Here is a 72089-nt window from a genome sequence, read left to right as displayed (position 1 = left end):
TATTCTGACATCTTACAGGCTTGCAGGTTTTTTTGTCCTTTGGGACAGAAGTTGCTAATTATCAGAGTTGCCACAATAAACAACAAGTTCTGCAGAAAAAGAGCAACATACCACAATACAGAGCTCCAGACTGCAGTTGATTTCTTTTTTTCTTAGCCAAACCATAGTATTTCTGCAAGTCACACCTCCTAGAATATAGTATCCCACATGTGAAGATGTGATGAATTCCTGTGCACTTCAGCCATGAGAAAGTTTGGGTGTGCAAGTTATTCCAGATCTTTGTAAATACTGCCTTATGAAATCTACCTGACACTGCGTGTGTTGCTCTCCTGTGTAGCTTTCTCTGGAATCTGCTTGGGAATATTCATTTTACCTAATTTCTTGCCCTTACTGATACAAAATCATTTTTACACACCCCACATCAAGCTCGGTAACACTCATAAAGAATAGCACATAATATACTGCTGTTAATTTGCTGACACACCTAATTATACAGTTGAATATGCCAACATTAAGCTATGTCTACATGACAAGCATTGATGTGGCTGTTATGTCATAGAGAGTTACTGAAACCACCTTAAAGCTTAGGGCACTGCTACCAGTGTAGCCATTGCTGATCCCTGTGGACTGCAGAAGCAATCAGAACAACGTTGAGTTAGGGTCACTAGCCTGTGCCAAACTCTGCTTTTTAACAACTAGAATACTACTGGTCATCAAGTCAACTCATCAAGACTTTGCCCAGTGTGTCTACCTACACAGCAGTGATCACAGCCTTGATTCACGGCTCTAGCAGATGAGCACTGATGGGCTTAGGCATGGAAGGAAAAGGCTTCATCAGCCCCTTCTGTCTGTATCTTCCTCCTCCATGAGAGACTTCCACGTTTATGGTGGGGGTGGGAGAAAGGGACTGTAATCTAGTTTATAATTCAGGTGGCCCAGCTCACAGCTTAAAGTAGTGGTGGAGATGCATTGGTGCTTAAATGCTGGATTATGAACTGTGGTATAGACACACAACCTTTTGTGGTACTTTCATGCTAGTGTCAATAACATCCACCATAAAATACTGGGAGAAGCACTAATCATTTACAACACTGCTGCTAAATGTGCTGGAGCTGGTCTGCCAGAGCCCTTTCTCTTGGAAGAGAGGAATCAGGAAAAATATAAACCATAAAATAGAAGGTTATCTACTAACAAAACATCCCAGTGTCGTTCAAAGTCAATATTAAGTCTCGAGTAAATCAGAGAAAGCAAAGCAATAAGTAAATCAGGGGAAATCATAAACATTAAAGTCCATATCTAACACAAAAGAGTTACTTCTCCAGAGTTTGTTTCTCCAGTGCCACAACAGATTTTCTGCATGATCTTGGGTGAGATGCACAATTTCTTTCTGCTGTGGTATTAGATAGTGTTTTCCTACCTTACAGTAGCTCACATCATGAGTTGCTGAGTGTCAAAGAGCCCTCATTAGATAAGATTTTATCAGGTCCTTAAGAAGGGAGAGGACCTGCAAAAGGCAGATAAAAGCATGATGAGTTCAGTTGTCCTCAGGAGTCAATGGGAGCTGAGGGCATGGCCATACTCAGGTTCACAGGCTCAATCTCTTGCTAAAGAACTGTGTCCCTAACCAACACACAGGGAATGGGTTTAGCATAGGGACAAGTGTTTGCACTCCTAATACTCAGTGGATAAAACTGGTTAATTGCAAAAAAATTGTTGTTTGATCTTGGCACCTCTTGTAGAAATTATTTCAGTGGAGTCAGGACTGATTCTTTTCCTGAGGAATGAGTTCGTGGTAAGGTCTTGGAAAAATAAGTAAAGTAAATTTTCTAACAAGTCAAGTCCTGTGAATGATGGGATGACAAAGCACAATCCTGTAGAAGCTTTGCTTGTTCAGCAAAGCAGAGGAGTTGTCAGAGGTGCAGGGGCTGCACCAGCGTGGTGGTGAAGAGTCTAAGTACATAATGACAAAGATTGAAGGAGACAAGGGTGAGCATTAGCAGATGGCTGGGCATGTTACTCCTTACAGCCTTATGCATATTATATTCAATTGAAAAAGAGACAACAGGAAACACTGGAGAGTGCCAGCATTTGGGAAGACACCAGTACTTTGAATTCATCTGATGCCTAAATCAAGTGACTTTTTTTTTATGAAAGGGTTTTATACCCTTTCAAATGATTTCCACCCGTTAGCAGGGTAATAGCTACAGGCAGATCAGAACAAACAACGCTGCCCATTTCTGTGTACAGACAAGAATCTTCCACCTGCAGCTGAATTCCCTTCCCTGGCTGGTACCTTTATTGCCTTATGTATACCAGAGAATCAACACTTCAGCTTTGCACCACTCTTTGTCATGTCCAGGTAATTAAAGGAATGCCACTGCACCTGGTAGAACTATAAAAATGTCCTTATAAAAGTCTCAGCAGCATTTAATATTTTATTCATTGCTATGTTGTTGTGCTTTGCCTGCAGTAAAACAGACTTGTGGAAGTGAGACACTATCACTGAGGGCTAACAAACATTCTGTCTTCAACATGGTATGTTAGCTGCCTGCCTTTTTTTGCCCTTCCAGTTTTCTCTCTTTGTTTTTATCAGTCTTTCAAAAAAAAAACAAACAAAAACCAACAAACCCCACCAAACCACAACCTTTCTTTTGCTAGAATCAGAGAACCAGAATAGGCAATGTTTAAGCTTTCATGCCTTTTCCATATGTGGAAAAGACTGTCTGAAATCTTTATTTCCCAGGGAAATGTATTCCATGTTTTAATCTTTAATGCCTGAATAATTGCCTTACATATAACATTATCTCTTCTGTTAGTGACTCAGAAACTGGGAGAAAAAAATAAAACAAAGTTTAATATATACAAAATAACGTTGATAGTTTTATTACAGAAGGTGTAGGAAGCCAAACCACACAAGCACAGACATAGCTATTAAAGGAAAATTAGAAACTTGCTTACACAAGCTGTTCAGAAACAAATTTTCTGGTCCTTCAAAGCCACAGGATTGTCTTACAGACTTTTGGTCTTCAAAAGTCTGTTTCAATGTGCTCATATGTGTCTTCATTTTTTAATATGCTGGGGAATCACATGAAAGCAGCTTCATTTTGCAAATATGGAGGCTGAAATTTCAATAGATATTCTTGAGACATGACTCCAGAATAGAGAGATTTCAGAAAATCACCAACAAGGCTACAGGGCCAGGAATATACACTGTAAAATTCAGTATCATTAGTCTCTTAAATTCTAGCAAACTGATGTTCACATACCTGCAATTCCCTGTAGGCATGCTGTATTTTTCCATCCAGCAACTTTGTCTCAGAGAAAAAGGACTCCATCTAAGATTTACAGACATCTTGTTGCACAAAGGGAAGAAAAAGCAAGTTGAGACATCATGAAATTCCCATTATATTCTGTATATGCTCAGATCATCCATAAGTACATATGCAGTATGTCTGACTCATCTCCAGATCCTGGATGTGAGTATAGGAGCCCCAGGTGGAAATTATGCCAGCAGTGCAATAAGCAACATGACTAACATCTATCATATGTAGCTTGTTTTCTCATCCTTTTTTTTCAAGGGAAGGCCCACATGTCTTGGCAGGTATTAGCAAGCTCTTTGGATCTAAGAACACATGCTCTAGGAATTGTGTCTAGCACTGGAAACAGAAGGTGGTGATGCTTGTGATGGCCACAAGCCCCCAAGAGAATTCATTACTTACCCTGTGATGGGGCCTGTCCTCTGCTCAAACAAGCTACACTGTCATTTTGCAGAATCCCATTTATCTGAGGGATACGGCTCCTGGTGTTTAGTCTGAAGGTCTGAATGATTTGTTGTGGCAAGTCCAGCCACTTAAGCATCTTGCCATAATGCTCAAAATTTACATCAAGAAAAAAAAGAGAGGGAAGGTTTGGAAAAAGAATATTCAGAATGATATTCTATCTATCTGTGCCAGTCTGTGTGAAGGTGAGGAGATGAAATGAATATGCCAAGCCCAAGACAAATTGATGGCACAGCCAGCTGGAAGTGTAGTCTCAGGGGAGAGTCCACCCCACTGAGACTTCCATCCAACATCAACTCATTGATACAACTTTTAACAAGCCTCAGAAAAAGCAATCTATACTTTCTCAAGTAGTTTGTCATGTCCAAACACCAAGTCATTGTGCTAAGTGAAAGGCAAAACCTTCATTCTCTATGGAAAAGGAAAAACATCACTCAGTTTCACTACAGTACCTTCAGTGCCTGCATCAGTGTTGCCAATTCTGGGCATTAGATCTTAAAATATTCCATGGTTTTCTTTGAAAACAAAACATTATGTGTAGCATGACTTTGAAAACAACAACAACAAAAAGATGTATGTCATGAAAAATGAAGGCCTTGAACTTCCAGCCTTAACGGTTGCAAAGAAGAGTTTGAAGAGATGAAATGTGCCTTACAACCTTAGAAAACCCAAAGGCAAATTGAAAATATGCAGTTTATTGGTTTGGATCATCCTTGTCATTTGAAGTCACACGTGACTTTTCTTAGAGACTTGACTCACAGCTTTTAAACGTTCATATGGGGCCACAGTATCCCACAAAGAATGAAATGCAACCATAAGAGCCAACCCAGGTGACAGGCATGGGGCAACCAAGAAAACACAAAGCTTTTTGTAGTTGGCATCAATTTTTGTTTCATGTTGGCAAACACGAGGAGTGTGACGCTCCTGATATTTTATGAGATCAGAGCAAGCTGATGAAGAACGAGGCAAGGGAAGGATTCCTGCCTAACTTGAAAATAGGTGAAAGTTGATCCTGAGAAAAAAAAACCCCAACAAACCCAAACCAAATGTAACTGCTACCGCTGTGTTAATTAACAGTTGGGAAGACAGTGAGGGAAGGCATGTGTTTATATCGCAGAGCTGGTAATAAGGGATTCTTGTTCTCGCCCTGATTCTGCCACTGACTCATCCAGCAGGGTTAGGCCTACTTCAGTTCTCACTTCAGAGTAGATTAGACTTAACTATAGACCCAGCTGCTGTCACATTTACTCATGTTGAGTAACACTTTCTTCCCTGGTGACACTATTTGTGAAGGAAGAAACTCCATAATTCATCGAAGGTGAATGGCTGAGCCCCACTGTAGAAGGAGAAAAGCTAAGAAGCATCTAGAGCACAGAGGTGTTCTAAGGCTTAGCTAGTTAAGTCTATGTTTATTGCATCTCAATTATTTGAGCAGTATATAAATATCAGAATCAGTTACTGATCTGTTTCCCTGCAGGCTTTCCTTTGGAAAAAAATGGTCAGGAACTGAGGAAGGTCTGAGAGTTGAGATTTGCTCAGCTGGCAAGCCCATGGACTCATCCCACTCAGCTGGCAAGGCAACAGAGGACCACCTAGCCCCTATTCCATGCTTAACACTGAACCAGCAACAGAGATGGTGAAGAATTCACAGTATCTTTATGGAGTCGCTTCTAAAAGTCTTTTTACCCAAGTCTAAGATGCTCTGTTCCAGAGCTGAGCTGAGTTTGGAGGCCAGTATAATTCCCCTGTTTGTAGGAGTCCTGCCAGCCTTGAGTTCACATAGATACCAGCACCCAAACTCATCAGCAATCACTGACAGCAGAAGTGCTGTTCAGTAAACCCTTGCAGGGAGTTTCTCCGTGGTTATTTTTCAATCAAACATTCAGTTAATGTTTTAAAATTCAATTAGTTGCATAGATCTCTGGACACCATTTGTTCAGGAAATTGATTAATACTGATGAGTATTATCAACATTAATATATATTACTTAGAGGTGCCAATTAATAAGATAGATGTGCTTTTGTCAATGCTGCCACTGCACCGTGCCTCCGTTGCCCCTTGGAGTCGCCCTTTGTAAAATGGCTGCAGATCTATTAGAAAGCACCAGTTTGCAAACCAAATCTCACACAAATTACACCTGTTCTAACTGTATTATTGTGGCTGCATTCTTTAAATACAAGTGTACTTTTCTCTTGGTAACCCCTCAGATTTCAAACAGGCTACACACAGAGTGAATTGAGGAAAATGCCACATTCATGGTCTTATGGAAGCCCTCACATTTTCACTTTTGATTAGAGATGTTTTGCATTGTCTTCCTTGGCTCAGTAATCTCAGAAAAAGCATTGCCTTGCTACACTTCCCAATTCCTGTATTAATTGTTCAAATTTCTTGTCATTAGCCTGGTATACAAAAATCTGGTTGGGCAGCTAAAGATCATCTGGTGTTAAATACACACTTTAGAACTTATAGCTGCTATAAACCCCTCACCTTTATGCTTACTGGCTCAAGAACTTCACGTCCCCCTTTTATTACACACCCATAACTTACAGCAGCATAAAAACACATCATTGTTTTTTCCATAAAAACACATCATTGTTTTTCCTGATAATTTTGCCATCCTGCTATTTTATGAGCCACTCAGTTGGTCTGCAAGTAGGTGCACCAGGTACTGTATCTTGATGAAGGAAATGGATTATTGCCAAATAAAACAGCCAGACCACTATTATGGCTAATATGTGAGAAGTGTTTGCAATGAGTTTTTAAATAATCCTCCTCTGTTATATTGCACCATTCATCCTGAAGAGAACCAAGATGCTGTGGAGGCTGACAATGGGTCTTATTGCTCATTGCTAAAAATGTAACTGCTGCTAAGCTGAAGAATTAGTGACTGTCCTGCACAAACATTACATGAGTGCAGTAGGTAAGGAAGCAAACAACATTGCCATTTGAAATTGCAAGCTAATTACTTTATTTGGAATTTGATGAGGACATAAGAGCTGATATGCTGCTACTTGTAAAAATAAGCCTTGAAGCATTTTTAGATTGTTTCATCGCTTGAGTAATGTCACTTCCCCTAGCGTTAGGTTCCTTGCCATCACACTTGGCACGCTATTACCAGATGAGCTCAGGGACAAGGCTGTGATTTGAGCTTCATTTCTAGCAGCACAAAAGCCTCTCAAAAATATTTCCTAAGCAGTTCAGGAACTCACAAAACCCAATTTCCTTTGGTTTAGGAGAACTTGAGCATACAAAGCTTTACTCACTGCAGCCCAAACACATGATAAGCGTGGGAAGGTGCATGACAGGCAGCCTTCAGCCAGGGATGTGTAGGCGCTTTGCTGGTGTCTGAGTTGTAATGCAGATAATACCACACTATTTAACAGACAGTGAATCTTTCCTAAATGTGGTAGGAGGATATGTAGCATTCTAGTGGACTTGAGATGTATCCTTAGTGCATGCCCACAGTCTGCTCTAACCTCTGCTTTTGGGCTGCTTCTACCACACGTTCTTGAAGAACAGGAAGATCAGAGCTGAACCTATGGGGAAGGTCAGAAAACCTTCTATTACCTTTTTTTTTAGTTCACTCTGTTGCTGTATGTAATTATGAAAGGACTTGGTTATTATCTAAAACAGCAGATTGGCCATATTGTGTTGCCTACATAACCTGTCAGGAACTATCATTGCATGAATGGAACTGTACTGCAAGTGAAGACAACTGATCAAACTTTTCCTTTAAAAGTTATTGCCAAAGGCAGATAGGGAGTACCAAAACAGCATGTGCAAAAGCTGAAATCTTGCTTTCCTGGAAGATACAGGGGGAAGGGGGAAATCACTATAGAGGTAGTTTTCTGTCTATAGAGGTAGGTTTCCTATAGAGGTAGGTTTCTGTCCAAATTGGATTCAACACCATGTTCTTTGCAAATTGAAAACTCTCTAGACCATACAGTTGCATGTCATTTCTGAAGCCAGGAGTCCAACTGGACTCCAGACCTAGAACAAGAAAGGTGCATTCCCACTAGCAGGATAAAAGCTGGACTCATGGTACAGATTTTTGGATCCATTATAGGGAGCACTGATGCCTCAGCACATCTTTATTGTAACATCAGTCTCCTCCCCTCCTTTACAGCACTGAGAACTGAAGTATTTGCATTGCAGTGCTGTATTTTCTCTCTCTCCCATACATCAAGCATAGTATGTCAAACAGTTTCAGATGGCGCGTGTTTCTGTGCTTAACTGAAATGATTAGACAAATTATTTAGCAAGGTGCACAGGGATTTAGCAGTAGGATTCACATTAATATGACAAGACATAGATGGCTAAAGCATTGCACTAAAATTTCCCTGCATTGCATTGCCTTAATAATCTTTTAAACTTCAATAGTTTGCTCTGTCTATACAAGAAGCTATCGACAAACTGAAAGTAAAGCTTCCTAGATTTTAATCATTCAAGTCAATATTCCCTTTCTTCGAGTTCCTCAAGCCAGAAAAAACCCTGTGATGTTACATGACAACAATACAAGGTGCCAAATTAAAAGCACTGTAATAAATGAAAACAATTGCTATTGATCAGTCCTTTGTAGGCTGATAACTCAGCTGCTCTCTGGAAATAGATTTCTACAAATTCCTTAGGAGACAACACCGACTGATGCAATCACTTGCCCATGATAACAAGGGATAGTCAATGCTGACTCAGAATTCTTTCTAATTTAGGTATGTTAGAAGGTACCAAAATACCAAACTTCAATAAAGGGGGGATGGGAACTATAGACATGGACATTACTTTGTGTAGCATTAAAGATGACAGAATATCTTGTCACTGTACTCTAACTCAAATAAGTACAGGGACATATAGGGATATGGGCAGAAAGACACCATGAGCAAAGGTATTTAGCTTTAATGGTGAACACCTTAGCTATCATTGTGGTTGTTTAACCACTGAATGTGCTGCAAAACATATCAATGTACAGCACAAATGTCCACTGAATATCAAACAGGTACCTCAGGGTGCAATATTACTGCACCACCATCCAAATAGCTCTGGAGTCACATGCAAGAGAGTCATCTGCTGGAGGCTGTGATGGACAAGTGGGACTGATTTACAGCAAGGCAGCAAGAAATTTGCCTCTGCCATCAGTATGGCTCAGCTCTCATCACAGCTACTACAGCTACTACACTGCTTCACAGCTACTACACTTCTCCCAGCTGAGACCCAGGGTATTAAGCACAATTGAAATCGTCATTTGTCCACCTTAATCCACAGAGATCCAGGCTACAGCAGTTCACATGCTCCTTGATGAACAGTCGAGCTGTCATTGCAGGAGGGGAGAAGTAGAAGAGAATGATTTCTGGGAGAAGAAACCGCAGTGGCTGTTTGCAAGACAAGTCATCAGCACGTGCTAATCGGAGCATCCATTCTGGATTGTTAGACCTCTGCAAAACCAGTAAAAGGAGTGAAAGGATAAAGCTGTGGGGGATTGATCTAGCTAAGCAGAGCCTGTTTGAGCTGGGAGTTATGAGCTGCATACAGGAATGTAATAACTGAAATACTACATCCTGTGTTATCAAAGAGGGCTGACTAGATGATCCGATTCAAATAGCCATACATTTGTCAGAAGGAAGAAACCTTTTTTAACCTCATTCACATCCAGTTGCAACCTGGCTAGCACAAATATAAAGCAGAGGCAAAACACTACCAAAGCCATAACTGCAACATCTATGTGGTGAGACAACTACACAGGGTATAGGACAACTGATCCATAAACCCCTTTTCAATGGCTGATGGCTAAGAAATAGAAAGTGTATTTTTGCGTGTAAACTGAGCACCTTTGGTCTGGACTCAGAGTCAATAATCCTGCAGCTTGGAAATGACACTTTTATTGAGTCACTTTTCACCTCAGAAGACCACTTTCAGTGTATTATTGGGGTTGTAAATGTTTGTCTTGGCACTCCTACCTTGTTAGTATCATCAGGAGTCACAGAATTGGCTAAATCTGAAACCTCTTTCAGAATGGGAGCTCCTGACCCACACGTTGTTATCCAGACCTGTTTCCTCAAAAGAGGACAGAAGCATTCATAGCTCTTTGGAATTGAGATGGAAGCTTTACAGGTTGAACCTCGAATCCTGCAGCTGCATTACTGCTCACCCCCATACAGGAGGATGCACCATCAGTATAACTCATGTGCATGTGAGGCTGCAGCACAGGGCTTTAAGTCTTCAGAAAGGAAGAAAGAGGATTGGGTTGCATGGATGTTTTAGGATTCTATGTCTCAAAGAGACACAATAGCTACACATGCCCAAAGTACCTAAACTGCTTCCTGATTTCACAAGAGGCTATCATTAATGTAGAGACCATTGTCTGGCATGAGAGTCATACAATAAAACCCCAGTGTTCTTTGTTGAATATCCAGCTGGACACCACAAACAGAAAACCTGGCTACATCACATTAGTGTGTTGTGCTTTTATCTTCTAAGGGAGATGAGTTTGTATTAGATTACAAGTTAATTAACTATAAATGCAGTTTATTGCTATTACAGTTAGCTCTTGCTATTTCCAATTTTCCATTGGCAGAACATTACATACTGGCTAAACTATTTCTTCATGTTAAGATGAGATTTTTACCCTTTTATGAAATCTATCATTTTGAACTATTTTGGAGAACTACAAAACAAATTAGTTTAGGGCAACAACAAGAAAGAATCTGACCATGTCTGAATAGGAATCTGCTCACTAATTGACTGTCCAGAAACGGTGATTAGCAAACAACAAAGGAGAGGCTGCAAAAGATGTGTTTTTCTACACCAATTTCCAGATTATACAAAATTAGCTTCTATCTAAGTGGTTAAAAAGGAAAAATCTTTTCATGAGCAAGTACCTTGGATCAAAGATCAATGCACAAGAAAACCAATTGCCTCACAGTGTGGTAACACAATTTAATAGAATCATTTTCTAGCCTAGTAAACCTTACTGGGAAAGAAAAAGTGATTTGAAAAGATGAACTTGATAAAACTGTCTTTCAGATAGCCTCACAAACACTCAATCTTTGGTGACTTAACAAAAACATATCCAAAGAATTACGAGTTCTACATCTTTGTCGTCTGTAAGGCAGGTCTATCTGCTGACTACAGTGTCTGTCACATGGGAGAAAAGTGGTATCCAAAAGGTACACACAGATATGTATATAAATGCCAAAACTAGCATCTCGCTCTACAACACACTCCATTAGAGTACATATTAAAACGAGCACCCAGGACTGGCTGGGATCAAGGTCTCAGCATGTCAGGTGTTCTACAAATAAATAACTCTACTGACTTCCAACACAGGATAGAAGAAAAACAAGTATTAGGGCTCTGACTCACAGACAGATGACAAATGACTGAAGTGATGTGCCTTTGAGTCAGCTCTTACCTGCTTCAACTCCATTTGGCTTATGGCCACAGACATGTTGTCATCACTTGCCTGGGCTAAGACATGCCAGCGTAACCCAAAGCAGCTGAGGCACACACTAAGCTCCCTTTAACATGCCTTCCCTGGCAAGGCTGCTAAATATAGGCAGAAGACACACACCTAAATGTAATTCTCCAATTTCCTTGATTTCAGAAGGGGGGAAGTGAGTCACAGTGATGCCAGGAGTCTTTCTCAAGGTCACGTATGAAAGCCGTGGTAGGAGTAGAATACTGTCATGTTTGCTGAGCCAGCACATCTGTTGGAGAAGCTTTTCCAACAGCTGGGGAAGCCAAAACTCAGAGAGTTGAAGAGGTCTGCCAGGCCATAGGAACACCAAGTGTCGTACTATGTGTAACAACTCTAGATTTTGTGGTTTGCCACTCTTTATAGAGAGCACTGGTGCCTGCCAACAGATCCAGCTAACGACTGAGGTGCTCAAGTGAGACAACTCTCCATCTCCTGTAGGCAGCCAGAAAAATGAACTCCCTTGGGAACTGCAGTGGACATTTACTAGCTCAGGAATATAAAGGAGGGGTGTAAACCAAACTAATTATGTTTGATGGGAGCTTTTTGGGTCTGGGTTGTGAGTTGCAAAATATATTGGGAATGGCTGTTTATTGTTGAGCCTCTAAAAGGAGATTATGGGCAAAGGAGACATGGATATGGCTATTATTTACATTGCTTGAGCACTGGCCATTGGAAATGTGTTTCTCATTGAGTGATTAACAGTTATCTAGCACAAAGAGCAAATAAAAAATGTCTAACTTGGTCAATCCCATTCTCTCTGGTCTTGCTGCATTAAATCACATGAAACTGTCTAGTTTATTTACTGTTGCTCCTTAATATCATTAGTCTGCTGTGAGATCATGTTTCAAAATCAGGAATAATTAAGGAAACATAAGAGATCTTTAGTTAAAGTTCTTTTCTTTTGAAAATCAATAACTTTAGGCTTCATTTAGCTCCCTGTAGATAGATTCACGTCCCTGCACAGATGAAGTTACCAAAATCAATAGAGCTTTGCTGAAGCACAGGGGGTCAGTCTGTGCAGAGCTCCTCTGACTTCATGAGCAAAGCACTCACTACTGGGTCCAAGCTTCCATCTGCATCTGGGTTTTAAAAGGTTTCTCAGGTCTAGAATACACTATGAAAGCCTTTGATTAAGTCATTATGATGCATAATGCCCTGGTATGCCAAGAATCTAGTTCCAAATTGATACAAAGGCAAGTCTGCTAAGGATGAATGGGTATTCTAGGGGTTTATTGTGAAAACTCAAAATTACATACACTGAATTGCTGGTATGGAGTTTGCTTGCTGTTGTTACTGATAGCCATTAAAATGCCTCACAGATTAAATGCAATCATCCTCACTATTACCTAATGAAAGACTATCACAGTCCCACTCCTGCTGTTTTGTGAAGCCAGTGGGCTTTGTGTAGGCTCAGCACTTCTCCCCATGCTCAGTGAGCTGGGGCAGGAAACTCTTTCTGGCTTTAATGGGTGAAACACCCAGCACAAGACAATCCCTTCTCACAACTGGGGCATTTAGGTGTTGCTTTATTGCCTGTAGCAGTCAGCACAAACAAGTGACTGCTTTGCATTGAGATTATTTGAAAGGGTCTAAAAGAATTCAGGTTTCTGAAAGAGCATTTTAGGGCCTGAGCAGCCACTGCTAACATGCTTACAGGCTTAATTCCCCAGATGAACTGGGGGCTCTACACACAGCCATGGCAATGAAGTGATGGGCCAATGTAATTCAAAGCACGCAGCACTGTAAAGTTATACAATTTTTAAAATGAGCTTAAAAGCCTATTTCTTTCTGCTTTGGTTAAAGGGTGGCAGTGGGTTTGGATAACTAGGCATGGTAGCATCAGGTTCCTTCAGACTCATTTAATGGGACATTATTTCACTTAAAAAGATTGAGGGGATAGTATTACATGCTCAGACAGCACAGCGATGAATGCGATATAAATACCTGGGGAGACAGATTAGTTAGCTATTTCTGCTCACAGTCTTCTCCTAGGAGCACAGAAATGCCATCTCAGCATGCTTTTTTGAAGGATCAGAAAATCATAATAAACAGAAGGATAAAAATATCCCATGGGAGTTACAGCTAATTTCTTGCTATAATTTGCAGCAATAATTTACACATAATCGTTGCAGGTTTGAAAATACTGCACAGTGCCAACAGCAGAGTGTCTGCTGAAATGGTGCACATGAGAAATGCAGTTTGGATCAAAAAACCCTCTAGAAGAGTTCTTTGGGGTATGAGGTTCACAAGTCCTTCCTTGCAGTTGACTTACATGGGAGATCTTATTTTAGAATATGCAATCCGCTTTCTTAGGCTACGGGTGGATGGAACAAGCCTCATACCAACTACTTTTAGACTTCATAAAGGTCTTACCAAACAGCAATGTAGTGTGTGCCTGCCTTAAATGAAAGGCTGTAAGCATTAGGCACTAGCACCACAAATGGTCTTGCACATACACATTCGAGAAGTTAATAAAATTGTCACAAACTAACTGAATTAGGGTTCAGAAAAGTCTTTTAATATAATTATTTCTTTCCAGCACCTGAAAAATAGTGAAATCACATTATACATTAATTTCCTTAAGCATGATTTCTGTTCAAAGATCTGGACTGATTATAAAAGAGGAAAATGTCTCTACACTGAACATTTGTACTTTTCTCCATTTTTATAACTTAACTGAAAAACAAAACATGCCCACAGCTGGAAACTTGCATATAAACCAAACTAAAGATGAGTTGCAAAACTCCATGAAGAGTGATTTAGAGCAGAAACACTGGTGTTGCTATAACACTCTTTTATAGGGCCATCAACAGAGGAGATATTGTAAGAGGCAGGTAAAATGATTTGTTAAAAGAATACATTATCTATGCTCTAAAGGAAAAGACATCTAATCTATGAATCACTAACACTTGACCCAGTGTGAAGGTTTCTAGTAGTAATGGGAGCAGATGCAGTCTTGATTTAAATAAGAGAGAAGTACAGGAGCAGATGCAGGCCTGATTTAAACGAGGGAGAAGGGCAGAAGCAGGCACGCTCTTGGGATGGCTGATGTGGAGGACTGCAAAGCCCTGAGGCATCCAGGTAAATTGTACCTGGTGAAGTGAGCTTCAATTTTATGGCTATTTATTTTAAAAATGTGAAATACATAAGCTTCTCTTGGAAAATCAAATAGCATAGAATTTAAAAGTATGCTTAATTTCTAACTGTCGGTAGCTTTATTAATGAGTAGCTATGAATTAATTGAATAGCTGCAATTTGTTTTGAAGATACATAAAGGAACTGGGCACCTATATCCTATTCACACTCAGTGGAAACTCTTTACCTAAATCTTGTTCATCTTTTAACATTCTCATGCAGTGAGACTCTGTATACTAAGCAAGGCTCAGATGCGTTACTGAAATGCTGTCTCACCGTATTGTAAGGATCACCACCAATTAATGTAGGTTTGAAGCACTGGTGCAGCTGATGTTGAATGCCTGTCTCTCCTGATGGCATTATATGTCTTTCTAAGACACAGATCTGAATTAAAGCTGCAGATCAGTAAACAAATGGACTTTGCATATGTTCATGTTGCACCTGCCATAGCAGAATGGACCAAAAGCCAAGACTACCCTTGACTTTTGAGTGTGAGACACACAAAGTTTTGTTTATCATATTGAGTCATGAGCTCTTCTTAGTTTGCAAATACTCACAAGCAGAACTTTTTTTGTTGTTCCTTCCAGGAGCAAGCATTTTCAGCAATGAAAGTAGCTTCAGCAGGCAGTGTTTCTCCTGGCACCTGGAAGATCTTGCTCAGCTTTTACCAAGACTTTACTTGTTGATGCTTCATTGCCTGGGAAGCTTAGAGAGCCTTGTATTTCTGTGGTTCACTGCTGACAACTATTACTATTTGTTCAAATTGTTCTAATTCTAGGTAAATGTTTGGAAAGGCTTATCAGAATGTGGATCATGTATCTACACACATGCATAAGACAACCCATGGCACATGTATAGTGGAGCACGCATTTAGCTGTCCCCTTGACTCTTGATGATGAGAGAAGCTACAATCCAGAAGAAGCCAAGTTCTGAGTTGAGATGAGTTGCCAGAGGCAGTCACCAGCAGCTGAACGCTGAGTAACATGGTCAAACCTGGACCTTCCTATGTCTCCTTATGTTCCCAAGTGCTACAGAGGAGTCATAAGGTCAGTGGAATGGCCTCTCAGAATTCTTCTCATGCTTGAGAAATGGAGAGCCATGGTGTGCATCTTCATATGATCCATGCTCCCAGCCTTTGCTGTGTGGTATTTTTGGAGCAGGAGAGATCTTATGCAGTATTGCTCAGCCCTCAGTCATACTGGATTGCACCACAGCTCAATAGTAAGCTGGAGCAACTATTTGCCTTAGTCTATGTTGGGGACCACTAAGGCTTTCCACTTGGCACAGAATATCTCAGTGGGCCCAGAAGATGCAAACACTGCTACATTCTCCTTCCTGGATCCTGTATAAGCTGGCTCTAAGTCTTGTTTCAATTGCCACAGAATTTGAGCTCCAGGATCCTGCTACTTTGTCTCCATCCTAGAAACACTAGGATAGGCTGAAGTGGTTTAGAATGAACTGCTTCCAAAACTTCTAATGGAGCTGACCTTCCCAAGCTTTGGACAGGAGACTTGGGAGCTTCTCGGCTCATGGAATTCTTTGGGAAACACAAAATCAGTTATTAATTCATTACAAGGCCTGACTTTCAGTCCTAATGTATGCTTTGCTGCATACAGAATCTCGAAGCACAGATGCCTTGGACGTGTACTTGAGCTTCAGAGAGGAAAGGGAATGCTCCTTCCTCTGGGTGCAGCCAGGCTGGCTGCGACTAGGTGGCAGCACTCCACTGGGCAAACCAAGCCTCTGCATTCAATACCAACTAACCACAAAAAAGACAGCTTGCATATTCCCATTTATAGGAAAACAGAGGATAAATAAAAGTCACCAAAGTCTCCTGAAGCACCGTATCGGGGCTATATAGGACAGATAGAAAGCTACAAGTGAACCAAGATGTTCTTCTGCGGTGAAATTCAATATCACACAAAATCCACTCTGGTTTGGACATGAAAATGGGAAGAAAACCACACACACACACACACACACACAAACAAATCTGCAATAATATTTTCAAGGCCTCAGACAAAGCTCACAGTTCCCACATTCACCTGGAACTGGAACAACTCTGGCAAGGCAGATGCAGCACAAATAGCTCCACAAAGCTTTTGTCATTTTGGCTTAGTTTTGTCTTGAACACAACGAGATAGCATCGTCTCTCGCAAGTCAATTTTATGAGGATCTGTCAGCTGAGTTCCCATCTGTTCTGGAAAATAAGCCTTTTCATGTTAGGGTAGGATGTGGAGTCAAACCCACAGAGCACAGATTTAAATTAAAGTATTTGAAGCCCCTTGCTATTGCCAGGTAGCAAGCGGAGGGTTTGCATTTGAGTTTCCATGTCAAGCTGGCTTCTGTTTCAAACCTTTTATTAATACTTATGACAGACAAAGGATATACAGCAAAGAGAAAAAGAGGGAAGAAGCAGTGCAGTGTATGAGAATGCAGTCTGTGCAGTGCTGGAGGAACAGAGCAGGTAGGAAGAAAAGCAGAGATTCATAAGTTAAAGGTATTAACTGACAACTACAGAATGTGAATAAAGTCTGGTAGGGGAAAGGAAGGCACTGCCTACTGTAGAAAATGAGAATCAGAGTGTTAGAGTGGCACAACACAGGCAAGAGATCCCAAGGCTGATTTCTTACAGCACTCAGTGTTGACCATTGGAGCTTGGGAAGATTGGGCTATGCACTCTGGTCTGAGACTACGTGTGTGTATATAGATATATAAACTGCCATTGCTGCTTTTAAACATCCAACACTTGGGATTGCAACCTCCACTACGTGCAGTTGAAAAGCAAATGTGTCTAACGATGAAGTTGACAGACCTGAGGCAGCTGTGACAGCTACATCCTGAGCTCTGGTCACCAATGTCACAGCTTGCTGTTCCAGATGTGTGCTCAGAGCTGCCACTCCCTTCTGGGAGCTGAGAGTTGAGCTTCACCTTTCAGCCCTTTAAGAGATCAAAAGACACTAAGTGGCAGCATTTGCACCAAAAATGCCAAGGTATTAGCACAGATTTCTTTCAATAATGGTGACACATTCATAGCCCTATTTCATCACCCTTCTCAGAATCCTAAACACTTCACTAATTACCTGCTTCTGCCTCTGCTCTGCCACTATGGATGATGAAGAAAACAAAACTTGTCTCTTTAAGTATTGTTCACTGTTCTCATGTTCAGCTGTTACTTACTAAGACATTCACATTAATGGATTTCATGAATCAATTAATAAGAGAGTCAGGAGCAATTTATAACTTCACAGACTGTGTTACATAGAAAAAGATTCTTGTGAGTTTTCCTCAAGTACCTCTCTGAGCCCTGTTTGCAGCAAGCATCTGACAGGAGGGAAGCTGTCTGGATAGAGCAATGCCTTCCCTCTGCCTCAGAAATTTCTGCCCAGGTTTAGCTGGGTTGGAAAGGGTTAAAGACTGTCACATCCTTTGTGGGGTTTTTTTATATTTTTCATTTGCATTCCTCATAAAACATTGGCAGTTTGCTGAAATCATTGAGTATAACAAAGGCAAAGCCAGTCTAACAGCTCTGCCAAAGCAGCAGCTGCAGGTATTGGATAGAGGACACCTCTGAACTTTCAAAATGAGCTTGTTAAGAACATGGGTGTGTATAGAGAAGGGGGGGGGGTTAGCTTTTCACCCCCAGTCCATTTCCAGTCCTAGCATCACATCCTTCCCTGGGGGTAACATCTGACATGAGAGCTTTTCACATTGCCCTGCTAAATCCATCCTGTCTCCCAAAGGTGAACACAGCTTCTTTGCTTCCAAGGGAAAGTGAAGGAAATATTTTCCCAAATCACACGTGATTGATGTCTGTGCTATACTAGTGATAGCTTGAGGTTTCAAAACCCACTGTGCAGGAAAGACTAGAGTGTCATTCTGAGCCAGACTCACCATACAAAGAAAAAACCTGAGAAGGAACTGGAAAGTACCCTGGTCTAAATAGGTTTCTGCAAAACTGTGATGTCAGAGAAACAGGATACACGTTTTGCTAGCTACACCAGAGCTAGACTGAGTTAGCTGAAACCAGGATGCTATCACAGTCTAGACATGTTTTGTTCCAGTGTGAGTTGATGCCCGTGCTATCCTGACGTCTGAGACTCAAGCCCTGTGTTGACCACCAGGCATGCAGCTTTGCTCATCCTCCTTACATCTGAGCATCAGGGAGCACACAGGACTGGAACCAGGCTCACTGTCAGTCCTGGAGCAAAGAAGAGCTGTCGGTGTGTGGGGCTGAGAATGCCTTTCTGTTTCAGAGAAGGAAGAGGCATGAATGAGAGGTAGGTAGGAAGAAAAGGGATGAAGAAAGAGAGGTGGAGAAAGAGAGGGATCTCCAAACATCAAATTGCTTGCTGCTCTGAAGCTTTTGCAATAGGATGAGGTTCTCTGGAGACACATCCTGACCCTTTAGCAAAATCAGGTTGCCTCAGGAGAAGAGGTTTGTAAGGAAAAAGTGGGCTGGACAGCCCTGCCCCATTTCCCAAAAAATACCTGCTTGTCTGAAATTTTTAACTAAGAGCAGCTGTTGTAGCTATCATGATACTTTGTTACCTGTCTTGAAATATGCAGATGGTATCACATATTGCTAGCTTGGCTCCATATTTTCCATCTCATGTTCTGGCATGCTTACTACATTAGCATTGTCTTTTATAATAATAATGTCTTTTACAGCACAAGTCCCCATGGGGGAGAGAAATCTTTGAAGCTACCCATTCAAATCTTCAAAGAAGGACCTTGAAGAGCACTCATTGTGAGAGTGTGGGAAAGTCTGGAAAAAGGGATAATCCTATACAACTGCCTTTCCCCTTTTTCTATCCATACTTGTGCTCCCACTTTTTGCAGTTACATAATGTTCCCTGAGCGCTGAAGCAAGCTGATCCATTCTTCTGTCCTGCTCAAACTTTCTGTCACTTTCTTTAAAAAACTTGTGAAGAAGAAATAACTCATTAACCTGCAATACAGATTGCAGCCTTATCCCCTGGCAATGAGGAGACTGGGATGGGAGAAGATGGTGGTGGAGGCTGCATACTTTCATAGCATACACTGTTTAAGCATGGGTTTTTTTCAAGCCAAATGCCTAACCTTTGCTAGCATACACCATTCTCAGTATTTGTAAGCAAAAACACCAGACCTTTGCTAATGCTGAATATCAAAAATCCCTAGGAAATACTAATATATACTGCTAAAGAATGTGGTAAAACCCAGTAGAACTCAGTTGTGGAGTCATACTATTTAGAGAAATAATAAATCACTCAACAAGACATTGTTTCTTGTCTTGAGCAGACACTTTTTCTTTCATTTCCGCTGTGACATATTCCACAGCCCACACAACCACTAAGTCACTAGGTTCTGTAGAGGAACTTCCGTGGTAAAAGCAAAAAAATTCCATTAAAAACCAGCCGAGACAAAGCTGTGTGCATGTCCTGTGGCTGCTCATTACTGACCTTGATTAAGAGCGCTGCACTGCTCTCTGCATTCATTTCATTCTAAATGGAAACTGCTGAGTTCTATTACGTTTATTACTTAGCTCAAGATTATCTGCAATATGTACTTCAGGAATCACATCTTGGACCAGCCCAAACCAGGGTTGCTCATGTCTTGCGAAACATCGCATCTTCACTGCAAGATCAAACCGAGGAGGCTCTCGGACCACTCCTGGACAAGATTGACATCAGCTCCGTAGCTGTAGCCAAGAGAATTTTCAATGGTGTCATGGAAGAAAAATTTGCTGATGGAAATACTAACTGGGGACGAATTATGACCATATTTACATTTGGAGGTCTTCTCACTAAGAAGCTTCAAGAGCATGGAGTTAAGCTCACTGGAGAGGAGAAGGAGCAGATTTCTTATTTCATCACAGAGTACATAATAAACAACAAAGCCGAATGGATAGATGCAAACGGTGGCTGGGTAAGTTTCTCATTTTCCACCAAAGTCTCAGTTAGGAGATTTTAATTATGGGAAACTCCTGTTACACACATTGTCAAAAACGTTTTATTCAGGGTTGTATTTGGTGGTTTAATATTTGATGTCTGGAATGTCTCCTTGAGACTTACAGTCAAAGCTTTGCTTCTGCTTTAAACAGAATAATGTTAAAAGACAAGTTGCTTTTTAAAAAGGCAGTTTCTGTATCTGTGACAGTCAACACCCTAGAGTTATTCTTTAATCATAGAATCATGGTAATTCAGGTTGAGAGGGACCTCAGGAAATCATCTGGTCCAGCCTCCTGCCCAAAGCAAGTTAAAACTATGCATGCCATGAAATTTCCCATTATTAAATCTAAAATTTAGTGCATCCTAAGGTTAGTACAGCAATTTTGCTACCACAGAAGAGTTGGTCCAAAAACACTGAAGTTTAGGGTAAGGCAAGAATACACAGTGTGATCCTCACAGCTGAACTCAGTACCTTTGCTGTGGATTTCAACAAAGCCATTTTTTAACCCCCCCAAGTCAGTTTTACTTAAATAAATTGACTGGTCAGTGCAATTGGGGTTCAATCTTTCCTGCTTGGCCTGAGAGAACCCTAGAAATTCTGTCTATGGATGGTCAATGCTGGGAAAAGCATTTGTCCATATATGGATTATTTTGCCAAGCTGCTGAAATTCCCTTCTGCTAGCAGAGGGGAGGTCCCTTCTGCTTTGTGATGTTTCACGACACCGATACTTTTCTCTTTTTCAGTTAGGGGAAGCTGAGAATCAATGACACGTGTGTCAGTTATTTCCCTGGTACTTTTTTCATTTACCTATATGTAAATGTTTCTTTCTCTTTCCACCCCTCTTTCATCCCACTTCTCTTGTATTTCCTATTTGCTATTACTTTTTTTTCCCCTCGTTTGTTTTCTTGTGTCTTGTTTTTCCTTTCTTTTTTGTTTTTGCTTGTTTTGATCCTTCTGTCTGGTAGCAGCAAAAAAACCCACAAAGGTGATAGTGAGTCATGGCCCCTTGATGCATTAGATTTATTGTAAAGGCTTCTCTCTCTACCTGAATGAGATAGTCAATTTTATTTAAGAGAAGTATCAGCTCCTGGCAACATTGTGTCATAATACCTGGCTCATCATAGTAGAATAAGGAGGCTTAAAGGACAATGTTTGTAAGTATATTACTACATCAGAAACACAGTACTTGTATCTTCCTTCAAGATGCAGGCTCAGAAGATACAGTTCACGCTCATTTTCTATTTACACAGGGAGGGCACAATCTTGACTTGCAGATAAAACAAGCACTCAGCAAGGTGCAGCTATTTCCAGCTACTGTTTTTAAAGCCCTATTCATCTTCCAGAGGTAGAGCTCTGAAATCTCTCTCTATGCACAATGGTGTAGCACACTGTTAAACTGACACTAGCAGACTGTGGTGGGTTCTTCCTACACATTATTTTCCAGCTATCCATAACTGTGCCTGTTCTTTTCCATAGGAAAATGGCTTCCTAACGAAGTTTGAAAGAAGATCACTACTATCTTTCTCCAAAATTACAGCCATATTCATAGCTGTCTTTACCTTGTTCAGAGAGTACTACTGAAATAGATGGACCTGCCCTTCATGTATAATCTAGATATTGCCACAAGCTTCATTGCTAAGCTTTCCTCCAAGCAATATCAACAAGAAAACAATTTCCTCCCCTGATTTGTTTTTAATTTATTTGTATTTATTTTGACTAAATACAATGTTTAACATATTCTCCTAATTGCCAAATCTGAAGATGAGGCTCCTCCAAAGAGGAAGCTACACAACATCATGCAGCAATTCAAGTCAGCCTTTCCAGGCAGGACAGCCTCGAGAGAAAAATCATTCTCCACCTCCTGACAGTTCTTGTAATCTCTGTTGCACCTCCATGAAAGGACATTGTTTTACTGCAATACAATCCAATGGGTTAAGAAACAAGTTTTAATGTCATTTGTTTTGTAAATGAAATACTACTGTAATGCATTTTATTGCAACTTTTCTACAAGCAAAAGGGACGGTGGGGGGTGGGGTGGGGATGTGTTCTGTGAAGATACAGTAAATGCATATTCCAGTGTAAAAGTCGGTGCAACTGACTACTACTGACACAGACTAAGCAATTTCTTATGGGAAGAACAATTTGTGGAAGCTAGCAACTTAAAAATGTGCACTCATGTACTGTTAATGCAATGGTATGTGTTTCTTTGTTGTATTTTTTACATCGCTCCTTTATTTTAAAGATATGTTTTTAAATAGGCAAGTACAAAATATTTTTAAATGAGAAATGTGTGTAAATACACTAATTTTTTTTTAAATACATCAAAATACATATTTTAAAATGTTGTGATTAGTCTCATTTCCTTCAGAAGAATGGGAATATGGGAAAGGGTCTGCCCGAGTAAAGTAACTTAGAAAAGCTATGACAGTGCCACTGGAGAATCCCAGTGGTATATGGGTTTGAGATGAAGTCCATGGATGTCAAGACTTTTATTTTCTGTAGTACTTCTCAAGTATTATCTGGTAGCTTGTATAAGAAACAGCCTGTGGCAAAATCAATGTACTGGATCAGCTCTGACAACAGCAATTAGTGGTTTGAGATACAATGCAAAACTCAGCAGATTCACAAGGAAGGCTTATCAGACTTCCAGGCTTTTATAGTCTTGAGCAACTATTGTTTTAACTCATGCTGGAAGGGTTTTCTTTAGCTGTAGTGCTTGATAGTTTCACCCAGGCTCCCTTTCCTGTGAGAGGTTGGACTAGATCTTTGGAGGTCTCTTCCAATCTGGGCTGTTCTGTGATTCTATGGTCTAAACATTGTGGGTTTAACTACAGAACACAAACATGTTAACATTTGATAGAACTTGTCTTGCTCTCTCTCTCCCCCTCCCTCTCCTCCCCCAAAAAAACTACTTAGCATAGCAGGACTTCTGAAATTAACTTGTTGCTGTTGAAGAAAAGATGGCAGCATCCTGAGGGCAAGGGGCAGATAAAAGAAAACGCTCACCTCCAGAACACCTCTGTGAAGTTCTTGTCAGAAACTACACTCTAAAATATATTTTGACATACATTTATTTGCAGTCTAAGTCTTCATGATAAGAAAAGTAATTCTTACTCAGTTTCTTTTTGTGCACTACTGTAAGCATGCATTTTAGTGGCTAACACCAGGCTATTAATACCACATTCACTTCCTTTTACACTAACCTAGTAACCTATTTTCTACTGAGGAGTGCAATTTTTTTAATTAAATCTAAAAGGCTAATCTAGCCTTTTCAAAATCTAAGTGATACAACAATTTTAGAATTTGTCTTCATGGTAAGGCCTGGGTTTAAACAAAAGAAACCTGGAAAATTAATGGGCCAGTGGGCCCACTATTGATGGGCCAGATTATCTTTACCAGGACAAAACCTCCATCTGCTTTGCATCTAAGAGCAAGAAAAGCAGTGATGAGATATACCAGCCAGATTCTAAACATAATAAAATGTCTGAAAACAACACGGTTATTAGTCAAGTCTTATAAAATAGTATTGATAGGCTTTGTTAACAGTCATGGAGTTATCCATACAGGACACTGAGTAGTGTCTCAGGTCTCAGGGCATTGCTGTTTAAGAGATTCTTACAGCTGTCAGGAGATACACAGAACACAATGCTGCTTCCAGAGCAAAACATGAGGTCAAATAGCTGCAGAGTGGGACAGCTGATGACTTGATCAATGTGTCCAGTAGCTAAACTGAGATGTCATCAAATGCCACATGGAACAGATTTATGAAAACAATTATTCTCCTGTAGAAACACAGAATACTTGGTGGGCTTAACTACAGAATACAAACAGATGTTACCATTTGATGGAACCCATATTGTGCTCTCTCCTTCTCCCTGCCCTTCTCCAAGGCAGATTATTTACAATGCAAAACAGGACTTCTGAGCTAAACTTTATTGATGTTGAAGAAAAAGTAGCAGTTTCTTTCTGCACTTTAAGTTGGGTTGGATCATTAAATGTGTCAAAAAGAAATCTCCAGTGACTCCCTCAAGATGTCCATGCCGTCTAGCCACCCCTTCCAGCCAGGCACCCAGAGCCTGTGCCACCTCCCTGACGGCCCAGGCCCACAGGCGGATGCTGGAGGGATATGAAACCACTCAGTAGACAATGGTAAAAGATCCCACCAAGGCGTAATTTCCCCTTCTACAATGAAATTATCAAAGGGGAAATTCTTAATCGTCTACGGTAGGCAAAATAACGATGGTCCTTGCCAGGGGTTGTCAGGGCCGCGGCGAGCCCCCGCGGGCGGCGGTGGCTGGAGCCGGGCGGAGCTGGCAGCCACCTAGGCCCCACAGCGCTGACACCGCGGCCGGCTGCCCGCCGCCGAGCGGGGCCTGGCAGCGGGCCGGGCCGGGAGCGCTGCCCGCCTGCGCCACCGCCGACCCGGGGTTCGAGAGGGCGAAGCCGCTACTGCGGCCCGGCTGTCGCTGCGGCCCCGGCGCATGGAGCTGCCGGGGGAGGGCGGCGAGATGGCGGCCGCGCTGCGGGCGGCTAAGCGGGCGCTGCGAGGGGAGCTGCGGCAGCGGCTGCGGGCGCTGGGCGAGGCGGAGAAGCAGCGCCAGTCCCGCCTGCTCACTCGTAAGGTGGGTACGGGCCGCTGCCTTCCGGGAAGGGCGGCCCGAGGGTCAGGGCGAGCGCCGAGGAGCCGGGGCCGGGGCCGGCCCTGCGTGGGGAAGCCCGCCGGGGACTTTCCAGGCCCCGCTGGGGGCCGAAGCGGTGACTCACGGGACCCGCCGACCCCTTAGCCGCTGCCTCGGCCTTCCAGGGCCTCCCTCGGGGGTGCCGGGGCTCCGCCTCGGCCCCCCTGCCTTCCCCCCTCTTCCCTCCTAGTTAATGTCGGGGACCGGAGGCGGTGGCTTCGGTGTGTGCAGCGCTTGCGATGAGCAGTGCCAGCCGTCATCATGTTAAAGCATGGGGCGTTTGTGAAACCGGAGGCAAACGCTGTCATAAACCCCAAAGCAGCGGGGTTTCTCATGGGGTTATGGTGGGTGTTTATCTCAAACGTTTCATATTAGACCAGCTTTATGGCCAGCTCCTAGCGATACATATAAAAATACTGCAACTGAATCGATTTGGCCTCTTGTTTAACTGTCATTTCCCTTCTGAAGCTTTCAGTGCTATTTCTTCTATGCAGTTTTATTTCTAATGTAATTTTTATACTTTAAAAGGTATCAAGCAGAGTTTACCTAACTGGCATCCTAGCACAGCATGGTACCAACGTGTACTCTCGAAATGTCCTGTTTGCATTTGGGTTACAAAGTTTTTATATAGATGTATTTTATCATTTTAATAAATGCAATAAAATTTTATTTTGCAGTCACTGCATGTAATAGAGCACAGTCCTCCTCTTTTTTTGCAGCACCAGCAGGTACTGCTAGATGATCTACATTTATATTGTTATTTTTCTGCCAGAGGATTGCAAATCCTTCATGGGTGGGATATAGCAGCTTGGAAACTGTAGGTCATAGCAAGTTTAACTGGATCTCATGTAAGGGTGATGGTCTGTTTCTGTTTTAATTGGGAATGTCCTGCTGCCATGATAGTGCATTTTAGTAATCACGCATCCCAGACTTAAATGTCTTAATTTTTAGGAAATACTGGTATGCATCCTCTTCAAAAATGCAGAGTCCTCTGCCAACTTCATAAGCACCTAACCCATATAAGTATCGAATTTGTAGGAGCCCTCAGCCTTTGTTGAAGTGCAGCTGACATTTCTGCTAGTGAGAGCACCCTAAAAGACACAGCTTTTGTTTAGCTTAAAAGAGGGCACTGGGGAATACGACTAGAAATTGATGTTATCTTGCCATTTGAATAACCTGACACAAATTGAAAATCCTTAGCTTGCTTGAGACAGAGTAGTGTTGCACAAGTGGCAGAAAGTAGAGCCATCTCCCTTTCAGGAGGATAATAGATCAGGCACCAAGAGGTCTTTAAAAACGCTAAGAAAATATTTGGAACCATATAAGGCTGAAAATGTCGGTTTAGTGCTTGCAACTAATAAAAGTGAGCAGGTCATTTTTTAACACCTGAACGAGGTTTTAAGCCTTAAAAATCTCATCTCAAAATGATCTTTAAATTCAAAGTGAAATAGCTTCATAGGCTGACCTAGCCACTAATATTTAATTAGCTTTTGGGTGATTATTCCTGTTTAATGTTTATCTTCGTGATTAAAGTCATGCTGGTTGCATGCTCTGATTCTGCAAAAATAGCCATGGGAGGCAGGTAATTTTTGTTCAGTGTGGAAATTTGTCACACTTCTAAGAAACTGCTCCGAGTCATAGCAACTTCACAGTTCTGAAAACATCCGAAATTGTGTCTTCCTGCTAAGATGTGGGTTTACATCTTCAACCTCTTTCTCTACCGTACGGCATAATCAACTTGTTACTGGACATGTCGGAGCAGATGAGGTCTGTGTGGTGCCCACAGCGCTCAGCACCACTTTGAAAGCGGAAAGTTATGTGTTTCAGTTTATCTCTTTTCCAAACCCTTGAGAAGATTCAGCTGTGAAGGCCTCCAACAACATGAACCACAGGCATTGTCCAGAGTCTGCAATTAAAGCTACTGTGGAAATTAAGTTCTTGAGCTTAATCATTTAGTTGGAAAAATCCAACTAAAGGTTGTAAAGGTTGTGTAAGGTTGGACAAGTTAGAGATAATATAATAAATAATAGCATAAATATGGTTTTGAACTGTTAAGGTGTTTTTATGGCCAAGCAACACATTGCTATCATTTGGTCCAGAGCATTTCTTTTTTTCTCTTTTTGTTTTGCCTTAACAAAAATATATCCATCTTCTGTGAATATTTCTTTTTTTAGGCTTTTAGCTGCTCTGCAGGAACGAAAGAATGGAAAAAAAATAAAGAAGGGGAGTGAGAAACATCTCTCAACTCGGATAGGGATATTTATCTCTCAAAACAGGGCCAGGGCAAAGGCTAAAGCTCAGAAGAGCAAGTTACCTTGCAGTTATACAAACACTGAGCAGAGGGTTTGGTGTGCTCTGTTCTGTAGATAAGGGCAGTTTCTCAACTGTCTGATATTTTTGACAGATTTTTACAAGTGCCTGGAATAAGAATAAATGACATTTAAATGAGAAGGGACGGGTTTATGTTTGTTTTGTCCAGATGTAAGTTACAAAATATGCAAGGTACTAAAGAATGAGCAGACAAGCCTTTCAAAACCTCCTTTCAAATCTTAATATGGAATTCAATCTGAAATGGGACAGAGACTGAGTGTGAGGTATGAATCTGCTGACACTTCTTCACCATATAAGGGTTTTTCATTTTCTTTCCTTTAGTCAGTCTTTTGTAAACTCAGCACTGAGAACCTGATGAACATAAAAAAATGGCAAGGCCTCCTTCCTTCAAGCTGTGAAAATTGAGCAGTAATAAGATCACTTATTAGAAGCAGGTGAATTTTGAAGTCATATATCTAAACTTGCTGTAGGGAAGGCATTTCAGGTTAAAAAAAGAAAGGAGGACCTGGTCTTAGAAGACTTTGTGCTCTGCGGTCATCTGCTCTGATGGTCATTTTCTTTTGAGCTAGTATCATCTCCTTATTCTGCCTAGGCCTGGATGAGAGATGGAGCATTTTAAAAGGATGGAAGAAAGGGAATGTAGACCCCTCATGTCTTGCATAAGCTGGCAGTTCTGACCTGTTCTATCTTTCTCCAGTGATGTTGGGCATTTGAGGATATCTGTATTACATGGCACCAATATTTAAAAGTTAAGGAGGTTGTGTCCAAATTTGTTTGTTTCCTGTCCCAAACCTGTGTAACAATGTTTTGTTTTCCAGGTGCAAAAATTTGCCTATTTTGATTTTGCTGATGGTATAAATGTCGAGTAGGAAACAACATCAGTTTATTCTTATGATGCATAGTAGTTTGTGTCTCTACCCCTTTCAGTGGATATTTTGCTCCAGTTGTGTGTTTACTTCAAATTAAGTTGGTCAATTGTAAACTTTTCATAAACATTGCATCAATTTCCCACGTAGGTGATCAGCCATCCCAAGTACCAAGAATCCAAAAGAATTGCAATCTTCCTCAGCATGCCAGATGAAATCCAGACAGAAGAAATCATTAAGGACATTTTTAAGCAAGGAAAAGAGTGTTTCATCCCACGGTACAAGCCTCACAGCAATCACATGGACATGCTAAAGTTATCATCGGCCGAAGACATTTTGTCACTTGCGCTGACATCCTGGAATATTCTTCAGCCTAGTGACGATGACAGTGCAAGAGAGGAGGCTCTTGCTGGTGGTGAGTATTTTTTTCCTACATTGTGGGGTTGTCAAGCAGGAGTAGCCTGGAGGCCAGTAGGAAATAATCTGATGGCAAGAATGAAATGGAATGTTACACTTAGGTTTTAAATGTTGTGGAGGTGCTTAAATCAGTGTAAGTAGATGTTCCTTTCTCTTGCCTGTTCTTCCCTACCCTGTGCCACCCATGATACATCAGCAGAGAAGGAACAAGAGTGCACAGCTGATCCAGGTGAAGAAAACTCAACCCTCCAGATAAATGAGATTCTTGGTCTGATTCGTGAACATCCTCAGTGCAGACTCAGCAAGCATAACATGGAGGCTTGTGATGGAGACAGACACTTGCTGGGAGTAGCTTAGGCTGCCATGGAGAGTCCTGGGCATTCAGAGTTTTAGGATGCACTCTGGGAACTTTGGTTTGCACTGACTGAAAGGTAGAGAGCTTTCTGGGTGATGCCTGTAAGCTGACAAGAGAATTTTCTGAAATCTTTGATCCTGCAAATTGTATTGCATGGATGACTCACAGTGCTGATACAGAGCCTGCCCATGCAGAACAGCTCTCTGGACTGAGACCTTAGACTGAAAATAAAAGGACTTTCTTTTAGGCCTGGATGAATATTGCAAAGTCTTTCCTGTCATTGTTCTCTCACATTTTAATTTTCATCTTATAGTGCTTTCTCAGATACTGGGTTTTCATAGCATTGAAAAGCTAAAAGTTCGCTTAGCTCTAGCTAGTGGCATTTGTGGTTTGATCCCAAAACTCAGGGTGAACTCATGCTTGAAACCTCAATCTGACAGAATTTTTTCACTAGGTGAAAATGCACCATGCAGGCAGCTTCCACACCTTACAGACTTACCAGCTTTTTAAAGCTTTATAAATGAACATAACATTTATCTGGCTCTGTTTGGCTGAACTTGGGTTTGTATTTGCTTTGGGATGCCAAGGTGCTTTCTCAGAACACTTCACTGTGTTTATTTCTCTTTTATTTTCCATTTCTACCTCTTTCCTAATTCAGAATTCTTTCTGTGTCGACATTTTAGCTAGAAATGGATTTCACTGCTTCATGCAACCATCTCCTTTACATTTAACATTTAACACTGTTCCTTGTTTTTCTAATTTTTGTAAAAAAAATGTGTAGTTTGGTGGGATTTAGGGGCTTTTGAAGGTAACCCTTAAAATGTCCAGGTTTCTGTTGACTGAGCTTAGTTCAGGCACTCAGGACAAGCATTTGTGTTACTAATGAGCTGGGGAGGAAAGAAGCAAGCTTTGGTACCTGGCAAGTTCTGGAGCTACTGTTTTGTTCTCTGCATCAGGGTATGATGGGCAGGGAGCAATGCCAAAAGAGCTGCTGCAGTCTACAGAGAGATGCCAAGAGACCAGTTGTAAAGACTGGTGTCTGTCCATGTCAGACTTGTTCTGCCTGAAGCTCGATTTTAGTCTGTTTGTACTCAGTAATTTAGCAATAATTCTGTTTGGATTGAAAGTCACAACTTGGCCCTTTATCTTTTGACAATTTTTGTAGATTAGAGAGTATGGGTAGGGATTTTTCAATATTGCATAATCAGACACCCCCCATCCCCCAGTTTGTCCCCAGACAAACAGACACTGCATCTCAATGTGTCTTTGAGTTCCTTTTACTGTATTTTTTGGTGTCAGTTACTATATTTTTGTTAAACTTAGGGTACATTTGCAGTAATGCAGATTGCTTTGCTGCTACATTCATCTTCCATTGTTGGAATTATGCATGGATGAAACATTTATCTCTGTGATGTTATCAAATACTGTGGTGATCTGAGGCATTTACATTGTTATAAGGAGATAACATGGTGTTACATTAGTAATGTTCCCATTGCTGGCATAAGTTGCAGTGTAATTTCCAAGAAACACCCTGCAGGTGCATAAATAAGTCATGCCATTTCTGAGTGTATTCATTTTGCATGACAAAAAGCTTAAATTCACACTGTCCTTAAAACTTGAGGCATGGTTATTGTGAAGAACAGCTCACATCTAAGATGAGGTGTAATTGTTGCAGAGTTTCGCTGTCTTTAGTAGCACTCATAGGCAGTGTTGAACAGACATGAACTTTTCCTTTTGGAGACAGTCCTTTTTCTCTTGGATCAGTGTTTAACCAATTCTTATCTTGGTAGGACACCACATTACACCTTGTTGGCATAAACCAAGATCACTGCAGTTTTGGTAGCAGAAAGTCTATCATCTCTACTATGCATGGCTGACAGCAATTGTCATAGGAAAAGGTGCTTGCTTTCTTTAGACTGAACAGACAGTATAGAACAAAGGTGGAAGAAGTTCATGTATTTTGTTTGGAATAGGAGGGTATGTAGGTGTGTGGCTTTCATTTCCAGTTATACCTGCTGAAAGATTTAGATAACTTCTGGAGCAAACCATTTGCTTAATTGATACCCATTCCTCTTTGTGTCCTTGCCCATCAGAAGTATAAATGTGCACTGGTAGCGAGTTTTGCCCAAGGTAATAGTTTTGATGAAAGTGCAGGTGGGTTGCAGTAATTGTTTACAGGAGTGTAGATCCCTTGCACAACTTTGGAAGGAGTAAATCAGATAAAACCATACTCCCTGTTTGCTTTTTATCACGACTCCTACAGAAATGTAAAGGACACTTTCCCCAGCAGCTCTAATTTCAATGTGGTTTAGGGAGGCGGTGTGATTCAGCGGGCTGGACATGGGTTTCCTCATTTGTTATGTTATTTGTTACTACTTAAACCTGTTCTGAGAACTATGGGTGAAAGCTAAGTTATTCCTCTGAAAAAGGAATTATTCTTACTGGGAATCAAAAAAGAAAAAGGCTAGATTGAGTGTCTCCATATGGGGAAATTCTTGGAGGTGGCTTCTTTGAAGTGAGGCAGGTGGCCAACTTTGGAGTGAGGGATCTCAGCTGGAAGTCTTGGAGCTGAGCAAATATTATGCTTAAATGTTCTAACTGAACTGAGCTACTGACTGGTACTAGAAGGTGTACAATAAATTACAGACAACTTCACCTGGGCAATGGGGAGAGGGAAATTGACCTAGATGTTTTTCATTGGCCAAGAAATGAAGAGTTATTAGGAATTATGTCTCTGAGTCTGCTTTCTCTAATGGATTGTGATGTGTTTTCCTAATAAATACAAGAAACAAAATTATGTGTACAAACTTAATTCAACCTTTTTATCAGTGTAAATTCTGCCCTGCTCTTAAAGTACACTGTTATATGGACCTTGCCTGTCAGGTCTGGGCTCATTCAAAGATGAGCCTTGATGCAATGATTTGGGCTCTTTCAAAGATGTAGAAGATGAACATTGTTTGCTGTTGGTGAATGTCACTAACTAGTATGTGCTCAGTCATTTGCTTTCTCTCTGCAGGCCTTTTTTATTGTGCATTATTCAGACCTTTGTAAGGAGGGAGAGATCCATCTGTGCTTTTTTGATCACTACAGCTTTCGATGACTTAAAGGTAGCAACTGGTATTTGCTGATAGAGAAGCACCAGAGGCTTGGGATCCTGGTTCCAGCCTGAGTTATTCAGAGGAACTGCCCTCAGTGAACACAGTCTTTTTTGCTTGTTTTTCCAAACATTACAGTTTGTTGCCTCAAAATGATCATTTCCCAGGCTTGTGTCATGGTTGAGCTAGACCCCTTTTTCCAAGCATTAATTCTTCTGCCACCATAATGCCCCTTTCCATTCTTCTGTTGCCCAGCCTATCTCAGTCTCCCTCTCCAAGTGTCCTTCTCTAGCCTTTCTCACCATATTCCTCATTTCCCTCTGCCCTTAGACCTAGCCTGTCATTTCAGGAGCAGCTGAGCCAACATAAATAGCTTGCCCCTGCCAAAAGGGAGGAGGTCATGTGCTTTGTCTTCTTTCACTTGTCTACTTTCAGACATACAAGATTCCCTGTCCAAATTTACTCATTTCCTTCCCCAATGTGTTGGCTTGTTTCTCTTTTTCATTGTCTTAGAAAAACTCCTTCTCTGTTATTTTCTGCTAAACAGTACAAAAGACATGGTTTTATGATTCATTCTTTTAGGCAGTGCCTGATTAAATAAACCATTGCCCACTTTCCTCCTCTTGGTCCCCACCCCTCATCTCCTGTGTCAGCACAGATGCCCCTGCAGCCATATTGGGAGCTACAGTGAAAACAAGTTCTGACTAGAAGTAACCCAGCACCAATAAAAGGTTCTTCTGTCAGACAGAGTCACTACACAAATTTGGACTGATGCAATTGAAGGGCTGATAGGAAGCTGCTGAGGGGTTGTGTAAATAGGTGGTACGCCAAATAAAGTCTTAATGAAACTTCAATCCTAATTTCCTTCCATGTTTCAGTTCCCTTGCCCCAATTAGTGGGAGTAGGAGAAGCCACTGAAATGAAAATCTTTCAGAGGCCTTGTAGTTGGAAGCAGAGCTGTCAGGAGGAGACGAGACTACAGCTCGATGTGCTCTGTCCTTTCAGTAATACTGGCTTAAGGAGTTTTCCCTCCATGTGTTTTCAGTATATTCTTACCTCTGTTCCTCCTCTACCCTGTTTTTGTTGGGATGTTTTTTAACCCAGATGTGTGGATCCAGTTTACTGTGCAGCTGCACCAGTGCAACACGTGTGTGGTAGGAATGAGTAGGCAGGATGGAGGGAACACAGAATTGTAGGAGTTGGAAGGGACCTCTGAAGATCATCTAGTCCAACCCCCTGCTAAAGCAAGTTCCCCTTGATCAGATCACTCAGGAACGCATCCAGGTGGATCTTGAAAACCTCCAGAGGAGACTCCACACCCTCCCTGGGCAGCGTGTGCCAGCTCTTGTAAACTGGCACTGGCTCCAGCAGCAGTGTGGAGAGAGTGGCATCTTCAGAGAGGCCCGGTACTTAAAAGTCTTTTTCAGCCCTAATGGTTCAATGTGTTTCCTCAGCCTCCGCAAACAGCAGGTTTTCAAATATCTACACCATTGCATAAGCCCAGCTCAAATTGATTTGAACAGGGCTAAAGCCACATCCTTGACACAGAGGGTACTCTGAGCAGGATTTCAAGTTGTTGCCTCAAAGCATGGAGTAACAGAGCTTTCCCCATCATTTTTTTTTACTAGCTTTGTTCTTAGAAACCAGCGAACCATTTTGCCTGAAATAAAAGAAACATAACCCTCCCTCAGTTTGGCATAAATACCCAAGCTGAAAAATGCCAGCACTTGAAAATACAGCATCTTACATATAATAGGGAACGCTGAATAATCTGCTACCGCTCTACTAAAGCGTAACGTATTTTTGCTCCCAGAAATGAAGCTATTAAGAACTGGACTTGTATTTTGTAATTTAGTTTGGAGACTTCTGGCATTTTCAGCACTGGAAACTTTAGTGGCCTACCAATTGCAATACTTGTGTTGTACCTTCAAGATAACAAGTGAAGTATTAACTAGATGATCAATGCTTGAAGTAACAGTATATTTAATTATTAATAATAAGGAAGGATGCATATTTCAGACAAAGTAAGGAAATACTTGCATATATCTGGCATCAACTTGCTGCAGCTTCATTTTCACATAACATTTTGAATGTTGGCTTTTAAGGTTGTTGTATCTTTCTGCCCTTAAAACTTTCAGAACACTTTGACTTGGTTGTGGCATAAATTTCCACAACCTGCTGGTAACAGAAACAGAGAGGGACATCTTACCTGTGTGGATTGTGTTTGGTTTGTATGAGCTGTTTATGCTGGGAAGCGTGACACTCTTGCAAGGAAAATGCTGGCTACCTCTGGGCTACAGTTCCAAGCAACCTCAAGTAGTTGGAAATTATTCCTGAGTGATCATTAGCCCTATTTTAAACTTTCCCCTGCAGAAACATTTTAGTCTGAAGATCTTCTTCACCTGTCTGTCTTTAAACTCCTGCTATTTATTCATACATTCAAAGAGTCTGCATTTGCTGCCAGGACTGATAGCCTTGTAATGCCATCAGTATTCTTAGTTCTACCAAATTTTAGCACAGTTCTTTGGAAGTGTGACTGAAGTGGTAGCAACACAAAGAGGTTTAACTTACAGCAGCAAAACAAAATGAGATGTAAACAAACAAAAAGGGTTGTATGTCATCCCCCCAAAAAGATGCAGTGGGAAAGGGTTGAAACATGAGGCACATTAGAATTTAGAAATAAAAGCATGAAAATACTGTGTCTTGAAGCACAGGGAAGGTCTAATAGGCTACTTCAGCTCTGTTAGATGTTGCATAGCTGTACATGAAGGCATAATGAGGCCCTACAAAATGATGCTAATCATTCTGAAAAAAGACGTGTAGTGAATCATACTCGGGGCAACTGTGAATATTTAAATGTGATATATGCAGATTGGAATGTATCTGGAATAAGTGAAATATGGGCATGTGAAAAGCAGAGATGTTAAATATGGCTGCTTAGGAAAAAACCAAAAAAGTGCCCCAAACAAGATTGTGAAGTGATTGAGTGTACTATTAGATTTTCTTTTCCTCTAGGAGACTTGATTAAAATTTACAGTGCAAAATATGTCAAGGGATAGATTATAATTTAAAGTCTTTTTGCTTTGGTCATAAAAAAGAAAACCTGGGAGCATGGCATGAAACAAAATTGAAAATCGAGGCTTAGCTCTTAATGTAATTTATTTTTTAATGAAATGATTTAAAGTTTGGAATGAACTTCTGCTTGGAGACAATGAGCCATAGTATTTTGCTATGCATAAGGAGAACAAATTCAGTGCAAGGAAAGCATTAACATTTTGGTGCTGAGTCTTCTCGTGGAGAGAGGATGCTTCCCCTCACACAGTGCAGGATCAGAGCACTGGACATACAATCCAACTCAGTGTTCTACAAGAGTCAGGAAATCTCACAACTTGTAGCAATGTAACAATAACCAAAATTTATTCCAACTTCTGCAGCTGCAGTCCCTGGCTTATCCTCTTACAAACAGGTTCTGGTTTCTCGTTACCTGTGGGCATTTGGAGCATTCCTCTATAAGCATCTAATTTTATTTGTATTAAGCCCTTGGCTCTGCTGCCTTCTGACAGCTGTGAGTTGTACTGGTTGGTTAGCTGTAATGTGAAGAATTATGTTCCTTATTATGCTAATATTGTATTGCTACAATGGGTGAAATATTATATTCCTTGTATTCATTTTAAATCTGCTGCTTTCAGGTCAAGTCATACCTCATTCTTCTATAACGAGAGTTAAATAAGGATATTTGATTTACTTTCTTTTTATTATTGTTTAGTTAAACCTGCATTGTATCTATTGTATTTTTTCTCTATCAAACTTTGTCTGTTTTCTTATTTCCATATAGAAGCTTTTCTAGATCTGTAAGACTTCCAGCTATTACTCTTTCAACCTTTGCAATCTCTCTGATGTTACATTGGAGAAAAGATGCCTGAGACAAAATGTGATGTCCAGGTAAAGAAATACTGTGAAGTGTATGTAGTGGCACTGTAGATGTTAATTCTTTCTGTATATACCATAACACTGCCTTTCAAATCATCTCACTGGGCAGGTCTTCACTGGTTTCCACACAGGCATCCCACAGTGGTACATCATTACAAAAATGTCTGTTCCAGTATTAAAGAACCATAACATAACTGTATGTTATTTTGTCTAATGTGTCCTGTAGCAGATAGAGCTTGGAAAATGCTTGCTTGTGGAAATAAAATATTTCAGGTGTTGGACCCAACTGTGACAGCAGTTTCCTTCAAGGTTATGGTGCATGCCAGCCTTCAGTTGAAAGATGTGAGACTCCATCCTGGGCTCTGAGATCGGCCTCTCCTACAGCCAGTGTCTGCCCTTTGCCCTGATGTCTGCACCAGCTTCCACAACTCTGAGACAGCTTAAAAACAGTCAGCACCCAATTTGGTGAATGCAGATATTATTTAGCTGAGCTTCTCCTGGTGCTCTGTTCAGAAACAGGTATGCCACTATGGAGTCTCTGTCTTTAAAAGAATTTGGGAAAAATGCTCTGAAATACAAAAGTGGATGCATTTCTGTGGCCTTTATAATGCCCTTCAGTGTCCAATGTCCTCAATGTCCTTGGTGCAGTCTAAACCATGGACACCATGTGTTTTAATTTTAATGCTACCTGTACCAGGAAATGCTGCAGTGAACGTGCAGGGCTGAGAACTCTGGAACACTACAGCTTTTTGCTTTTAAAAAGTTCATCAAGGTTTTAAAAGAGTGCTTTTCTTTGTAATCATCCTAAGTGTCACATCCACGTTTGCCTTCTTGCAGAAAACGTTCTCCTTGCTCTCAGCAAAACAACTAAAAAGATTACTTCTACTGTAATCAATGAAACTTTAAAGAGAAATGAAAGCAACATGGGTAAGGGCTTTACATTTACTGCAAGTGACTCTCCACTGTTCTGTTTCTAAGAAGGCTAATTTTGCTACACTGAGTGTGAACTGTAGCTTTGTCATTTTCTTCATACTGTTTCCTAGAGACAGGAGTCTCTCAAAACCAGGTAGGTTAGGTTCATTTCTGCAGAGTCTGTACAACAAACTCATACAGGGGAAATGCAAACAACCAAGTATCTCCACCTGCAGTAATTAATCCAAACAGACATTCTTTTCTCCCTCTATTTTCATTTTTTTGAAAGGAAGAGCCATCACCAAGCTCATCTGGGTGCCTTTGAGCACATCATCCGGGCAACCTGGAGAAGAAGAAAGCTTTTCCTGCTGCTTACCTGTGTAGGGTAATGTGGATTGAAAAGGGGGTTTGGTGAAACAGCTGAGCCCTGCTAGCAGCTGGCTGGTACCAGAAGGAGCACTCCTGCTGCCCTTTTTGTGCTCCCCTCATTCTCCCAGCCTTGTTGCCATCTCTGTTACTCAGTGCTGAAGAGATTCAGCTCGTGAATCTGGCAGAAAATTGCTACTTTTTTTCCTTTCTTTTTCCTAGGATTGGTTTTCTTCCAGCTTAGTGGGCTATTAAATCAGGTCAGCACATTTCCAGCTACAAAAGATTTGTCTTCCTGGCACAGTTAATCCCCACTGTTTTAGCTGAGATTCAAAATACACTGTCACTTTCCCTGTAGGGTGGGAAATTCCTTGGACCTGGACGAAAGCCACTGGCTTTCAGAGCAGGAGATTCATGCTGCTGTTTCACTTTATAAGGACAGCTCTTGGTCTTCATGCTTGGCATTGTAACTGGACTCAGTTCATGCTTATGCTGGCTGTTGTGCATGTGATGCAAGAATCAGCTTTTGGGGTGCAGATGGAGGACAGATTCCTGTCCAGGACTGACATGAAGCCCTTTACCGGCAGGTGTCAGCATTCCATACATTTACAGTGTAGCATTGGTGTCATTTAGGCTTTTTCTCGTATAATTAAAATCTCATCCAGACATTGTACTCACACACAGAGAAGTCTAATGTCTCAAAAAAAATCAGGTGTTAGAGTAAGGAGACACAGGATTCCAGGGAAAGATGAGTCTTTTAAGCTGTGCAAGCTTAAAAAGGTAAAAGAAAGTCTTGTGATGGCAGGATTTCTCAGCTGCTGTGACGTTAACACGTTTGACACTAACAGTGAAGGTGCCATCACCTCCACACCATCTGACTCTACATGTTCAATAAACCCTGCCTGTAGACATGCCTGATGTTCCCATCAAGTGGTGTAACTCTTTACAGGAGTCAGGCTTATGCGCTGATGAAGAAGTTGATGTCTTAACCTTTTCTACTTCACAAGCAACTATTCTGTGTGTTTCACGATAGACTATCTGCTGAGTGAGTCAAAGAGTGCTGGAAATATTGATAGTGATGCACAATGTGGTGAAAAAAAAATCCCCAAATGATTCACTTCTGTCATATTTTTCATTTAAAAATATCCAGACAGTGGCATGCAAAAGAGGACCAAGAGTGCAGAAATGAAGTAGCTCACATGCATATGTATCAGAATGGAAGTCTTTAATTAAGTGCTTAGGTAAACACTATGAGAAGTATAACTGATAAGTTCATAAAGAAATTAATGTAAAAACACATACACAAAGATCTTTGTATTTTGGGTCACAGCAGTGTTATGGCAATCCCAACATAAACAGTTCAACGGGTATGAGTTTCTCTAAAGGAGAAGATTTGCAGTCAGCAGTTGCTGATTTAACAAGATGTGTTGATGTGCTGTAAAGTGGCTCTAATGCCATTTGTCCTCTCTTTGGAATTGTTCCTTGGTACATCTTGTTTCCAAGTATTCTGATGGTTTAAAAATCACAGGAGAACCCAGGTGCAAGTCTTTGAACCAAACATTTTTCCTTGCCTGTGTTTTCCCAGTCAGACCTGACTATCAGGAGCAGACAATTTTTCACTGATAAGTAAAGCATTTCTAAGCAATTATTTCCTTTACTCTGAATTTGTAAAACCAGACATTTTTGTAGGTGGCATTGAGTGATTATGGTTCATTTATGGGGCTTAGGCAAACCTGATGAATAATAGCGAAATAGGAAAGTACTTGGTTAGATTTTCTTTTAGGTAGACATTTAGCAAATTCTGAAAATGAGACACTAGACCTCAGCTGACTCTTAAGTTAAACCTCAGGGGTAATGAGTGTGGTAATGCTTACAGCTTCTCAGTCTTCCCACATTGTGAAACCAGCTAGATTTGAACACCCTACTCAGGAGCTTCCCTGATGACACATGGAAGGTGATTTATTTGTGGGGCAGGATAGGTTTGTCTGTACATGACTGACATATAGCTGATGCTATACCATGCTATAAAGTGCAGTGCACTTTGCTTTTCAAATGCATTGGCACTAATTGTATAAGATTGTGTTTTAAATTATTTCAAAATAGGAGGGTGTTTGCTTAATCACAGCTTAGTAGCACAGGAGTTGATGAAAGAGCTTTATTAGTGTGATTTGTGGGTTTAATAGTGAGAGAGTGGCTGCCACTTGATTGTTTTAAACTTGTGTGACTGACAGCTATCATGTAGCTTCTCAGGGAAAAGTAGAAATATTTTAGTATGCTGTAGTTCAGAAGGGCAAGTGTGAACTGTGGAGACCAATGTTTCACGCTGACACAAAGCACTGACATGGATGAGTAGACAGATAAATGCTGAGTTGCTCAGTGCTTGTTTGTAGATTCTGCTGATGGTTCTATTTTCTGCAAAATGTTTTATTGAAATAATAACAGAAGCTGTCTCAGTCATGCCAGTGGACCAATTACCTGGGGCATGTGGATTGCAGAGTAGAAGGTCTGGTGGCATCTATATGATGTAAAAAGCAGATTATGGATGTGCAGGGATGTAGGTAAAATGTTTCTTAGAAGACAAAGACACAAAACCATCCTGATGCCTGTAAGAAATGGAAATAAAGCAAGTGATTGCCCCTGGTGAAAAAGCATTTCTTCTTGGATAAGGTGAGCATTGACCTTGAGGGCCCAACTGTGCCCCATAACAGGATATCATAGATGGAGGCTGTGGGATTGGAGGCTGATACTTCCATTTTGATTGCTGTGCCTTGCTAGCTTATGCTGGGTATAAAGTGAACATCTCCCTGGCTCTCCTAAAGCAACAGATGTCTATGAATGTTTAGAAAACAGTAAGTCCTGCTGAGGTGATGTGGTACCGCACAATTAAAGGTGTTCACATGGGGAAAACACCCGGAGGAAAAGCTACTGACTGCAGTTTAAAATGAAATGGGTTTTAATCTAATATGAAACACAACTTGTAATGCTGTTAGGTGACTGTTTGGGATCAATAGGAGACTACAGAATGAACACCAGAGGAGAGGTGTTTGTGAACAACCAACAACAAATATCTACAAGAGAAAAGAACTGATTTTTGTCAGCCTCATGTCACAGAGTCATAGAATCATAGAAGGGTAGGGGTTGGAAGGGACCTTTAGAGATCATCTAGTCCAAACCCCCTGCAGAAGCAGGGTCACCTAGATCAGGTTGCATAGGAACACGTCCAGGCAGGTCTTGAAGACCTCCAAGGAAGGAGCCTCCACAACCCCTCTGGGCAGCCTGTGCCAGGGCTCCCTCACCTCACACTGAAATAGTTTTTTCTTACTTTTAAGTGGAACTTTTTGTGTTCCAGCTTCATCCCATCACCCCTTGTCCTGTTGATAGCTACCAGAGAAAAAAAGGGATGTCCCAACCTCCTGACACCCACCCTTCAGATGTTTATAAATGATAATAAGATCTCCCCTCAGTCTCCTCTTCTCCAGACTAAACAGTCCCAGTTCCCACAGCCTTTCCTCATATGAAAGATGTTCTATACCCTTGATCATCTTGGTGGTCCTGCGCTGGACTCTCTCCAGAAGTTCTCTGTCCCTCTTGAGCTGAGGAGCCCAGAACTGGACACAGGACTCCAGATGAGGCCTCAACAGGGCATAGAGAGGGAGAAGAACCTCCCTTGACCCGCTGGCCACACTCTTCTTGATGCATCCCAGGATGCCATTGGCCGCCTTGGCCATGAGGGCACATTGCTGGCTCATATTTACCTTATAATCAGGACTCCCAGGTCTCTCTCTGCAGAGCTGCTCTCCAGCAGTTCAATCCTCAGCCTGTACTGGTGCATGGGGTTGTTCCTTCCCAGATGCAAGACTCTGCATTTGTCTTTGTTGACCCTCATGAGATTCCTCTCTGCCCAGCTCTCAAGCTGGTCAACTAGCTCAGGGTACTTTTCATGTAGTTGCTAAGGTTGGTGCTGAAGGGAGTCAGTGGGGCAATACTGGTTTACAATACCTGAGGATCTGATCCATTGTATTGTAACTTAGGTTTCCAAAGAGATGAGAATTTGTGCTGAGCTTCTGATACCGATTTTCAAAGGCTGTATAATATGAGCAAATAGGAATTATTGGACAAGAGTTTCCTTTTTGCTTAAAAAAGTTGCTGTGGTCCCCTCTGTTACTGGAAGAAATCAGCATCATTTGTTTTAGATTAATTACTTTTTCTTCAAATTATTATCAGTTGCAGCAAAGGATAATGGTTTTGTCTCCTTGCTCATTTGATTGGGAGTATTTGGCTTTTCCAGGGCTTAGTTGGAATAAGGAGTCAGTTTCATCTGGAGCAGTCACAACCATTCCAGGAGCCATGTACCTCGGTAGGGTCTGGGTTAAACCTGTAGTGAACAGATCTGGCATTTCCCTTTTTGGCTTTATACCAAGGCAAGTGTGTAATAGCAGAGATGCTGCACTTGAAACCATGCCAGGTTTTTTCCAAAGGGCAGAAAACTTTTGTCTGGAAGGAAATAGCAAGCTGTTAGTAACCTCGACGTGGTGCATGGGGCACCCAGGCCATTCTATGGAGAAAGCTTTGCACTAGTCATAAAGGGTAAGGGATTTGTTTTGCTGCAGTATAATTGAAATATTTTCTTCTGTGGAGTTGTTTTCCCTGAGGTCTGGTGATAAACCCAGACCACAGTGTTAGGTGCTGTGTAAATACGGAACAAGATGATGATCTGTGCCCTATAGAGTATATGTAGAAAAGCTAACACCTACCCAAGAGGCCTAAAAGTGCTGATCCTGAGAGTAATTAAAGTTTCAGTAACAACTCTGACATTAATTAGAACTTTCTGAGTTATTCCAACTCATTGGCTCATATCCTGTGTGTCACCAAGACTGATACTTAAAATGTTAGGATCAGATGATTGAGTTAATTTTTTCCTCTGTGCCAGAGCAGCAGATATAGAGGTAGCAGCTAGTTACTGAACCCTTTTCATTCTGAAAAGTAAGATTTTTCTGCAAAGGTTTTTCCTCCATTGTGGTCCTTGCTGGATCAGAAAAAGACCCAAGTAATCTTTCATTCCTTGGGAGCGAACAGCTTCCAATTATTTGTCAGCTCTGCAGAGGTTGTGCGTAGACTGATGTGACATTGTTTATGGCATGCATAGCACCATAAACACACCTTTCTGTTAAACACAAAGTTGTTGTCCTTGTTCTTCTGATCCTGTACCTTATGTGATTGTTTTCACCCTAGAAGAGCAGGGGCAGTCCCTGACTACCACCACGGAGCGAGCTGTGCGTGGAGAAAACCCACATGAAAAGCTCCTTCTCACCCAAAGTACCAGGCTGAGAGGATCAAGACATCTTTATGCTGATGGAGTAAACAATGCACAAACTTCTGTGCTTCTAGGAGAAGCTCCAACTGCACAGTTGCTGCTGTGAGGAGCAGTGGCATACAGAGCTGGTTGCTGTCAACCTCTGGTAGGCTTGAGCTCAGAAGGCATCTGTGCTGTGAGCGTGATTTTCATGAGCACATTATTGTTCTTTCAGGGACATAGGAGCTGCTGCAGCTAGGCCTCTGCCTCATCCTCTTATAAGTGCTTTGGAGGCAAGGATCAAAAGAGTCGTAGCTCTCACTTTGATGGTCCCAGGTGCCTTGCTGTGGCCACAAAGCAAGCAGGGGTGAGGAATGAGAAGGTGAGATGACAGAGTATTTCAGTTTCATCTTCCATTAGGACTGTCTAGCTGTGCAGGGGAATGACCCCACATGGTGGGTGGCAATGGCTGGAGGAGCACCTTCAAATCTGGGAAGAGAGCAGCTATATCTGGCTGCTATTTCTGAGGGCAGGACAAGTCCCCAGCAGTCTTTACAGGATCAGTATCTGTGCAGTTTGATGGACCTTTCTATAATTAACCATTGTCGAGAACACTTCTGAAAATACCGTCAGGCATTTCAAACAGGAATATCAGATTAAGGAAAAGAGAGGTAATGAGGTGCAAGGAGAAAATCCTTCCCTGGGGAGCAAATCAAACCTGATATCATCATGAAGGGTAATAAGAAATGCACTGCCAAACTGAGCAGCTGCCTAGGGGAAGTGAAACCGTGTATTCCTATTTAAAACACCAGAGAGGGCATGCTAATGTTTTGGTCTGCTGGTTAAGTCAGGAGACATGCAGTTTGCACAACTGCCTTTTGTGTGTAGTTTTGCCACATGTTTCCTGAGTCTGCTAAGTCATTTCACTTCTCTGTTACATAAGGTATGTCTTCAGTACAAACAAGAGTGTGCCTGTACCCCTGCCTGGCAGATTCTGAAGCTGTGAATCAAGATTGCTAAATAACTCAGAGCTACATGGCTAAGTGGCTGAATCCTGTCACACTACACAGAACTTGGCCTGGCTCTCCTTTTCTGGTTTCATGTGATGTCTCAGTGGCCCTAAGGCAATTCTGGTTTTTTGTATCTTTTCCACCTTTTGTAGTATGTTAGTAATTAATATAAGGCCTTATGTCAGACCATCACAGCAGTGTTTTTGTAACATCACTCTGAGGGTTTGCATTGCATATTCTGACATGTGGCAGGAAAGCTTATGTCTGTGTCTGAAGGAGCAAAACCAGTTTTGTTGATATAGAAGGACCACCTAGAGTGGAAGAAACCAGAGCTGTACTCTTCTGTCTTTGGTGCCCATGGGAATCCTGTCCCCTGGAGCAGGCATGGGTGTCACTTGGACTGGCAGTGCCAGACATTGTGTTGACAATTAAACAACATTGACCACCTGTGATCCTGTAAATCAATTTGTTTTCTGGCTGTGCTGTGTTTAGCAGCATAAATGAAACCTGTGTGGCCATGTCAGCATGGCTGTATGCCCACATTGATAGGTAAGTCAGAGTGTATTATTTCATGCACAGTGCTACACAGCTGAAGGAGCTGTGTCCACAAGAGCTCATATATACAATGAGGTGACTGTCATCCTAGTTACTAACCTCACTGGTGTACCCAGTAGCTTAGTTGCAGTATAGGAGCAGCACAGATATTCTCTACGTAGAAGCTAGAGCAGTACATTGTTACTTGAGACCGTGTTTTCAGCCCTTAGCAATTTGCAGACCACAAGCAAGTATTCCAGGAGAAGCCCATAGCAAAACTCTTGGCTGTGAGTGTACTTTCCTGGGCTCCTGGAATGTAGTCACAGGACACTCAGGGTTGCAAGAGCCACCAGTTAACAACTACAGACACGCAGGGGACAGTGGATGTTACAAGGAGAGGGTTGGAAACGGGGGGCAAATGTGAGCCCTCTCTTAGCATGTGTTACAAAGCTTTGTAAAAAAACACTAAAAACCAATGTGGTGTTTGATGCCCAAGTACCTGCTCTGTCTTCTCAGGGACAAGGGTGGCATTTCACAGAGTGGTCTGTGGAAGCAAGGGGAGTAGGATGTGAGAACAGAGCAGGACTGCAGTGCTGGAAGGGCTTGGGAGCACAAGGGCCTAACGCCAAGAGAGGTTAAGATGTTCTTACCCTCACCTGCTATCCTGTTGATGTACTCTCATTACTGATAGTGATCTTGTGTGTCTGCAATCTTGGTCTCATCTGTATCTGCAATCTTGGTCTCATCTGTGTGTCACCTCTCATCTTGTGACAGCTCTTCCCCCGCGCTGCCACAGGCACCACAAGAGGTTTTGTTGCTTCCCAAGTTATGTGGCGGGGAAGCGTTTTCTCCATGCACTGCTCTGCCATTCATTCTAGATGCCAGGGCAGGCTTTGGGGCTAACGCTGCTTGAACTGCCCTTGGGCTTCTTGCAGGGTAGCTGTGTCATTTTTCAACCAGAAGTCTTGTTTGCTTCAGTCTTGTGCTGTGTAAGTTGCATGAATATCAGACAGCGTGTTGTGAGTCAGAGCAAAAGCAGTCGGCACCACAGTGCTCCAGTAGGACAAAAGTACAAGGGTAACTGTTACAGTATTTTTACAGCATAGTTTCTCATAGTGAGATTTGCACAAACCTGTTTGAGTTATTTGGCATAAAAGATCCATTATTATAGAGGAACTAACTCATTAAAACAGCCTCTGTTTCTCCAGAGAACCCACAAGAAAACACAGCGCTTTAGTACCTCTGAATTCACTCAAGTGTGCCTGGTGCTATCAGTTAAACTACACAGAAAATATCTTTCTTCTCTCACTGCCCCTGACAATTCCCTCTGTCCTTAGTGCTTCCTTTGGCTGTCTTCTTCTGTCTGTAATACAAATGTAAGGAGAAATGGCACCTTTTTACTCTGCAGATTTGCCCCTTGTGTGCATTCTTGCTTACCAGCAGTAGTGACTGCAAACGTTTCCTGCTTTTTGCTGTGAGTCACACAGAGTGAAAACAGCTGAAAAATGTGTAAGGCAGAGTGTGTTTCTTTCTGTGCATCGTTGGTATTTGGTGCATGGTTTCTGAGCCACTGGAATACCTATGCAAAGCAAATGTGAGGCAAATTATGGAGAGGATAAGCAGTGAGCACAGGAGTAACTCGGGGAGGATTTGACCTGCAGAATCTATTACCATGCTAATTGAGAGATACATGATCAGCTGGTTTCTAGATCCTAGTCCATAGGCCTGACCATTGGCAAATAGATGAATTTTTACATGCAAATTGAGGAGATGTGACATGGTACATCCAACAGGAGGTACATGGAGATGCCCTTTTCAAGTGATACCATACTTCTGCCCTCAGATCTCTTTTCCTCTATTTGCCATTTGCCATTTGTCTGTCCTATGAGTCAAAAGTTAGCTGCAGCCTGGTAAAACACCCAGACTCCTGTTTATTTCAACCAGTGATATTCTGTGGTCTGCCCTTTGGCTAATTCCCTTCTCTTACTCCCCTGACCTCTTTAAAGAAGCCATACTGCTTAACTGTATGATGCCAGATTGGCAAGATTGATCTTTTCTAAGCATTGCACACTATGTTGCCTTTCGTATTTTATATCAGTGTTCTAGTTACTTCATCAGGTCGTGATGGATTAGAGTTCACATCAGTGACTCTTCTCTGAATGATGAACAGTGTAAGGAAATCTCCAGGAGCCTGGGAAGTAGGTGCAAATGAGTTGGTCTTTTGTGAACTTTTACAATGCTCATCCAGGTGGAGTTGGGAGTTGATCTCAGATGGGATTCCCAGGTAGCTGAAAAGGTCTGCTTAGCATTATCCCTTCCAGTACATGCTCCTACACATGCTCTTGAATGCTGAGCATCATTCCCCAGCTAGATGTAGTGAGAACAGATCAATCCAAAACAGCAGGAGAGAGTAGATTTGGACATAGGGAAAGTGGGAAAATACCTGACATATCCTAGCTCTGATGAAGGAGCAGAAGCTAGTTACAGAAAAGCTGCTCAGAGCTAAGTACCATTCCTGTAAGAAGGAAGGAGCAGTGGACTGAGACACAGTATTTGCTTTCTTTCCAGACTCATGTCAGCTATGTTTTAGTCTGCAGTGGCTTTCCACTACAGTTCCTGCCCTTCTTCTGCTTAAGTGTCTGTCTGCTGTAGCAGCAAGTATTGAAAGACTTGCATTGTGAAACTAGTAAGTGGGATGCTCCTGCATTCAGTAGTCAGCACCAAGCCAGCCAAGATCATTTGTTTATAGGATATCCTTGCAAGACTTCTCCCACTAAACAAGTCTTGCATAAGTAATAGACATCTCCAGACTGGCTGCCTCCATGCCTGATGGTCACTCAGCATAGCAGCCAGTTTCCTTTGCCTACCTGGCAGTGATGTGAATCAACTCCTGACACAGGTGGGCAGCCAGGTGTAAATTGTAGCTGGTACTTGGTGCGGTGCTGGTCCACATCCATTCTCAGAGGATGAACAAAGCAAGAAAAAAGAGCATAGCTGATCTTGCATTTTTGTCTGGAGCTTGTCTGTTGATGGGGTCTTTTGTCAGGATTTCACCAGCCTGTTTTGTCCAGATGATCATTGGTTTATGCAGCTTATTTCAGTTTTTTAACTGTTTTTGAGTTCCAATCGAATGCAATCTCAGAAGAGTCTTAGGGAGCCCATACATATCTCCAGAAGGAGGGATATTCAAGGCAGACAAGCAGAATGCCTGGATATGCTGCTGCAGCAGCAGTGAAAATTGCTAGAGTCTCAGGAGCAAAGTCCTTTGGGAGAAAAGGAACCAGACATCACAGAGAGACAAGCCTTCAAATCTTGATCTTGATATAAGAAGGCAAATACCCACTTTCAGAATATATTGTATTCAAGGCTTTTTGGTTTTGGGAGGTTGATTGAAGGTTCATGACATCTTACAGTTTTGTCAAGAAGATGCTTTCTCTCTGTCTCATATGTCTCCTTTTCATTCTCTTTCATTTTCCATTTTTGTATTTGAGGTTGAAGTTCATTAGATTTTCTGATTCCTCCTGCATGTCATTTCAGTGAGTTCAGTCTCTGCCTGGATTTAGAGTCACAGTCATTACTGTTTGGAAGTGTGGGGTTAAAATGCTAGAATAAGTTTGTTATAATGTAGATTTTTTTCCTTCTGTTTTTTCAAGGTCTCATTATTTTGCAGATGAACCAGTATGCAACTGAAAAGAGGGAAATGTAAATTTACAGGTTTAGTATACAAAGTATTTTTCATCTGATCAAAGAGAGGGAAGAAGCATTTTGCAAAACACAAAGCTTGCATTTTTGCAAATGTCTTAAATTATGTGGATGTAGTCAAGCCATCAGGAAATCCACAGTGCATCCACTAACATTTGTTTCATTTTTCTACAGGAGGTCTTGACCTTATCTTCATGCCAGGCCTTGGATTTGACAGCAAAGGCAACAGACTGGGAAGAGGGAAAGGATATTATGATACCTATCTTGAAAGATGTATGAAACATCCTAGTGGAAAGCCTTACATGATTGCCTTGGCTTTCAGGGAACAGATTTGTGAATCAGTGCCTGTGACAGAAAATGATGTCCAAGTAGATGAAGTCCTTTATGAAGACAGCTGAGAGAATCTTGATACCAACCCACCTTCAGTGACCAACCAAAGATGTCAGTCATGACTTTTTAATAGTCACATGTGACTTCGGGAGCAATACAGTACACTATTTGTCTTTAAACCAAAAAAACCCACCTCACAGTGTGGTAACAGTAGTGAGGATTGCATTGATTTGCTTCTAATTAGCAAATACCTGGTGTGAATTCTTCTAAAATCAATAGAAACAAGAATGTGTGACTGTTTATTAGAGAAAGGACCATTTCCTCTCATCATACTTTTGAGGAACAATCTATTTAATACTTAATAGTTTTATTATTCCAGTTGAAAAGTAAACTGTCTATATTAATGACAGTTCTTGATCTATTCTTGAATTAGAGACTTCGTGTTGTAAAAGTTGTTAGTACTTCAATATTATGTCCGTCCATGAGCAAAAAAGAAACTGTCAGATAAGTCCTGCAGTAAACTGGGTTAAAAATGGTGATTGGAAAAAGAGCCTTAATTGATTTTAATGTATATGGTAATTTTGACTTTATTTGGCCCTTTAAATTGCCTTAAAATAAAGGGAGTATCTGTGAATAAAAAAAATGTTGATGTCCATAGCTTTGGTATATGGTTCTTTCCTTAATCTGAAAACAAGATTGCAATGTAGTAAAAAATACAGTCAGCGAGCTCTCTATCTGGAGAAAAACAGTTCTTGTTGTGTACAGTAATATTCAAAATGACTCCAAGTTCTCTAATTTTGTACATGGGCCATTCATAATGTCCCAAAATATTACCTGAAGTGTGGATGCTATGTTAAAGAGATGCTATGAATTGTGGAGAGCAGGCTTTATGGGATGAGTAAGTTTTTGGGTGGAAGGGTGGTTGTTCTTGAGACCATCCTGGAAATTGAGAAGAAAATAGGGAGTTTTCCTCTAAAAAATACCCTCACCAGTCAGAGACAGTTCATTTTCCTCTACAGTGCCTTCATAGTGATGACACAATATTTCCAGTCAGGATCAATCAAACTGTCGAAACCTCATGTTCATTCTTTAGTGCAGCTTCACTTTTTCTGTACATGTTAAACTCCTCCCTCATCAATACACCAGTGTATTTATTTTCACCAAACTACTCCATGTCATCATTAAGAAATCCATGAGTTCTCAAGGGCCAGCTGAGGAGCAGAAAGGCCCCAAGACTTTCTCAGGGATAACTGGTTTTGTGAACAGATACTTGTATTTCTGTTTTGCTAATACAGTAACTAATTAAACCCTCTTGCTCTGGGGTAAACATAAGCTTAGCAGCTCGGGTCTCTCTGGGCTGTGCTCCCTGGTGCTTCACCATCCTGTGCTAGCAGAGGTCCATCTGTCTGAGGTGAAGATACCTTTGGTATTGGCCTGCTGGGTTTCCCACCAGGATGTACAGAAAAGCTGCAACCTGAACAAGACAGCTGGTAGCAGTTTGCAATATGGGCTGTTCAGCTCATATTTAGGCTCACTACAGCCTCCTATCAGGTAGTTGTAGAGAGTGATCGTCTCCTCTCAGCCTCCTCCAGACTAAATACCCCCAGTTCCCTCAGCTGCTCCTCATCAGACTTGTTCTCCAACCCTTCACCAGCTCTGTTGCCTGTTTCTGGGCATGCTCCAGCAGCTCAGTGTCCTTGTAGTGAGAGGCCCAGACCTGAGGCCCAATATTCAAGGTGCGAACTCACCAATGCCCAGTACAGAGGGACAATCACAGCCCTGGTCCTGCTGGCCACTCTGATACAAGCCAGGATGCCATTGGCCTTCTTGGCCACCTGGACACACTGCTGGCTCATGTTTATCCAACTGTCAATCAACACTGTAGCCTGTAGCATTGCATGGGGTTGTTGTGGCCCAAGTGCACGACCTGTCACTTGGCCTTCTTGAACCTCATTCAATTGGCCTCGACCCATTGCTTCAGCCTGGCCAGGTCCCTCTGAAGAGCCTGCCTGCCCTCAAACAGATCTATGCTTCCACTCAGCTTGATGTCATCTGCAAACTTAGCAAGGGTGCACTCAATCCCTTCATCCAGATCATCAATAAAGTTGTTACACAGAACAGGCCCCAACACCCTGGGGAACACCACTGGTGACCGGCCAACAACTGGATTTAGCTCCATCACCCACCACTCTCTGGGCCCGGCCATCCACAGAGTTTTCCACCCAACAAAGAATGTGTCAGTCCAAGCCACATTTACATGTTTTCTGATAGTATGGTGCTAGGTGTGACTGGGTGAATGCTGCTCCAGTTCTGCTTTAGGCACAAAATTAAGAGGCCGTGGCAGTGTAATGTAACATTAACTTGATATAACATAATGTAAAATAACATAAGGTAACATAAGCAGATTGATGACCTCAGGTCTCATTCAGCTGAGAGGAAGCCCTGATGTTTGGTTTTAAATATGAATACTATTTTTTAACTATGTTTTATTAGGATGCCTTGTGCTGCATAAATCAAACAGCTACCGTGAAGGTAAACTTTTTATCCAAAACCTTGTGGCTTCACCTTACTGAGGCATTCTTTATTTAAGAGCCTTTTTAGTAGTAGCAGTAGTAGTTATAGTAGTTGTAGCTCAGATATGAATTTAGTCACACCACTCAATGGCCCTGTGGATTAGCTTTTGATCTGACTGTCTGAGCTTTGGTTTACTCACTGGAATAAGGGCTAGCTTGACTCATATGTATTTAGCTACGTGTGATACCAAGTGGACATCTGTATCCAGAAAAGCCAACATAATGATGAAGAGACTTCAGAGCCAGCACTAACAACTGTACAGAAACAAAGTGCTTAGAGAGAGGCAAGGACTTGTTCATATGTTTTGGTATAGGGGAGTTCAAAATTAGGGGATAAAGGTAAAAAGCAAGAGTTTGGATGCAAAATACAGGCCCCCATCCATGACAGACACAGGTAGGCACCAAGCTCTGTCCTCATGGGCTCAATGAAGTTGCTGGAACTAATTGGTGTAGTAAAAGCAAGTTGCTTTGAAAGCTTTCAGGACTTCAGGCAATGAGTGTCTCCAAACTCCTTATGTTGCAGATCACATTTCAATACATCACGGAGCCATTCTCTCCCACTCACTCTAAACTGCCCTTTTGGCTACACTTGCAGCGGGAAAAGATGAAGAAACTATTTAATGTACTGTATCATTGGGAAGAAGAGAAGCTGACACTTTGTCTCTTGACAGCCTCTCTTGGGTCAGAAGGAGATCATCACAGGCTCGTCAGCCAGGCTGGGGGAGCTGCAGGACCCTGGCTGATGCAGATAGTGTGTAACATTCAGCTGGTGGGGAGAATAAAACAACATTTATGGATATTGTCTTGAGAATCACAGAGCTAAATAAATGTGACATCTTTCATTTGACATCCCCAACCTTGCTGCTGTCGCTCAGGGTTTTTTCCTTTTGCCACCTAACACGAAATCACTGTCAGTTTGATAGAACACAGCAGCGTTTGCAAAGCACAAAGGTGAGGGGGTTGGGAGGTGCGTCAGAATTATTTACGTTGGCTATGCATAAAATGGCACTTGGGGAGCAAGGCAGGCTGCCAAGAAGGAGAGGAATCGAGGCCGTCTGCTTGCTCTCTTGTATCTCTCCATGCTGGATTGTCAGGGTAGGATTTATAAAAATTGCATCAAAACGGTATCATCTTTCCTCAAATGGCCGTACCCCGGCTGCGGCAGTGAATGGCGTTACTGCTATTCCCGTGACAAAGCGTCTATCAATCTCTGCTTTGTTTATAAACAAATCTGCCTGCCCTGCGTAAGAAATGGGGAGGCAAAGGGAAAAAAAATACCATTACCATAGGAATAAGTTAATTATATTTCAGGATCTCAGCAGGGAATGCTATCTCAGAGTATTCAGTAAGATCTGACCAGCGGAGTTATAATTAAAAAATGTCCCCAGGGAGGAACTTGTAAATTATTTACTGTAAGGGACTTTTCCAGGCTCTTTCAGTTTAATTACACACTCTGAAAGAGAAAGGCCTCAGAAACAAATCAACTAAGAGGTTGAAATGGCTTTGTTAAAGTCAGGTTCATGGCTAAGCAAGTGGAACACTGTGAGCAAGGTTCAAATACAGGACAAATCTTTGGAAGCTGGCAGTACTTGTGGCTTAAAAATCACATGGAAAGCACCAAAATTTCTGTGCATAGAAGATGCAGTCACTGGGTTTGTCCAGTATTCTCACTACCCATGGAATACTTTGTATGTAGTCCAGATTTGACAGTGCCTCGTGGCCGTTTTCTTTGTCAGGGGAGGAACTGACTTTTGGGGGCTTTTTGATAGGGTACAGATGAAGTCCTAGCAGAGAGAATGAAAGATTAGAAGTGATGGAGAGGCAAAATAAAAGGATGTTTGGATGGTACAGATTTTCCATCACTTTCACACCACTTACAACATTTTAGGTCAAAACAACCTGGTTAACTCTTGGTGGAAGGTATGTGCCAAGAGACAGGCACCCGTGCAATTAGCAGTTGTGTCCTTTTGAAGTACATGGGTGAAGCCTGACTTGCTTGTCTTCCCAGATGAACCATGGCTTAAATGTTTGCTATCAAAGTTGGCCTCTGGAGCTGGCCTTTGTAGGACAGCTGGCCTGATCTCTGGTCAGATGTGGAGAATGGGAGCCAAAAGGCCAGAGCTCTGCCCTCATCTCAACCACCAACTCATTGCTTAGTAAAGAGGAAGGCATTATCTATTATTTGCTTGCAAAGGAATAAAAGGCAGACAATAATACTATATAACCTACCTGTCTGTTGATACCAAATGTTATGTATGTAATGGCTTTTCAGCTGTGGTTATCCTTGTATTTATTTCTTTCTGAAAAAAACCCACATCTGCTGTGGCACCCTTACCACAAAAACAACTGGCTGAGCAGAGCAGCCAGCCAGGCAGAGCTGCTGGTGCATATATGCTTGTTAGCCCATCATACATGCATATAGCATCTCCCTCGTGCCTCCTTATTCTTTCAAATTTATTGCACTTACATATCTTGCTTAGATGGAAAGTGCCCCTGAGCTAACAGTTTCTTTACCCCCTGCACAAGTACAGTCTTCAACACATGCCATTTGATTGTAGCCTGAGGGTACCATTATCACGTCTTAAACAGTAAGTTCTCCACCTTCAGGCAAACTAGCTGAAAATCTGCAGATGAAAGCTTCTTTAGTCATTCATCAGGCAGATGAGATCTCTGCTTTTATTTTGTTATAGTGTAAATCTGCTGCTTAGTTTTTTAGTCTCTCTGAAAACTACTGAATCCTAAAAATGCTTGTAACAAATGCCAGCTTCTCTGTCGCCAGAATAAGGCATTAAATGACTTATCAACTCCAAGGGAGGAACTACAATACTTTTGAGATGATTTGGATGTAAAGTTAGGTAACATAATATGTTGACATCTTTAGAATTGCCTCCATCGGTAGATTTAATTTTGCATTTTACTACAGCATATCCAGGAGTACTTGGGGAGGAAAGAGAAGGTATCCCTACGTTTCTGCAAATGCAGTTTATTGATGGGGAAAACCACAGAAGAAAAGTGGAGTAGAACATAAATGTAAAATGAAAAACTGTTCTTGAAAAGGCAGAATGATAAGATTTGAATATTCTGAGCAGAAGTGTTACCATTCAATTATTAGGAGTGGTGAGTCCATATTAACCTTTATGGAAAAGTACTATAGAGTACAATAAAGCTGAAGATTTTTCTATAACCTTTTGTTATCACCTTGTCAACTTTAATAAAAAAATACTAATAAAGAAATTCTATTCGAATGGCTTAAAGAAAAAAAGGTATTTGAAAGGATCATTTACTATTAAATAGTTTAGATTCATGGAGTGATTGTTATTAGACCTTATTAAAATGTGTATCACTTTTTCATTCTGGACACTGCTGGAAAATGTAATTACAGATAAACTGTGCAGGGCCTTTGCTATTGTTGCCTTGCCTGTGAGTGAGCTTCCCTGGCTGGTTTTTCTATTGTTGCTGTCCTGCATAACCAGGGTAAGTTGGAATGGAGACAAGGGCTGCCTGAGACTGACCTGGGCAGAACAAGGCAAGGTTGAGATGTCTCATTTATATGTTTTGGCTGGAGTAAGATAACATCGAGTATAACAAGGGTAGGGGAGGCAGGTAGCATCTCTGGCCATACTGGTTGAGGGAATCAATCCAGAAGTCTCATCTGACAGAGCAAATTACCTTCATCTTAGCCAACTACTAAACCATGCTTGGGTGCACCGGTGATGAAGAACAAAGCTGCTAGCCCCTACCAACTGCAAGGGCTTTGCTTCCCCAGGACAGCTCACGCTGCCTCCAGCCCCCACAGGGAGTGGTGGGAATCTCCTGTCCAGAAGGCCCCTGAGGCTCGTGCAGTTTTGTGCCCACGATGGTACATCAGGCTGGGATGCCAAGAGAGAAAGGGATGGCTCCATTTTAGCTCTTTAAGATCTATAGTAGGATCCAGCTGTGCAAGGGCTCTGACAGCTGCAGAGGTCAGACGTGGCTCTTCTTTCTGGTGTGGGAAAGGTCCTGGGGTTGTCACTCCTGGAGCCCACCAGCCCTTTAATACAGGTTGAGCAAAGATTACAAATATATCAAGAGAAAGCAGGAGTTTAAGGAAGAGTGTAACAGGAAGCAGGAGCTGAGGTGGGAACTGGAGAGGTTTAGAAACAATCAAATTGTGCTGGACAAAGGGAAAAACAGATTACCACCCTCAAGCTGAGTTTCAGTGACATGGTGGGAGATGAAAGGGCTTAGCTCAGATTCCAGCAGTTTTGCAGCCATCCTGGGAACACCTTCCAAGAGTCAGTGGCTAGATGCAAACTACTGTTTTATGACCATGATAAACACTTTGTAAAGGCTAAAAATGCAATTTCCACTTTAGAAAGACTGGAAAAAAACAACTTTGCAGCTCGTTAGCTGGGAGACACTTGCTTCCCTGAGACTTCCTCTGCCTAAACTAGTAGGGCTTTAATAGACTTCAACTGCCCTAATGTTACCAGACTGCTGTCTCCTTGATATGGAATGCTCATGTATGAACATTGTTGTTATAATAAATTAAGAGTGGTGGGAAAGGCCCTGGAAGTAAGCCATAAATCTGGTGGTAAGCACCAGCGAGCAGCAGGAGCTCGGCTGTACATCATTAATAAAGATATTGAAGAGGTGTGTTGCTGTGGATATAGTTACTCAGGTCTCCACCACAGCAGAGCTGAGGTTTGATATGCACAGCACAATCAGTCAAAAACTCTCTGCTGTTGTAAAAAAATGGTGCAGGTTACTGTTGGTAGGTGCTGTTGTTGGCAGCGAGGTTATTGCTTTGCTTTTATTTAAAGAAAGGAAATGGAGACCAAGTCCATGATTCAACATAATATGAACTCCTGAAGAAAAGTCCCATCTTGTGCTGCTAGCACTTTGTTTTACATAATCTGCACCAAAATTGAAGTGAAGTTTAAAGCTCTTTAGGGCACTGGTCTGGGCTTTGTAAGCACCGTCTTCAGCACAACAGGCCTCTGGAACAATGCATTTTATTAAAGAGGGAGAATAAAAAGGCAGGAGGAAGGTATTTTAGTGTAGAAAGCTTAAATCTCATTTTGAGTGAGGGCAGCAGGACCAGTGTAGGCTATTTTCTCACCATTGAAAAGTTCAAATGCAGACTGGAGATATAATTTTATGGCTTTGCCTCTGCTTTCCCTGATGGGTACCCAAATTTTTGGGAAGCAGTGTCCTTCAGCATTTGTAGAATACTTTATGGTCCATGGGCAGAAGCTATGAGAGGTTCAGCAGGTGACCTGCTCAGTGTGGCACTCAGAAATGAAATGTTTTTCTCTGGGGACAGCAGAGGGAGGACTGCAGCCATCTATGCATTGTGTATGGGAGCAAAGAGCTGAAAGGGAAGGTGGCCAGGGAGGAGGGAAGGGACCAGCTCTGCATCAGGGGCTGTCACAGACTCATCTCCTGTCAATCAGGAAACTTTATATATAGCACCATGGGGAACAAGAGCATTTGTGGACTTTTGGGGAAACAGAATGTAAATTAGATTTTAAAGCAAGAATTTGGCTAAAATTAGAAGCCATGGGCCTGATATGCTCTAGGCTGTGACAGAAGTGGCTAATTGCAAGCGAGTTTCCACCCCATTTGATTATTGTTGTGACACACAGATCATTAACATCATGGTCTAAACACGAAACAAATTGTTTAAGTATTAAACTGTCAAATCCTTCCTCTAATTTCTAAATTGCTGCCTAAAGTAGGGGAGATGTGTGTGTGTGTGTCTGTGTGTGTGTGTGAAAAACGAGTTTTGGGCTCTGTGGCTGTCTGATGCCACATTGCTGCCTGTCAGCATGGGGACTGACTGATGCCAGGAGGCTGCAAGGTGCCATGGTCAATCATCTCCTTTGTTTGTGGATGCATTTAATAACTGATTACACACACTCTTCCACAAGCTCTCACATGGGCATGGAGGCTCTCACCTCCTCTGTGCTTCCCTCTGCCTTGGGTCTCTGGCATGACAGACCCTGACCAGAGATTTGAGGTATTTGGAGCAAGGGCAATGGGGAAGGAGAGGCCAGTTGCCAAACTACTGCTCCAACCTCTTCTGCTGCAGCAGATCAGAGTGGGAAGTGTTCAGTGGTGAATACTGCTGGTGTCTGACTGCCACACTGGCACAACAAGATGCCCAGCCAGGAGCTCCTTGTGTTTTAGCAGGTTGTGCAGTGGCTAGTTGGTCTGGAAAGAGCCTTTGGAGCAGCTGCAGACAAATTCTGTGCTTCCAGGTACAACATGTCATGTCCTTCAGGATCTGCAAGATCCAGGAGTTTGGGAAGATACCCTAACTGCCTGTTTGTGTACTTTCAAACAGCTGTCTTCAGGAAGAGGACAAGGAGGCCACTGCACACAGCCCTCCTTCTGATGTAGTAGCAGTGTTGGAAGGGTGAGCAAGCTCTACACTGTTTTCCCATTTTCTTAGCCTATGGAACAATGCAAACATCCCCATGGTGCTCAAAAATACAGTAATGCACTTCCCAGAGAGGAAGAATTTGGCTGTAGCTGAGCACCCTGCTTCTTTGCAAGTTCTCCACAACGCTGTTGTTCCATGGAATGACCTCTGTTTAGTGTCACCTTAAAGATGGGACAGGAGCAGTTTAAGCACACTAGACTGCCACCATTTACAGTTCTACCCTGATGAATTTTCTTTCTCATATAGCTGTTGTGCCATGCAAAAGATGATGTGCATTGAAGACCCAGTATAGAAACTGTTCTGCAAGAGAACAATGCTGCTGGGAGAAAAATACACACATATTAATGACATTCAGCCAAGGGATTATCAGAAGCAATGAGCCCTGGGCACTTATTTAGGAAACTATTTGTTCAAGGAGGAGACTGACAGATTTGGCTTCGTGGTTTCCTTCCTGTGTAACACACAAGAGTGCAGGAAGCGAGTTCCTGAATTCATGGGTCATAACTCTGTCTGCTGAAGAGCTTGAATAGGATCAATTAAAAATGAATCCTAGCATTGTTCTGCCTTTTCCCAAGAGCACAGCAAAATTAATCCATCACTACAGTTTCTCCCTGTCTGGAGCTAGAAAATACAAATAGAAAGTGAAATTTGTGCTGATAACTACTTTGACAGCCATCACATGTGCATGTTGTAAAGGATCAGCACAAACACAGCTTCCAATATGATGATAGCCCATAGTAGTAGCTGTGATTAAGAGGAAGTTAATTAGAATGCATTACACATTCCATCTCCACAGTTCGCTGCTCTTTAAGCAAATTTGCATTTGGGAAGAGAGCCTTATTTTTTCATACACATAGACAGTGTTGCCTGCAGACTTCCATTGATTTACACCACAGCCATTTGTACCAAAGCACATTCCTTGGTAGCTCACCAAATTTAGCAGCTTTCTTCAACACAGCAACAAAACTCAGAAAAGGATTTGTCCTGGTTCTCCTTACAGACATGGATGTACAAAACCACCAAGCAATACTCAGTGGGAAGAGAGATTTCAAAGGTTACCTGAGAAATGTTGTGTAATGCTGCTCTTTTAGGGTTGCCTCAAACACTACCTGCTGTCAGTGTAACGTGTACAATAATGGAGTGAAGATAAGTAGATCAGTTTCTTACACATCCAAAAGCAGACTTGGGATGTGTTAGAAGCTTTTGAATAGTACTTTGAGTTCTAAGTCACGTAAGCATTTGCAGTATTACCCAGTGTCGAGTTGCACATGCAAACAGACAAGTTTCAAGCAGCAGGAATGTATTAAAATTCTTTTTGTGCTTGAGGTATTAATCCACATATGGGTATTCAATTACTATCAGAACAAACTGTGCAACTGCACTAGAATTGGATAAAAATATGCAAAGCAGCTAGCTCGAGGCTCATTTACACTAAAATTCCCCTTGCTGCTTGAAGAGACTTTGTGATGTCAGTATACTCCCACCTGAGTACATTCTTTATTGTGAGCATTTTGAATGCTCCACAATCCAGTGGCCTTCCTGGATTTGGATCTGAATATATTCACTTCCAGGATACAAGGTTTCTTTTCATTGAAGTAAAAAAATGACCAAAAGAGAAAAGTAGCCTAGTTATTTTCTTTCTTTATGGAATTAATAGAGTGAGAATTTGTGAAACAAACAAACAAACTCAATTATCCCTGCCTGATTTTCTTTTGCTCATCTTTTATCCTTTCTTGTCCTTGTCACTGCTTCCCCTCTCTCCCCTGCCTGCATTATCACCCTTGCTATCCTTATCAGCATTATTACTTTTGTTGGCATCGAATTCATAAGCCTGACATCCCATTACCGGTTTATATTTTCAGAAGTAGGGTGGAGGTTTGGATAGAATCCCACTTTTTGGGTGCCCATGGAGATGCATGGGAAAAAAAACCCCAGATAAGAGCAGTAAGTCTATAAATCTCCATGTCTATACATCTTAAAATAGATTACTGGTGACAGTGACTCTTTAATGGAAAGAATGACAGCTCGTGTAGATGGGAGGCACTGTAAGTCATGGAGGCTATTATAAATTTGAAAGGCCTTTTCATTCTCATTTGTCTTTCAATGTTATGTGTTGGTTTCTGGGAGATTATTCTCTGGGGAGAGATGTGCCCTATTCATGAGGGCCTGAAAAGCCTGTGTTTATTTGTCTGGCATTTGCTGCTGTGAGTAATATATTTGCTCCTGCACCAGGGAGGAAAATCTTGCTGGCTACACCACCGTGGGGTGTTTGGCCAGCCACTACAATGGGACCTCAATGACCCTGAAGTGGTCTGTTGGCCACCTTGACCTAACCTTGTTGGCTGCCCACCCTCAGGATGGTCAGTCACCAAGGTTGGGTCCTGGTTGCCAATTGACCACCTCGGGGTGCTCATCCACTGAAACTGGGTCAGAGTTGCCAGCTCCAGGATGGTTGTCTGCCATAGTTGAGTCATGATGACCTTTTCAACATCCTTGGGTTGGTGTCTGCCAAGGTGTGTTTCCTGGTGTCTCTGAATGGGCTCATTGTGACCATTGTGATGGGCCCATTGTGACCACCCTGGGGTAGTTATCAGCCAAGATTGGTTCAGCATTACTGGGTGACAGCGCTGAGATGGTCGGGCAGCAAACCTGACCTGTCCCAGCTGCCAACCACTCCAGTGTTTTCAGATGGCCACCCAAAAATTACCTCTGCTGCTGACCATCCCGGGCTCATCAGTCAGCCACCCCAACCTGACCTCAGTGGCTGACAACCCCAGGGTGGTCAGCAGCAGAGGTAATTTTTGGTTGGCTATCCTGAGCCAGCCTCAGTGGTCAACTAGCCCAGGGTGGTCGTTCAGCCAGCCTGACCTGACTTCATATACTGATCTCTCTGGGTTGGTCAGTTGGCCACCTGGACCTGACCTTAGTGACCAGCCACCTTGGAGTAGTTGGATGGCCATCCTGACACAACCTTAGTGGCTGACCACACCAGGGTAGTTGGACAGCCACTGTGCCCTGATCTTGGCAGCCAGCAAACATGAGGCTGTCAGACAGACACCCTAAAATGACACTGCAACCTACCACCCCAAGGTTGTCTGTTGGCCACCTGGATGGAACCTCCAACCATCCCACATTTACCAGTTGGCCACCTGGACACAATCTTGGTGGCTGACCTAGGGTCATATGGCCTCCCTGACCTGACCTTGACTGCCACCAACCCAAGGCAGTCAGTCAGCAAGCCTGACCTGATCTCTGCAGCTGACCAGCCTAGAGTTGTGGGCTGGCCACCCTCATCTGACCTTGGCTGCTGCCCACCCTGGGGTTGCTGATTGACCACCCTGACTCAACATTGGCAGATGACCACCCTGGGGCTGTCAGTCAGCCACCCTGTCCCAACCTCAGCTGCCACCCACCCCAGAGTAGTCGGTCAGCCACTCTGGTCCAATCTTGGCCCACGGTAGTCAGCTTGCAACAATGCCCAGATTGCAGCAGCCAGCCATCCCAGAGTGGTCATTCAGCCACCCCAACCTGAGCTCTGTGACCTATCACTCTGGCCCAACCTCAGTAGCTGAACACCCCAGGGGTGGACAGCCAGCAATATTTGTCTGTGGTGGCCAAATATGGAGAAGAGGAACCCAAATGGCTGCCCTGCTCATGACATATGAGAGCCTCTTGGTTACTTCCACTCTGGTTTTTTTGCAGTTAAATTGTCCAGGACCCCATCACAGGGCAATTGGAGACTCACAGCCAAACTGACCACATCTGTTAATCATTTGAATGCTGCTGTGCCCAGGCAATTCCTTCACAGCATGGCATAACTATCACAGGGCACAGGTCACCTTCACTGCATGGCATGCCACAGTGGGGCTGTTTTCTAGGAGTTCCTCTGCCACAGATTTGCAACAAGACTGAGGTCTTGACTGAGAGGCCAAGCCAACACGAAAATATACACCCAGAAAAAGCAGTTTGTGTTTTCCAAAAAGAGATGTGTGAAAATAAGAGCACAGAACAGCAAGCAGGCTCCAGAGGAATTTACCCCTGAGCACACTGGCTTTGGTGAGGCTGCTTTCCTTTTTGATCATGGATTACAAAATTACCATGCAACATGTTCCCATGGGAAACTAAAGGCCAGCTGAGTTTCATCAAGAAATGAGTTGCATCTTTGACTCCAAAGAGGCCAGGAACAGGATGATTTCACTTCACAGAGCAAGAGGATTTACTGTAACACAGTCGTTTCATGCAGGTGATTGACTGTTACTGCTACCTGCGACAGCCTGAAATCTGTTGCCTCTGCGTCCTTGCTGTTAGTACAATTGTTCAGCCAGGGACTGAGACATTCACGGAGCATCCAATTCCTCCCTGTACAAGCGGATGCCATCCCCATCAAAATCAATTGACTGAAGTCAGACCCTGCATCTTCAGTTGCTAAGGAAAGAAAAATCAGTGTTGCTCATGAGAAGACCACTGGTGCAGAAAGTCACTTAGCACTAGCAGCTGCTTTATGGCAGCAGAGCCTGGCAAAAGAGATTCAAAGATGCAAGCAGAGGCTGGAGCAGGATCCTATATTACATAGGAGTCCTGGGAACATGCACGGGAGAAAACTCCTCGACCATTTGTGGAAAATTCATATTAATTCCTGAAGGAAATTGCATATGTGTAATTTATTGCCTTACTTGTTTATACAACTAAAATGATCAAGGACACTGCTGCCAATCTACAGAGATCTGGATTTTCTCCCACTGCAGCCAGGGAGCTAATAGAGGTTCATTATTAGCTAATTAGCCACTTACTGTTACTTATTACTATCAGCTAATTAGGCCCTGGCTGACCATTGCAGCAGCCTTGTCTTGCCCATGGCCTACAGAGATGAAGATCTACTTACTCCCAGATCTGTGTCCACGTCAGTAGTATCAACCTAGAATTGCTGCCCTTTCCTATAGGAAGGTGGTGGGTTTAGTCTCACCCTGAACACTGGTGTGTAGTGCCTCTGTCAGGACACCCTGCTTGCATTTTGGCAGCCTTACTGTTGTTTTGAGGATGAGTCACAGGAGACTGTGCTATCTGGTCAGCAGGTCTAGGAGAGGCTCAGTTTCAGTGCTGAGTCACCAGCAAGGTGGTGTGGGCAGCCTGGGGCTGTGGTTGTGTTGTGCCTCCTGCTTTAGAAAGGATTTTTTGCATATATTTTCATATCTCAAAGGTCGTTCATCCTCATTATTGATGTTCCTCCAGCACATCTAGTCAAGGATGGGTTTGCTGGTTCATGTAACATGAAGGTCTCATCATGGTGTATAACTCCCATCCACATTGTGGCTGCCTCTAGCCTGGCCCTGACACAAGACAAATTCCACTTAATCCAAATAAAACTGTTATCATAATGTATTATTTATACTATGGGAAAATATTGAGAGGAAGAAGTGGGGAAAAATTAGCTCATTCTTTCTGGAATCTGCAAGCAGCTGAAAGACAAAGAATATAGAATTAAAAAAAACCCCTCAACTCCTCAGCTAATTTTGGAGCATGTTTCATCTTCACAAAAGCCACTCATTTTGTAGCTAATTCTTTGTAAACCTTTATTCCTTTTGTTGCAAATATGGTATGATTACACCAGGTTCAATGAAATTTAAAAGGGGAGCGATGGTTTGAATTATTCCTCATCCCCCCCCCCAATCCCACAAGAAACACTGGGGTTTGAAGATCACTTTTTAATATGCAAGGATCCAGCCAAGGACGCCCTTGCTAATCTTTCAAAATGCAGCATTGTGCTCCTTAAAAGTATTAAAAGCTGCTTGGATTTTGACTGAACATGTAACCCTGTATTAAACTTCTAATGGCTAACGAGACACAACTTGGTTATGAGGACGAAAATATAAATCAGCAGCCTGGAATGAGCCCTCATCCTTTTCAACTTTCATTAAATCCATTTTAAACTAACTTTACCATTTATCTTTCATGAGATTTTCATTACTTTCCCATCCATCGAGGACAAGATGGAACAGTCGGTTTTATTGTTCATTTGTCTAATCTTCTCCTCATTGTGGGTTATTCGGGCATTTGAGTGTGATATTTTACTGCCAGCCCAAGCTAGTGGTTTAGCCTGTACTGTTCTTTCTACTCCTTCTTGCCTTTCTTGCAGTTGGAAGGACAAAATATGCAACTTTACAAAAAGAAGAAACTCTTGCAGTGCTTTTCTAAGCAGGAGCAAATAATGGAAATGATAAAAATGCCTTATGTCAACCCTTATTTAGACATTTGCATCCTTAATCTGTGTAGATTTTTCCTAGCTTGGAGTGATTCTCCTGTCCTGTGGTAACATCTGCAGCAAATCTAGCCTTCTTGCCAAGCTTTGTTTTAACCAAACCTGCTTCATATGAATGGATCAATCACTTCTAAATTCTCCCCTAGGGCTCAGGTTGAAGAGTGGCTCCAAAGCTACTGCTCCACATGTCCCTTAGGTTACTGTTCCTGCATAGACTTAGATGAAGCTATGTATGTCCAGTGGTGTTTCACTGGTTACACCCTTCTTGTCTCATTTAGGCCAGACCTTGAATGAGTTGCATGTGGTTTATCCTTCATGAATAACATAGCAAAGTCTGATTTGGCAATCACAAAATCAGAGAGTCTTATGCCAATGATTTCTGACTGGCCAAAACAGAAGTCTCTTAATTTTGTTAATGCATACCTATGAAATCCCTTGCAATGACAGCACCTGTTATCTAGGAAACAGTTGAAGGACAATAAAAGGGTTTATATAAGTCAATTGTATAGTTATTTGTGGGACTGCACTGAAGCTCTCCTGGAAATAATGGCAATTCTGCAGTCACTCACATCAGTGTAGTGATGTTATTCCTGATCACTCCGCAATTAACTTGTGTCACAGCCGTAGTTCAAGAATGGAGTAGGTATGATCTGTCCTTAAAGAAAACTATGCATTTTTGAAGGAGTTCTCTTATGGTCACCAGTAGCTCAATTTAAGCAAAAGCTGCCTAAGCTTTAGCAGTGACGATCCGTGGCTATTTTCTTGAAACAAATCTCTACGTTCGGCTCAGCGTTATTGATGGGGTCATGTGTGAGGGAGGCTTACACCGAAGGGAAGAGTAATGGCATAAAGAGAGAGAATGGCAAATTGACTGGCTGAGAAATTACCTGCATTCAACCCTGCTGCACGTAGTGCCTATGGCTGGGTAACCCCTTCGTGCTGGGGGCTGCCTGGAAGGGTGAGATACAGCATGCAGCCTGTCTGTAAAAATGCTGGAAAAACCATTTTCAGTGAAAATAAGAACATCAATGGTGGTTATAAAAGACAATTCAAAGGTTTATTTGCATCTTTAAGGGGTTTTATTAATTTTACTGGGGAATAGGCTTCTCTGACCAAAGAGCTGAGGCAAACCCCACAGCTGTGAGACAGGCACACAGGTCATGGGAGCCACTCTTCAACCTGAGCCCTAGGGGAGAATTTAGAAGTGATTGATCCATTCATATGAAGCAGGTTTGGTTAAAACAAAGCTTGGCAAGAAGGCTAGATTTGCTGCAGATGTTACCACCAGCAATCATTCACTTACCTCCACTCCTGTCAGCTCTCTTGGCAATAAGCAACTGCCAGAGAAGAGTGGAGCAGAAGATGCTAAGCAGTGACATGTGGCAGGGATAGCATGTCGAGACACAGGTCTAGGGGACAGAAACTGGGACAGACAGCTTCTGACAGGAATCTCAGTGGCTTCTTAAAGCCGTTTCTGGGTGCTGGAGCAGACAGAAATCGGGCCACATGACTGCAAGGAAAACAGATGATGCCATTTCTATGAAAACAGATGTGCATTCTTGATGTGTGCTGTTGCTTCTTCCTCAACAGCTGGATTTCATTCTCATTCCTATCTCTCACTATTACTGCACTGAGCTATTGCACATTTAATATGAGGCTTTCAATTCTTTTAATAGAAATTCTCACCCAGCAGTGCATCTGCATGTGTTGTTATTGGGCTGGTTTCCATACAGAGGTCTGGTGCTAGATACTGATGAAGAAACCTGAAATGAAAGGACAGCACACAGGTAAATGGGGTGCAGAGTCTTCAGTTCAGTGGAAAAGGAATGATTTGCTGTATTTTCAGGTTTAGCAGCTGGTTTGTTATAATTCCTTGAGAGATTATAATTAAATATAATTGCATAAGAACCAATATGTCCCAAGCAGAGAACAAACTCATAATTATGTAGCCATCACATTAAACAAATAAGCTGCCCATTAAAAATAGATGCAAAAGATTCAATTAGATCTAATGCAAATCTAAAGATTTCATGATATGCTGGCTTTATTTCCATTGGTTCTGGGCAATAATGAAACAGCTTTTTGCAATGACCCAAGAGCAATATGTTTCTTAAATATCTGTTTCCTTCTAAATTTTAAAACTACAAAACACTTTGTTCCTTTAAGTAAAGAGAAGGGGGAAAAAAGAGGGAAAAAGGTGCTTTATTGTTTTCTAGCATTCCATCTGGGTTTGGAGGCATAAAAGAATGAGGGAGCCCACTCTTTATTCTCTGTGCTATTTCTAATGTAATTCAGAACAACGTAATAGGGAATCAAATGTCTGTAAGGGGGATTACTGAATGTAAAAAAAAGAGGATGATTATTGAATGTACAGAATTTCTTCTAACCATTATCTGCCTCTCCTGTTCTGGTGCACATCATAGCACCAGAAGAGCTTGTGTGATGGTTCCTTTGATCCCCTTCTCCTGAGGAAACCATTGCCTTTGGTCTGTCCTCCCTACCCGGCTGGGCACTGACTGAAGCTTTGCCTTAAACTTAGCAATAGATCTTTATCTCATGGACTGGTTTGATTTAAACCCTTGTCTGTGGCCCTGCCCCTTGTGTTTTGGAAGCATGTAACATTTTGCCAAGCGATCAGGATTGTGCTTGTTCCATCTCTGCTCTCCTTTCTCCAGAAAGGCTGCCCAGGGGACAAAGCCGTAAATTGCATCTCAGCTCCATCTTAATCCATCACATGGACCAAGGAGCAGAGTCCTAGCATAGACTGAAACAAAATCAACTTTGCTTTTCCCCTGAATCTCTCTCTTAGCTCACAGTACAGATACTTTCACCTTTTAATTAGTGGGCAGATTATCCAGTTGCGAATGAACCGTGTCACACTAAAAACAAAACACTTTTATTCCCGTCGTTGACCTTTTTCTACACCACCACTCCTGTTTTCACTCAGATTAATACAGAAAATGAAACACTTGCTTTCACAATCTGATCTACACAGGTTTTGTTCAAGCATGCTTTACTTTATTTGGGTTAGTTCAGTTCCCTCCCTGAGTCTGGATAATCACAAGTTGACTGACTGTAGTAAGGAAAGACATATTAAAATGTATAGTTATAAAATAGCCTGATGCAGCGTCTGCTGTAGATGGCAAAATAGATCGGATTGATTGGGCATTTGTCTCTGAAACAGAGGGTGGTTTTGATGTATGTGCATAATTTGTAAGTGCATTTGCTTCTCCCTGCTGCAGTTGGTGCTGCGTAATTAAGAATTTCATCACCGCTCTGAAAAGTGCCCTTTGGTTTTGAGTGTGGCTTGATTTCACAGAGAAATCACCTTCTGGGCACATTGGATCCAGAAACCCCAAGAGACTCAGTTGCTCTCGGATATTTGCTGTGATGGAAATCTAAAGGCTGTGTGCTTATGAGTGATATTATGAGTGATACCGATTTCTTCACTCCACCTTGTAAATCGATATATTCTGAACACAGAGCACAAGCCTGAAAAGTTGTCCACATAATATGTTAACCTACAAGAAGGAAATCTTTTAGGTGGCTTTCCAGTCTGATTTCAGCCCTTGCTACTGTCTGCAGTCTATAGATAGCTGTGAAATCTCTTGCTTTTCAAGGCTTATTGTAGTGTGGGAACTACCTTTGCAATGCCACGAGCACAGAACAGGAGATGGTGATGGTGAGAGAGGATTGCTTCTGTGCAGCACCTGCTGGTTTTATGTTCTCAGGAGATAGACTCCTTCAGAAGTGTAACAGATGCTGATTTGGTCTGTAGCACATATAAACTTGTGTTTTCAGGTGGAGAACTGCAAACTGGAAAGGAGCAGGCTGTCAGTCTCTGCTGAAACTTGAAAAATGCTCTTTTTTTCCACTTTTGCCCACATACGTTTCCCTAGCCAGCTCATTTCCCTTTTAAAAGCTTTCTATTTTTGCTTTTTTTTTTTTTTCCAAATGACTAACAATTCCTTATGAGCCATTTCACTGTCATCTCCAGGAAGGAGTTACCATGAAAGGAGTGGAAGAAATCTATCGGAGCGTTTCTTCTGATAAGGGGAAAATTGTGACCATCCTTAGCTGAGCCACGGTTGGTGTTTCCCTTCACTCTCTGTTCTCAGAGCTCTTGACTACAGGAAAAAGGTATGCAAGAGGTTAGGTTTTCTTTACACTTATAGAGCCTTTCATCCCCCCAACGACTGGATTTATTTCATCCATAAAACAAGAGTCTCTAAGGATCCCACCCTCCAGTACATGGGGTAGCTTGATTTGTATTCTGCTGCTGTTTTCTGTAAGATAACAAATACAGGAAGAGAACATCAATCCTGATTTCTTCCCTTTCTTTATCTCCCCTCCCATTCTCTGTTGTGCCATGACTGCTAATAGCATTTTGGTTTAGTGGTAGATGTAATAAGATATGGATGCTGGATATTGTCTTTTTCTACCTGTTGCACCTATACAAATGCTGACAGTAGGCTTCCTTCCTCCTCTTCTGTTCTTCTCTGAATTGAATTCATTTGCCTCAAAATTACAGAGCTGTAGTCACAAATCCATTGGGTCAGAGAGATACTTAGAAGAAAGATATAGTCCACTCAGTCCTCTTATATGCTCTTACATTGTTATCACTCCCTCGCCTCTCTTTTCTCTTTTCTTTCTGAAAATGAGGGACAAATACACCATTTTTGCACTTAAATTTCAGATCATTTGCTAAAGTCCTTGTTTGTAACCAACTTCAATTATTTATAAAGGTGAGACTTTCTGTACTTGTAATAAATTTCTACACTCATAAAAAGTCAGGAATTCATAACACTCAGAACTAAATTATTTATCAGTCAGAAAGACGGTTGGATTCACAGTACAGAGTGTTTCTAAGGACCTCAGCTGACCAGAAGGTTCATTTCTTTCAGGTTGAGAAGAGATTTGACCTTGTTTTTTCAGTTCCCTAGAGCTTCCCTGACGTAGGAAAGTGTTGGGCATTATTCAAGCACAGATTAAACTTGGAAATTTATACATTTACTAGGAAAGATAGAGCATGGAGACATGATGTGAAAGTCGGGAACTGGACATCTGTCCCTCATCCATCAAATGCAGAGAATGAAGGTGACCCTCAGAGCCACTCAAGGCTGGTGATGATGGGCAGCACCTTCTGCTGCTGTTCACATTTTGCCCCAAACCACAGATTTTTGTGGTGCTGAGTCACTGGGGCTCACGTGATGCAATGTGTCCATGCTGTTGGTACGGCGTGGCCAGGTGGGTGTTGAAAAGTCAGCCCTGGGCTGTTGGGTGTGGGCTTCAAAGTGTGGGTTTGGAGAGCGAGGTGGTGCAAATCGGTCTCCACAGTCAACAAACCTGTGTCCCCAGTGGGCCAGGCTCCTCACCCACCCCCAGTCTTAGCAGGCAACCACACAAGACCTATCCCTGATAACACCTCATTACCCCACATGTTTTTTACCCATCATGTACGCTGACCAGAGTGCATCTGCCATCTAACCCTTGTTACCTGGAGCTCCAGCCCAGAACCTTTGCCCATGCAAAAATCAGTCTTTCCATTCTATTGATGAAATTGAAAAAAGAGATTTTTCCACCTGTTCCCAGGAAAGCAAAACTGGGAAAAACAAACAAAAGAAGAAGAAAATTTCCCCCTGACTGGAGCTGTTAGATGAAGCTCATCACACATTCATAACTCTGCCTTCCACAAGCAGCAAGACTTCAGGACTTCTGTCCATGGCAGATAGTAGCACAGGTGATCTAGTGCAGAGGATCAAGGGCAGGAAGTTTTCTCCAGACTTGTATTTTTATAAGTAACTGAGATTTTCAGTTTGTTTTGGTGATGAAAGAAGTGAGCAGAAAAGAAATCCCATCTCCTTCCATCATGAAATACATATTGTGGCAGAATGCTGCATGCCTTGTGTCAAAGGATCCATAGTATTGATTTCTTGAAATGAAAAATAAGTTGAAGCTGGAGTGCTTGGAAAAAAAAAATCAATAAAATTTCAAGTGACTGAATAGAACTATCAATTGTAATGACAGCAGTCAAAAAGCCTTATCCAGTTCCATAACATTTTGGTGTCTGGGCCTTTATTTTCATTAAATTTGTCATTGACAGAATGCTGACCTTACCTTACCAACCCATCTGAAATTAGATGAAAATTAGTGCAGCTCAAAAATGTCTGGTTTTGTTCCATAAAATGTTTGTAAGCAAAGGATGGAAAACACAAAGCAGAAGTGTAAATGTTTGCAATGCAAATGGGGATGCTACGACCTCGTCAACTTGGAAAAATATTCACAAATATCTCCTGAGATGTAAGAAACAGCCTCAGCCTTCAGCAACTATCACCAAAACCATCTCCCACGCTGTTAGCGGTAAGGCCAAAACATGAGAACCTGGGTCTCTTCCAAAACCCTCACTGGTTTTTTTTTAGGTTGCTTTTTCCTCTTTGTTTCCACAAGAATTGAATTATCAACAGTCAATAAATAATCACTCCACGTGGGACTAAGGGCTGTGGCTCCTCGGGGAGGTTTCTCCCTGTCCATCTGACTCATGGTGAGGGACTTGCATCTGAGATGTGCCCATTCACCATCACCATGGGGCTCCTAGGTGACTAGTGAGGAATTCAGGCTGGTGCCATCCCTGGGGCCCTCAGCATCTCATGGGAAGGATTAAAGAGTAGTTTGCTCCCCTGGATATTTTCAAGTACCTCCCACCTGCCTCAGCCTGTCCAACTGAGTGTCCTGAGCAGGCAGGGTCAAACTCATTTTGATGTCTCTGCTGCACCGAGCATGTTACCAACATCCAGTAGATTAAAAACATCATTAAAGTGATAAGAAAGAGGCTGCTGGGGTGCTTGCATGTCTGGTAGAACAAATGCAGAAGACAACTTTGCTGCAAGAGGCAGGAGGGAGGGCTCACAATGTCTCATGGGCTGCTGCAGAGCTCCAGGCACATAGGTCTCCTGACACTCTGTGCTACATAAATATTAAATGTGAACAAAGGTGTGGAGACAGGGTCAAAGCAAGCACTTTGTTCTCAGGGGGTGTCAGGTTTGTGCTGCAGCTCCAGTTAACATGTGTAGGAATTCATTATTCATGATTATAAATCATCTTATCTCACTATAAATCATGTAAACAGCACTGTCCGTTTCCACTGGGGACAATTCCCACACGATACATCACCGTAATCCTTCTGTGACCAATGTGGTGGCTTTTCTGGGTGCCTCAGGGAAGAATCAAGGCCAAGCAGGGACTTGTGGGTCTTCTCCCTGCTCGTTACTTTGGGCTGTGTTCTCTGGTTTTCCTGCTTTGTTCAGTGAGCTGAGGCTGCAGTGAACCACCGGCTTGGCAGCTCCCAGGGGACATGAGTGGCAGGTCCTCACAGTGAGAAGAGTGACCACGGCTCCAGCCCCACCATACTTGTCCCTAACATGCTCATCCCTCATCTCTTATCTTTCTGCCCCACTCCCCTTCCTTCCCAGGGAGACCAGGGACGAAGGCAGCCTGTGCTTTATTCTCATACTCTACACTTTTTCTTTTTCTTTTTGGTCTTTCCTCAGATTTCTTTCTCCCCTTTTTTCTTCCCACTCTTTGTTTTTTGCTCTTAAAGCTTCCCAAAACCTTGCAGAGGCCCCCTCATCCTCACCAGTCCCCAAAGCATCTCTTTCAGAGCGGCTTCCTACAGCCTCGTTCACCCTTGCCTATCTATTTTTCATCCAGATGTCTTGAGCAGGGAAAGGCACCTCTCCTTGTCTCAAACAAGTTTCCCTTGTCTGCAGTGAGCTAAGCAACCATCTAGCAACAAACATAGATTAATCTAAATATCATCAGAGCAATGTTCTTCTCTGCCTTCTAGGTAGTGAGTGTCTGTGTTGGTTGGCACGTGTAGGGTTTGCTTGGCCCAGCCTCAAACACCTCCTTGCTGCTCACAGGCCAAGAGGCAATGAAAGTGTGGTTTCTGGCTGACCTTCTGGAGGCTGCAGAGACTCTGTTGTTTAGATACTGCCTTGCACACCTACAGTAGCCTGAAATGGTTTGAGAACTGGGATGTTGATATCTCTGTTCTGCACTCTCACCAAAACCCTGTATTACTTCTTTCAGTTTCCCCATCTGTCTGGCAAGGCTGATCTGCTATCACTTGTCTTCTCCTGGGGAAGAGGTGATGGGTTTTTTGTTTTCTAGCAGTAAGTAGGAAAGGAAATCTTCCTCTCCTACAGATTGTGTCCCCTGGAAGAGTCACTCATGGCAGTGAGAGGGACAGCAGCATCTGCAAACCTGGCATAGTCCTATCCTGTCCTTGCATTTCTTGGCAAAGAGCTGTTCCTTAAATTTCCCTGAGGTTCAGGGTGTTCATCTTGCAACTGCTGGCCAGCTGAAAGATTCCTTACAATGGGTTTCATGCCCATGCCAGCAACAGAAAAGGGAGTGAGGGGAAGCCTACATTTTCCAAGCCTCTCTTCTGTTTTTATTTGTGACTTTAGGATGGATTTTGATATGACTGAACAAAGAGGTTGAATGCAAAATACTTGCTTTTGCTTTAAATCTTTTCAAAGCCATTCTTAAAAGGCATAACCACAAGGAGATGCATCGTAATGCACGTGGCAGTGCCTCTGACACAGAATGCATCAAATTCTCTCCTCTTGGCTGTCATCAAAGGATTTGTGTCCTATAGCAGCTACAGGTTCAGTCCTCAGATGGAGAATTTTG

General features: G+C 42.2%; 2 protein-coding genes across 5 annotated transcripts; both read left to right on the top strand.

Moving 5' to 3' along the window:
• The first annotated feature begins 19875 nt into the window (after positions 1–19875).
• On the top strand, positions 19876–21900 carry BCL2A1 (BCL2 related protein A1). The gene is made up of 2 exons (XM_010208431.2): positions 19876–20295; positions 21796–21900. Exons 1-2 carry the CDS (start codon positions 19876–19878, stop codon positions 21898–21900), a joined length of 525 nt encoding a protein of 174 aa, XP_010206733.1.
• A 2589-nt stretch (positions 21901–24489) lies between these two features.
• Positions 24490–48796, top strand: MTHFS (methenyltetrahydrofolate synthetase). 4 transcript variants are annotated; one of them, XM_061999947.1, is made up of 3 exons: positions 24490–24543; positions 28346–28610; positions 47984–48796. In XM_061999947.1, the coding sequence occupies exons 2-3, from the start codon at positions 28400–28402 to the stop codon at positions 48205–48207; spliced, it is 435 nt and encodes a 144-aa protein (XP_061855931.1). In that variant the 5' UTR covers positions 24490–24543; positions 28346–28399; the 3' UTR covers positions 48208–48796. The 4 variants fall into 4 exon arrangements, with proteins under 4 accessions (XP_061855931.1, XP_061855928.1, XP_061855930.1 ...); XM_061999944.1 differs by lacking the exon at positions 24490–24543 and adding an exon at positions 24687–24941; XM_061999946.1 differs by lacking the exons at positions 24490–24543; positions 47984–48796 and adding exons at positions 24687–24941; positions 28812–29257.
• Positions 48797–72089: the final 23293 nt, after the last annotated feature.

Source organism: Colius striatus, chromosome 7 (genome assembly GCF_028858725.1).
Source record: "Colius striatus isolate bColStr4 chromosome 7, bColStr4.1.hap1, whole genome shotgun sequence".
In the NCBI taxonomy this organism is placed as follows: domain Eukaryota; kingdom Metazoa; phylum Chordata; class Aves; order Coliiformes; family Coliidae; genus Colius; species Colius striatus.
This window is presented reverse-complemented; position numbering and strand designations above follow the sequence as displayed.

Excerpts from the sequence above, each read along its gene's own strand:
- BCL2A1 (XM_010208431.2), top strand. The coding sequence starts at position 19,876 with ATGGAAACTGCTGAGTTCTATTACGTTTATTACTTAGCTCAAGATTAT. Across the intron at positions 20,296-21,795 it reads TAGATGCAAACGGTGGCTGG|GAAAATGGCTTCCTAACGAA; the intron begins GTAAGTTTCTCA and ends TCTTTTCCATAG.
- MTHFS (XM_061999944.1), top strand. The coding sequence starts at position 24,801 with ATGGAGCTGCCGGGGGAGGGCGGCGAGATGGCGGCCGCGCTGCGGGCG. Across the intron at positions 24,942-28,345 it reads CCCGCCTGCTCACTCGTAAG|GTGATCAGCCATCCCAAGTA; the intron begins GTGGGTACGGGC and ends TTTCCCACGTAG. Across the intron at positions 28,611-47,983 it reads AGAGGAGGCTCTTGCTGGTG|GAGGTCTTGACCTTATCTTC; the intron begins GTGAGTATTTTT and ends ATTTTTCTACAG.